Here is a 60,948-nt window from a genome sequence, read left to right on the forward strand (position 1 = left end):
ATAAATAATCTTTTTTACATAACATTGACCATTGCTAATGACATACACAGTAATTAATCTAGCATACTTTCATTAAATAAATCAATTCAAGCTAAAATATAAGGGTCTATCATTAGGCTATACTATACCTCATCTATTTATACCAGAGATTTTCTTTAAATGAAGTTAACAACTTTTAGAAAAACTCCCCCTGCTACCCTGATTTGCATTTGTATAGCTCACAACATTTTCATTAACATGTTAAAGCCTCCCCTAGAATCAGGGGGAGGGGGGTCATTGGGGGACAACTGCCAAGCAAGGCCCACGTCAATTTCCGACAATTTACGTCAGTTTTCGGTGTTGCCCAATAATACCCAACTGCAGCCACAGCGACCCCCGAAGCCACTACAAACCACGCCCCATACAAACCACGCCTCTACAAACTACGCCTACGTGTTGCTACGGTGGCCGGGAAGGACGATTAAACTCACAGCAGCAAATGCAAGCAGTCAAAGAAGAAGAAGAAAAAGGAAAATGCAGCCAAGACAAGACGGCAATGCCAGTTCAGGTGAGACGCATTTATATTATTTTTAAGTTCCCGGTTAGGAGGTGTAAACATTGAACACTTAATGTCATTTTAACCGTACGTTCGCCAACCGCAGTTGTCAGCAGCGCCTGTAGGCAGACAAGATGGAGATGCCGTTTCAGGTTAGGTCGTTTACATTTTGGGAAGATGTTGACGTTTAATTTAATGTTTGAGACGTCTTTTGCCAGGCAGAAAGAGCATTAATGACTGTTTTTCAAAGACACCGGACTATTTGTAAAAAAAAAAAAACAACACATTTCGTCAAACCGATACACTGAAAATGTGCGTAAGCAAACCCATTTTGTGTCGTCTTTTACGTTATGAAAATCAGGTTAATGACTGAGCAAGGGATGATAACAGAAGTATTGAGGGAACACGGCACGTAGACGCAGAATATTGTCATTTAACTCAACATATCAATGTGTTATTTTGACACACAAAAACATTAAAAAATAGGGTCATGTTTTATATCACTTCAAATAACTGTACTGGCTAGAGATTTATTAACGGTGACGTTTAAGTGCATGTCAGAAAGTGACATACAAATACATTTATTGCAAAAATGACAGATGTATTCTTGAATCCATTTAAATTGTTCACGTTTGATTGTTTTATTGTAAAAAGCAGAAAGTTTGTACATTTTGTCAATAAACCTAATTTGCAATGGGGGTGCGATAATTTTAAGTGCAAATGTCAATCCTACCTGGATCCCCATAAATCAAACTGACACAATTATGGTTTGCTTTCTTCAGAGTCCACAGGACATCGACCACATGTACAGCAAGAGGCCTTACAGCTCTCCACCCAGAGAGCATGTTAATGTGAGTGAAGATTAACCCAAGAGAACAACATATCCAGTGTTCACAGCTGTGCACTAAGCCATGACTTTGTGTGTCTTGATTAAGGACTATAATGACAGCATGGACTAACATGATGTGGTCACCACAACCAGAGACGTTGGGATCCTGAGTGAAGACGCATCTTTCCACAGGCTTGTGGTGAGGACATGCAAAGGATCAACAAACAACAAATCTTATTTGATATACTTAACCAGAATAATTACGTTTAACATCTGAATGCTGTTTGATCAGATTTTAGGAAAGGGCTCAGCAAGCTGAACACCATAGAAAAGTCACTAGTGACCTTCATGTAACGTTCATCACTCAGGATAACGGTCTACTGCAACATCTTGAAGTGAGTTTGAAAATGGAATTTAAGTCACATAGTGTAACTCATTTTGGTCCAAATATGTTAAATGAATGATTTAAGTGAAACATTTTCTGTTAGCCTAGTGTTCGTACATTTATTTTGAGCATTCTCCTAAGAAATATATATATTTACAGGCAGTCATCACATGAAAAGTTACATCCTCATGGGCTCATGACACAGGCAACAGTCCATGCCCTTTCAGCTGTCCATGCATTTTCCATTGACAGAGCCACAGAAGTGTATAAATGTGGACTGCAGTATGACTTGAGGTATGCTACATACATAAGGAGAGTGCTAATACCTATAAGTATTGTTTTTTACCTTGTTTATGACAGCCTTTCCGTGTTAATTTCCTTTTACTAATCGCTATTTTCTTCCATTTTGTCTCATCAGTGAAAAACGGCTGTTGGCTCATTACATGACAAACAACATGAGCAAGGAGGCAAAACAGCAACTAGAAAAATATGCTGAAAAACTCAGAAGAGCTCTGGACTCTGAGGAGTTTTTAAAGACGCTTTAGAATGTATGTAGGATGAATTAAAAAATAGTCTGTGAAATGATAATGTTTTATTTTATTGCCAATAAAAGTTGTTGCTGGCTAATTCATTTGTCTCAACTTTTGTGTTTTGAGGTACATATTTTAAAGACCTGTGTATGGTCATATTTATAAATACATAAATACATTTTATTTGTGTCAAAGGGCCAGCAGTCTTTTCTGTTAACCCATAAGAAATCATCACCTTAGAGTGATAATTATGGCATCTGATGTAGTAGGCCAAGCTCTGTGACAGTGTGGCTCTTAGAAAAACGGCTGGTGGAAACAACCTATTTTAATCGAAATGACTACTACTAATTATTATTATTATTATTGTAAATATTTAATTTTATTGAGTTTAAAATAACCTTGTGCACATACATTAGTCACTTATATAAAAAATGAAAAGATGCATGCACCAGATTTAGCAGGCCTATCTAATCTTTTATCAGATTAATCTTTTATCCCAATCTTTTATTTTTTTTATTACTTAACTTTCTATTTTTGTATATGTTTATAGTTTCAAGCAAATTGTTTGCATTGAAAAGCATTTAATGTTGTGAATCAACCGTTAAAGTTGTTAAAAATGATCTGGTTATTGCTTTGTTTCCTTTGTGTTTGCTTTCTAAGTGCTCAGGGCCTCCACAGCCACCGTAGTGTTGTATGGGCGTGTTTTGTGTGGGCGTGGTTTGTAATGGGCGTGGTTTGGAGCGGCTCTGGCTTGGCTGCGGCTGCAGCTAGACCCTTCTCGTGTTGCCTGCAAATTGCCGCAAACCTGAAATTCCACGTCAATCTACAGTGCCGCATACTGACGAAAATCCCACTTTTCATGCAGTGTATTTTATGTTATGTTTGTGTTCGTCCAGCAGGTGGCGCCTGCCGGACACAGTTAACAGTTGATTTTTAGACTAACAGATGATTTTCAGTCCTTCACTTTCTTCCCAGGTTGCCAGTTTGGACTCAACACATCCTCCACACGGCTCTGGATCCAGACAGACGGACCAAACCTTCATCCAGTCTGCTTCAGTTTTCAGCGACAACGCTTAAAGACCTAAGGTACAGTAAACTGTCACTAACATGTGGCTGCACTAAACCAATTTATCGTTTATAAACTTTTAAACTCGTAACACCTCGGCGGGACGCGTTTGTTCAGACCGGAAGTGTTCTTGTGATAGTGAAGAAGACGTTAACGGTAAGCTAGCTGAAGCTTTTCACATTAAGTTAGCAGACATTATTTCAAAGATTTGAGCGGTGGAAACGAAATACAGAGTGTGACGTGTGGATAAATGTTACGTTTCATAAACGTGTCGTTAAATGTTGCATGTTTTCGGCGGTGACAAAGCATTCAAGTTAGCCATTTGGGAATGCTACATATGCTAGTAGCTAACGTTAGCTTCGCCGCTAGCTAACCGCTAACTCACTGACATTGACTGACGTTCATCTTGGCTGGCAGCTGTTAATTAGCGAATCTAAGAGACTGATTCTGGGCGAGTAGTAAGTTAACAGGTTATTTTATCAGCCATACATAGTTCGGTTGTTCTCTCAGTTAGCTAGTAAATCATTTGGTCTAACAATGTTAAAAAAAATACTGAAGGAATCAGTAACTTAATGCAGGAGCTTGGTGCCATTTTGGTGATAAAATGTCCTTTTCGCCTCACTGACAAAATCCAAAACTCAAAGACAATACATTTTTTAATTACTTGAGGCAGACAAAAATGAGCAATTTGTAAACAAGACATATTGGATGATACATTGATAAACAAGACTGCTACAGATTATTTTTCTGTCATTAACTAATCCATTAAATTGTTTAATCTTAAAATCAAATCTGTCATGTTTATTACTAAACATTTTTGATTATTTTCTTGATTAATTTATTAGTTATTTGGTCTACAAATATTTTGTCTTGTCTTAACTGTCACAGAGGACTAAAGAAAACAAATTATTCACAAGAAACTGGAATCTGAATATTCTGCCTTTTCTTCTCTTGAGAAAATAACTTAAACTGATTAATTGATCATAAAAAATAATAGCTGACAACTATCTAGTAATCATTGCAGCTCGAATATAAAAAAAAGGGTTTATAAGGGATCATGTAGATGTATTTGATGTCTTTTCTGCCATTGCCAGCTTCATGTAGTTCACATGTTTAAGTGAATTTAGGTATGCAGATAATTTTTATTGTTTATTGTTACGATTGTGGCATCGTCTCCATTATGATGCTTTATTGAAAGTTATCAGCTAAAGGTCAGTAAAATAAAAATGAAGAGAAAAATATGACAAACTTTAATAGGAAATTCTGGGGCAGTTGTAAAATTATTACAACTGACTTATTTGATTCAGTTAAATTTTTCCACAGATTGCTTGAAAAGCATGGAGGATAAAGATGCGTTCAAATACAGTCCAAGAGGAGGTGCTGCTAGTTTGCAGTCTCCATCTGACTTGCACCTTCACCATCCTCGTCACCTGACTGATGACGTACCTGATCAAAGCGGCGGGACTGAACTGAGGTAATGAAAGAAGTGGCGCTGTTGTATTTTAGTAAGAGTAACACTCGACAAGTCAAGGTGAGCTTTATTTTTACAGAACATTGGTTTTCACAACAAGCACATATATTTTTCAGCTGCAAAGGTTGTGTTTCATATTATTTGAAGTCAACAGAAAAAATAAATGTTTTAGGATGTTTTTTAATAACTGAGCACATATGTTAGGTCCTTAGGGATGCTGCCCTTGTATCTAGGGCAATAAAACCTCAAGGTATAGAAACGGTATTTGACCCAGATGATCCAAGAGGTCTGTCTGGCTAATAGTTTTCTAAGCAGGTCGCACATAAATGATGGAGCGTAGCCACCACTAAAACAACTCGTTTAAATGTATATTTGTCTGGACAAGAGATGGGACTTTTTTGTGGGTTACCACCTGTATCCACTTAATCATTTCCCTGTTTCACTACATGTGTTTTTTTTTCTTATTTCTTGGGGGTTCACCTTTATAGCTCAGGTTAACAGCCTCTTTTATTAAAACAGTTTCTGAGTCAAAGGCACTTTGGCTTCTGTTCTGTTGTGGCTGCTTGTGTTACTAAGGCTTCACATCGGGCAGGTGAGGAGTCTGCAGGCGAGTGTGTCCACTTAGAATTGGACACACACACACTGTAAGTTACTGAAGCTCATTAATGACTGCACCCATAGTAACAGGACACTGGACAACCCACGGGCTCATTTGGATGTACTTGGTTTTGATCTACTCTGAACCTTTGTTGCCTTAATCCTCCTCTTCTTTCCATTTTTTTTCTCTCTGTCCAGGTAAGAAATTGGCAATCAAAACTCTACTTTTAATTAAAGACCAAAATATCCCCCCAAAGTCTCTGAGAAGTTTTCAGCTGAATACCTGAAACTTAAATGAAGCAGTGGGATCTCATTTGTGAGTCCACAGGCTTATTCCTTTACGCTTCTACTTAAGCATGCAGGTAGAGAAATGGTTTATTAGGCACTGGTGAGCCTTGTAATGATGCTTTGCTCATGAATGTCACCCTTCGTTTTCAGACTCCTTCACTGCTCAACAATTCTCCTCTTGAAGGTTTTTGCAATGAGAGTAAAATGTAACCAAATGTGTTCAGATACTTAAATACTGTTCCTGTTACTGTTCATCTCCATCCATCCAGACGTTTTGAGGGATCATCAGCTCAATTTACAAGATTAAAGCTGGTCATTGTTTGTATCACTGTCGTAGAAATAATCTACCTGCTCCTGGAGACTATGACCAAATGAAAGAGGCTTTACTCCCCGAAGGAGGCGACGGACCCGGACTGAAGAGGACTCCCATCCAAAAACTCAACGACAACCTTGATTCTGCCGACGTCGTATTGGAAGACGAGGTAAATAAATGGAAATTTGTAATGTCTCACTTTACCACTGTTTACTGTAGCAAAGACCATATCTTAAATGTGTTTATTTCTTAGGCTTTCTCCTACTTATCTGATCATAAAGGATGAGATCATCTATATTGTCTGCTGTCATGACGAAGGTGTCCTTAACAGACAATCTGAAACAATGTGGGAATAAATGCCGCTATTAAGCCACATTGGAAAATCTGACGTCAAAGTGAAATCTCAACATCTGGAATGATTAACAAGCAGTACAGCAGTGTTTGATACCATCATCCAGCTAACTGAAGGCGTTCAAAACCATCTGTAGCCATCATGTTTATCACTTAAAAAGTATTCTTCACTAAATTAACACTTAAAATGTAGGTCAAAGGTTGTAATGAGGAGGAAACCACAGTCCTTTTTAAAAAGAAATGTGTTTTACCTTTAACCAGAATTTTTTGTTTTTGTCAGGATGAAGGATCAGGTGATGACACAACTGTCCTCTCTCTCCCCGGTATGTCACCTGTTGCAAGCATACATTCGGAAGAAGACCTCCTCCTTGACCAGACAGCAGGCTTTCTCCAAATAAAGAAAGAAACAAATCAGGACAAGAGCACAAAGACTGAAGGTGCAGTAGTCGTAGTCGAACATAGAATCATCACACATCTTCCAGCTAAGTCAGTAAACCATCTCTTCAGGTCTAGTGACCACGTGCCAGCACATATTTCTAATTTTGAAAACAAATCCAACAAACTTTTGTTCCTCTGGAGGTTAGAAGCATTTATGCTTTGGACTGAAGGGTCTTTGAAATGTATACAAAGTAATGGAAAGCTGCACACATTTACAGATACACATGTTTTATTTGATTGGCTTTAGGAAAAGTAGTAAAAATTATAAACAATACACAAATTTATGAGCAGACCAGGCTGAAGATTTAATTAAAAAGCTCTCCATGGAACAAAGAAACCAGTCTGGGAAATTACATGTGATGAAAATGTACATGTGTTTAAATCTTTGACAAGATGTACAGTTACAATTATAGTTTCTGTAATGAGATTTCCACCATGAACACGTGAGCAGTAAGTGTATGATGGTGTGCTTCATTCATAAAACACCAGGTCAGAAATGTTACGCTGCTGATCATGTTGGAGCAGAAGGCAAAGCAACAGATGGACAGCGACAATATCAGAAAATAAAAAATGCTTTGTCACTTCAGAATATTGCAGCACTACAAAGCACTTTCTGCTGTTGCATTACTGTCAGTTTACAGCACAAAAACCTTAAGAAGTGTCACAGAGCTTTAGGCAGTCGACTAACTGTTACACTGAGTTCAATAGCAGCTTATAAAAATGTTCAAGGCAAACACTACTTTGCTCTTGTAAATTTGAAAGGGTTTCTTGACAGCACTGACATGGTGACTCTCCCCTGATCATATAGCTGTCTCTGGATTTTGTTTTTATCTTTCTTGTAGTTTGGAAAACTGACTGGCACAAGAGTCACATGGCCATCATAAGTAGCGAGAAGTTCGACAGCCTCCTGAAGATGTGTCCTGATTTCTCTGGCTGTAAGAGCCACATGGCAGCATTTGTATTGATAAGAGGTAAGCACCAAGCCTCTGTATATAACCAGTTTATTTAGTCATTATTATTTATCATGTATACACTGCTATGTATTAGAGATGCACCGATCAGGATTTTTGGGGCCGATCACCGATCACCAAAAGCAGTATCTGCCGATCCCGATATTGCCGATCACCGATCACAGCGTCAAATCCATACATTTTTCTATATTGTTGTCTTGTGTAACTTTCATATATTTAATATGTAAGTTAAAGTTACATTAGAAAGTAGTTTTTGTTAAGTAGGGTTAGGGTGAGGTGGGTTTTGTGACACCACACTGAATATTAGTGTTATTGAATATTTCTCCCAATAGAAATTCCCCAAAATTATGGCAAAGCACATTTTTTCCAAACAAAAAATTGTAGAATAACCAGCAGGAGACCACTGATGTGTGGAGTGATTTTGGTGGCACTACACTCTGAATAAAGTTATTGAATGTTTTGTAGTTTCTCTTTTCGGTGTTGCACTTTGTAGACGGTCCCTGCGCCCTCGTCTCACAGCTGGCCGACCACACAGACCAGAGTTAATGTCCAGACGCTCGTTTTGATTAACATACAATTGTAGCTCGTTGTCTATCATAGTACGGTAGGAAAGAGCCGTCAGTTGTGTTTTAACAAGGTTGCACTTATGAGTTATTGATCCGGGAAGTTCGAATCTGTGAATATATTTCCAACTTTACCGGACTAAATCCTACCACATAAGTCAGTTACGTATCATCGTTACGCTGCGCTCGCTCGCTGTGCTGTAAGTTTCGTTCTTCTGTTTTGAGACGCTGCTGCTGTTTGAGAGGCTTTCACGTGAGATCATCGTGATGATGAGACTCCACCTGCGCGAACCGCAGACTCACTGAAGTTACTGTGAGTGACTACTGTGCACTCAGGTGGCTGTAATTAAAGGCAAGCTCGCTACGCTGACCGGGCCAGGGGCACAGAGGCCACTGTGGCGCGGGGCAACGGCGGCCATGAAATTCTCACCCTGCATGCAGTTAATGCACTGTCTTTATACTTAAACGTCATCTGATCGGCCTGACGTGATCTATTTTGAGAACTCCGATCAAAACCGATAGGGGCATTATCGGCCGATTGCGATCGGTTGCCGATCGATCGGTGCATCTCTACTATGTATATATGCCGATAAAGAATGAATAAATATGTGACATACAATGTAGCAATAACTAACTTTCATCTTATGTTGAAAATACTTTTGCAGGAATGTCTTGATGTATTGTAAATAAACTTTTATGTAAAGAAAGAAAAAAGATGTTTTGTCGGCCAGTTCCCTCCACAGGTTAGACATTTTTATGCTGTGGAGCTCTTATCTATCTTTTTTTAATTTAAAGAAGCCTGTCTGATAAATACCTGCAAGTCTTTTAGTCTCACGAGACAGTTTGGTATCAATGTCATTAAACTTTTGCCTTCCTCTAGACCTTTTACATTCCACCAAGGCTTTTAAAATGTATTGTTAAAGTAACCTGAAATTAAACAAACACAAACACCTCACTTGTTACTGTAGCTTACTTTTATAGTTGCATCCCCTTCACTCATCATCCTCCATCTCAGTCATATCTCTGTCTCTGTCTGTAGCAGTTGCTTTTATCTAAATGGGCAAAGTAAACAATGAATTGTTAAGAGAAAACTTTCCTTCTCCGTCAGAGGTGCTGGACACAGAGGGTCGCCCGTGTGAGCGGTACAAGGTGGTGGCGTTGGGCGCTGGACGCTCAAGCTGCAAGTCGTGGCTTTGTTACAACGGGATTATGGTCCATGACTGTCACGCCATCGTCATCGCCAGACGGTCTCTTCTTAGGTACAGACTGCTAATATACGAGATTATGTATATTTAGATGTAACTCTACTGATGTTTTTCTTCTTTGTTTCAATAATGGCTTCTTCACCAACTGCAGATATGAACAGAATAACACCACATGTTTTACTTACATTTGATTCCACAAGAGCAGAATACAGAATACCATTTTCCCTTCAAATAACCTTGTGAGAGTGAGAACGATTTACTTACCAGAATTGATTATCTTAGTAGCGTCACGTGAGATGATTTACAAAATGTGCATGAGGTCTGTGAGTTCCTTCAGTCATAGAAACAACCTGTTAAATTGAATAATTCCCAATGATTTATCGGTGACAGGGTGTCTGGGCCCAGACCACGACCATGGCCGACTTATTAGTGACCACAGTTTGCATTTTGGTCATTCTATGAAAAAGGGGACATGACTTCCTCACTCATCTCTCGTCAAATAGCCCAATGTTGCTAACTTTATACTAACCTTCTATTTCTAAGTTTTGAAATTAGCTTTTTTAACACAGCTGTTAATTCCAGCTTGTTGGAGCCATTATTGTGCACTAGACACTGAAACAGGAGCCTGTTCCTACTTATATCTGCACAAACTTTCATGCTAACCTTCGGGCTTCTTTCACCAGTGACTGGGGACGTCTTATGTTCTTATATAAGTGCTACTCAGTGGTATCTTTGTCTCTTCAGCCCTTTCAGTTGTCAGTCTGTTTAAAACCACTGTAGAGTGTTTTGTTGGCATTTGCATTTTTTCAACCCCTTCATACAAACTAAAATGTGAAGAGGACTTTCTAAAACCTAAAAGCACGAAAGGCCATTCATTAAATCAAATCAAGCTTCTGAAGTAGGCGACTCCAAACTTTCTGATATTGTTTTACATGAACTAATATATAAAAAAAAGCCAAACTTTTCATGAATAATCATTATGAAGTCATGACATTCCTTCTCATCAAATGTTCGAGCTGGCAGTCTGAATCAGCTCGCTGTTTCTCTCCCATCATTGATGGTGTTTCTGGTGCATTGAAAGTGCCGGTGTGGCTCAAAGTGAGAATGGTATTTTCTGGCTTGTGTTCAGGTTTCTGTACAAACAGCTTCTGCTGTTCTTTGATGCCGATCCAAAGGCCAAGGAGAACTGTATTTTTGAGAGCACTGCAGACAGCCACCAGCTTCAGCTCAAACCCAAGATCAGTCTGCATCTCTACACCAATCAGTGTCCTGAAGGAGCAGCTAAGAACTTCCACTTCAAGTACAGCCGTCTGTTATTCCAATCGTTCAAGTGTTTCAGTATTTGTCCTGTGTGCTCTGTTTAAAGCAGCAGTTTGCAGTGTGTAGGTGAAGTGCCGTGGGGTGATAGATTTGAAGGATTTCTTTTCAAAAGAGCAGATTTGACTTCAGAAGAATAGTGGAATCCTGCAAAGGTTGTTTTAAAAGACACTTACTATTATCCTGTCGATACGTTTATTTAAAACTGGTTATTGAATCTCTCTTTTTGAGTCAATTCCTAACTTACATGTTAGTATATACGGCTCACTTTTCTCTACAAGTGTGCGTCTTTGAGTTTTTTTCACATGAGTAAAAGACAATGTCATGTCCTGTTTAGGGGCCCTGCAAACAACACTACCACTATGAAGCTGCAGTATCACGCCAAGGGCCTGCTGGTCCCTGCAGCCTACCTGGACCTGAGCATCTTCGGTGCCAGAGTCTGCTGCATGTCTGGAAGTGACAAGCTGTGCCGCTGGACCGTCACTGGGGTTCAGGGTGCCTTACTGAGCCACTTCATCCAGCCACTCTACATCACCAGCATGGTGCTAGGTAAAGAGCCTCAAAGCAGTTTTTTTTAGAAGGTGCTCTTATTTGATTTCTTGCCAAGGGTTGTGTGAGAAGATTGACTCTCATGTCTGTTCGCGCGATATGAAGCTATAGCCGGCAGCTTCCTGCTCTCAGCCAGGAAACAGTCCGGCAGATAACTCCATGCCTCATTTTTATACTTTGGAGTTTTCTCATTGGAGTTACTGAGCTTAACAGGTGCTGGTAGGCAGATTTGTTGCCTTTGGTCAGAGACGGGCTCGCTGTTTCTCCCTGTTTACAGTCTTTATGCTAAGCAAATGTATATTTACCGTAAAGACATGAGATCAATTTTCTCATCCATCCATTAGCATGAAGGTCAGTAAATGTATTATAGTGGTGATTTCTTCACACAATAAAACCCGGTATTTTAGATCGAGGTGGTGTAATTTCCAATACATAAACAGAAAGCGAGAGGTTTTTAAAACTTGTCAAATTAAGCCGTTGAGCTGAAGTGATAATAACGTACTAGTTCTGTGTTTCTGAAGGTACTTGGAGATAATACTGACATTGTTGTGTTTATTTAGGGACCCAGAGGCTCTTTAATACCGAAATGTCTGATATCACCAACAAGCGACTGAGTGATCAACTGGCGGACTTTCTGCCGCCATCCTACAAAAAACACAACATCTTCTTTGTCTGTGGCGACTACGTGGGGCCCAGTGCGGCCTCACGACAGCACAACGATCTCAGCATCAACTGGTGCATCGGAGATAAGGATGTTGAAGTTCTGGACAGTAGCAACGGCTTCATCGTCGATGGGTAAGAAGCAGATACATTCTACAAGAAATCACTGTTGTTTGTATATTCAAAGACAAGTGAAGATGGTCACTGACTTGTGGGGCCAGTATGAGTCTTGTACTGACTAAAACTTACATAATTTACTCCTGAAGCCAGTTCCAGGTGAAGAGCAGAACTGATGGTGAGCCTGATGCAGTTTGCTTGTTTGACAGTCTCAGAGAGGCCTGCAGCTCCTGCCTTCCCTTGGTTTTGTAGCCGCAGACAACTGCTGATGTCCAGTAGCTAGAGTGTGACACAGACTGGAGGCTGTGTTGTCCTTGAGCAGAGATTACAGCCAAAAATAGATTTGAGATCCTGCATAGAGCCCGCAGTATAGCTGCCTCTGTCCTGCAGCCCTGAACTATTAGTTTTAGGCAACACCATGGTTTAAACATGTCAGGGTGAGCTCTGCAGCGTGTTCCAAACAATAAACTAAAAATAGTCAAAGAAGAATAGGCTCCTGAAAAACACCAGAATGCATTTAAGGGCAAGAATGCAGGACGTTGAGTGTGCAGGGAGGTGGAGAGGATTGAAAGAATGGCAAGAACAACAACTGAAAAAGAAATTCTAGTGTGAAAACAAAAGATCACATGAGGCTATTTTAATTTAGTGATGTAGAAGTTGAGTGCCAACTACTCCTAGAATCTTTTAGCTAGGATTTTCAGCTCCGAAGCAAGTAATTGTTTCCTAAAAACCCTGGCTCGCGCCCAAATTTCTTGAATTCTGCCAGGACGAATCCATTATATGTGCAATGTATCCGTGATAGAAAACAAACTGAAGTGGATGAACAATATCAGGGGCTGTAGGTCTGAAACAGACCTTAAAATGATTTTATATAAGTCAATCTGCACAGGCATCTGCTAATGTCAGCCTCCATCAATGCTGGCATACTTCACAACTCTCCCCAAATGTTGTCTTTAATGAAAACACTGGCTTCTCAACACTGGTCCATTTTCCAGGCGACCACTCCGGGGTTCCCCCAGGACTTTGCTCAGCAGCAGTGCTAAGTGCTGCCGGCAGGAAACCCTGCCCACTCTCACTCAGACCACACTCCAAACAGCATTTTGCTGGAAGAGCTCAGAAGAATTGGCTTGCCAAATATATTTTCATGTTTAGCACAGCTGAGCCCCTGAAGCAGTCTGCATCCTCCAAAATAGTGTTGAAGGTGAAAGTGCAGAAGTGATACACTTTACATCCACAGATCTGCAGTTAAGGTCTTCTGAGTGACATCATTCACCTCTCACTTCTGCTGATTAACTGGCCAGCTTCTCTGTGATACATTGGGGGAGTGTGTGACTTACACACTTTACAAAGCAAATCTACGTATCCAGTATATGAAAAACAAAAGGCCATTATTTCATTTAGCTGGTAACTTGCTTTATTTATTTATTTGTTTGTTTATTTAAAAGGGACAATGCACATCAATTAACATTTATTAGTTTACACTCAAAATGTAAATATGCCAGAGTTAGCAAAAAAGCTCATTTTCGTCTGTAGTCCCTTGGCAGGTCAACACATCACAAATAACCATAAAAGCTTTTTGGATAATGTCTGAATCTCTAGTAAGTCTGCAAAAGAAGGCAACACACGGATGTACAGTGAACAATATGTAATGTAAATAGTGTTGGACACAAAGCTTTGAAAAAAAATGTGCTCTGCAGATATTTGTTATGATATTTTTTTTTGTTTGTTTGTTTTTTTAGACCATTCAGGACACGAGTAATGTGTTTGTGAGAAATCTTGAGGTAGCTTATCTATGTGGTTTATCTGAAATGCCCTAATATGAATATTCGATAAATATATAGGAATCATAGGAATATTTGTTGTGGTGCACTTTTTTATTTCCCAGCTCTCCATCTGTGAGTGGACCTGGCTTCTCTAGCAGACTTTGTAAGAGAGCTCTCTACACTTACTTCCAACGAGTTGCACAGCTCGGCGAGCACAGCTACCTGCTGGAACTGCCCTCCTACCACAGTGTCAAGGTGTGTCACCTACAGAATGATAACATGAATATGCAAAAAACTGTAGATATGTAAAACTGTCTCAAATGTGATAAATTATGTCGTAAATGGTTTGTTTTATAGGTGGAGGCCTTCGCCTACCAGACAGTCAAAGATTATGTTAAAGAACAGTTCCTGAGCAACCACGCCGGTTTCTGGAGTTCAAAAAAGCTGGTGGACTGTTTCAGCATCTGAATGTGCTTCTAGTAACAAGCTGTGTAGAAGCTCATCCGAGTTCCTCTGGAGATGTTGTTTCTGTTGTTCTGTGCACTTCACTAATTACCCCTGAAAAGTAATCTGGGTTTTGTTTTATGCATAATGTTGTTGTTTTCAGTTTGTGTAGGTGTCTGAGAAAATAAAGGAGACCCTGCTGCCGTGCACCAGTGAAGTAGTCCAGTTGAATGAGTTGTGGGTGGAAAAACATTGGTAAAAGGCCCACATTGTTTTTACCCTGTAAAGTAGAACTGAGCAATTATCAGTTGTTCTGTTGTTTTGTAGCCAAAAGTTTGTTGTGATTAACAACAAAGTATTTTGTGTTGAACCAAAACAACAGTCGCGGGTACGTGAGGCGTCATGAACAGGTAATTATTCTGTTTCTAGTTTTGTGTTTCGTGTTGCTCACATGATTTTAAACTCTAATTATTCTGATCGTTCTTTCCGTGGCAACTCCAGTGAGTTCAGATTCAAAAGGTCAAATAATCAGCTGATGAGGTGCGAAGTTAAAAGTTTGATTCATTGATACAGGGATACTAAATTAGAGGTGATTACAGAACATCAGATTAAACTCTTGCATACTAGATTAGCACCTTCCTCTTGATGCCCTTGTATTAAACCTGGTGAATGATAAATCATATAATGGTGTATTTTCATAAATTTACCAGTACACAGTATTTTGTTGCACTTATGTATAGGACTGCAACGAACAACAAAAAGAAGGTTTTCCCAGTTACAGATGCATGAAATATATCGGGCCATTAATTAATCAACTCTTAATCAGTAATATTAAATTATAGCTGATAAATGTCGATGTAATAAGAAGCTAAGTTTCTTCTGTGGACTTGACAAACAGCATCTGCACACTTGATACAGAAGGTAGAGGAATGCACCTTCACACTTTGTTTGCAATTCACTAATAAATTCAAAACCTGAAATCCAAAAAAGCAAAATTATCAGTTATTATGGGATGAAAAAAAAGTGGCTTCTTTTGTCTAACAAACAGTCCAAAACCTAAAGACTTCTTACTTACTGTCATAAATGTCAAAGAAAAGCAGCACATTCTTACATTTAAGAAGTTGGAACCAGCAAATGTAAAAAATAACAAACGATTGATTAAATATAAAACTAAATGGCAACTGGAGCTTGTGCAAACCACCGCCTGTGACTGTTACCATATAAGTCAATACTTTTCTGCTAGTCTGTAAATAAAGATGAAAAGGGTTTGTGATATTTTATGGAGGTCGTAGCAGAAGTTCTGTGATGGTTTACGATAAATGTGCAGGTGTTCAGATGATCAAGGAACACTAGCAAAAATAATCCACATGAACACTTTTCTGTCAGACTTTTATAGGTAGAAGATTGTTTCAGTTAAGTCTCTACAATTCTACCAATCCGCCTCCGTCACACCAGTGGAATATGTAAAATCAATATGTTGAACCTTCACAACAGACGTGTGGGAACAAGCCAGCAGTCGGACTCAAAGACGTCACGGTGATCAATTCATGAGGAGATTACGAAGCGATTGAAGAATAATGACTCGGTTTAACCTGAAGCACAAATTGTCTGGCACAAATAGAGGTGAACACAGGGAGACTTGCATCATCCTAAATTCAAAATTGTATTATTTTTTCATACAAACTGTGTGGTACCACGGTTCATTGTCACCATGGCTCCACTCACCAGTTGCTTGGCAACCAACTCCTCCTTGGAACCGATGCAACTACTCATGTCCTCATAATTACAGGCTCTTTTACAATATTTAGCAAAAACAAAAAACAAAAGAATTGCATGATGAGATAATCTAATGAAGCTGGGATACAATGAGGCTTCACAGTTGATGTCAGCACCACGCTGCATAAATTACACATCTGTGGCTCGTATAGAAGTACATTACATGTTAAGGCTGCTGTTTCAGTTTGAAAGCTTTTCATTACGTTTTTGTGATTTCTATGTCTTCGTGTGTATGTAAAATGCAAATATGTGTTGAGTGTCATTCTTTTTTTATCTTTGTTCTTGCTGGTTAAGCAGGTGATTCCTCCAGCCAGGTGTTGGGTTCATCCCCCTGTGTGAAGACAGAGCTGCTGAACCTGAGATGCTCCTCTGGGCTCGAGGGAGAACCAAAGAATTCACAAAGAGACCTGCAAGATAATTAAACATCTGTCAACAATTTGGAGGTGTGAAAATCAGCTTCTCATATGTGGTTTGAGGATGTATGCCTGGGAGCTGGGGAGCGAGTTAAATTGAGCTGTCAGATGTTGAAGGAAACCTTTAAGAAACAACAATTATGTCCTTTGAGTTGCGTTTGAACCAACTTGATTACAAAGGCTTTCATGTAATTATTTAACGTCAATGCAGTCTCATTAATGTATGCAGTGACCTTCACTGTGATTCTGGCAGCCGAGGGACTGTGATGTCTGACTCAATCTGTGATCATCATTTCATACAAAAGGAGGCTGAATCTCAACAAGACGAATTACAACTTTTAATTGCGACCTTAAACATCTTACAATAGTTTAGGATTAAGGAATTCATTAAGAGTTTAATGTCAAAAGAAGATGGACATTTGTGGAATAAAAATGATCTCACTGAAATGTTTTTTTTAAATTACTCATTAGGGAGTATAATTGAAGATAAAACCTTGGCCATTTCTTTTGCAAAACATGTTTTTCAAACATGTTTCTATTAAATTTTTGTCATCATTGTCAACTTTTAATTTATATTACTTTAGTTTTTTATGATGGTTATAAATGTTGTCAGGATCTGAGCTGCGTTGGAATCACTATGCGTCGTCTCCTCACCCAGGTTTGGTCTCCTGCAGGTCGAGTCTCTCTGGCTGGAGTCGGAGGATGCTGACGTGCTGTCTGTGGAGCTCGACTTGACCGAGTGGACCGATGGTACTGATGCTCGTGGAGGAGTCGGTCTGGGTTTGGCCATGACTCCAACGGATGCAGAGTTGCTCCCCTCTGGATGACAACAACACACACAGGTGACATAAACCATCCCAGATTTGTTTTTCTTCTAACTGATAAAGTTAAGTCCGCTCTCAATATGTGTGGCTGTCGTACCAGAATATTCTTCAAGTCGGAAACGTCCGAAGCAGAGGTGAATCCTCCACTGTTTCCTGACATTTTCCTTCATCAGACAGTGGAAGAGGAAGATGAAAAGTCCTGGAATTGAAACAAAAGTGAGATACGGTCGTGAGCTTCGGAAGACAAAAATTGGTTCTTGGTTTGTCGCTCCTTCCTCTCTCAGCACATACTTTCTAATTTGCACTTGAGCAAGGCATTTCTCTGTCAGAACTAAAAAAAAGTGGAGGCTCTTTGTTGCGTCACTCTCAGATAAAAAAGAAAGTAATATAACAAAGGCAAGCCAAGGTAAAGGCAGTTGTGAAATAGTTGCATCACACAGCCTGCATTTGATTTTCTGCTTTTTTATCTGCAAGTTTTGCTGGTTTCCTTTGAACCGTGAACGTGAAGCGGGATGTTGAGGAAAAACACATTGTGGTTAGCAAACCTGCACTCAATAAATAAACACACAGCAACACACACAAAAGATCTCATGCACGGCAGAAAAAAGAGGTTCAGGACAAGAATGTGAAAACAGTGAGGCTTCCTGTAATGAATGTTTAAAGTCAGAGGAACTAAACTCTTAGATTTGAACCTGACCATGAGGAGAGGAGCTCGCTCTGTTCACTCCATGGACAAGTATCATTCATGACATTATGCAGAGAGAAGAGTAAAAAGGACTTAACAACAATGAGCATCGTCTGCTGTTAAAATCTGACAAACACGAGAAATTGGATCATATTACAAAAGAGAGAACTAAAAGGTTTGACATTAAGTTAGATTCTAAAATCTGTGCATTACTTTCACGGGAGGTAGTGAAGGGGGAGTGTAACAGTCATGGGGATGGACAAGAAAATAAAATATCAGCCTGTGGTAGAGGATGTGCTGCCTGACTGCAACCTTCATAAAAACCCAGAGAGCGCTTCATTGCATCAGTTTCCAGTCCAGAGTACTGCAACACTCAGTAAATCTGGTCAGCCATGATTGTGACAACAGAAAAGTCAGTTTGTTCTTCACTTCAGTGCATTTTCACACTTTTTTCCTGCCGATCCTGTTCGTCTTTAGTTTATTTACAATAGGTCTATATCACTCGTAGGTGATATATTTATCTAACCTTGCAGGCTGTTGAGTGCAGAGAAAAGGTAAAGCAGAACTATTCTGGCTGGTCCCCAGGTAAAGAAGCCAACAGTCCATGTTAGTCCCAGTAACAAGGTGAGACTCGCAACTCCTTTCAGTTCATGCAATAGTCCACTGCGGGTTCCAGCCGGGCTGTTAACTCGCATGTGGCGAATCTGGATCAGAACCACCACAAAAACCTGCAGTAAAATGTGAGAGAAGAAGACGTAGAGTTGTGAAAATACAGGAAAGCAGTAATACAATTATAGATAAATATATAAGTGGCCTCAAATGAGAGATTTGGTAGAGAACAGGTTATATATGATAAATTGAGTCATGCCAGGTTACACAAAAAGAAGTGCTTTGATAAGTCCTGTACAGATTCTCTCTAAAACTAAAAATGTAATGAGGAGAATACTGTGATACAGTAACCAGGAAGAAATGGACAATAGTCAGTGTTTGTGTTGTTTGTATGTATGTACAAATATTTACCCCAATGTTGAAGAGAAAGACGAGCACAGCGTAGGCAACCACGGACACGTAGAATGTCACGTTGTCCTGGAGCCAACAGCTGACGGATGTAGAAGGGAATAAAGAAAAGAGGGTGAGTCAGGGGAGGAGAGAGAGGCTCAGAGAAAAATGGAGGAAGAGAGGGGAAATAACAGCAGCCACTCTTGTCGTCCCAGCGTAAAGGATTTCTGTGCCACAATGTAAAAGTTTGACCACTCGGCCCGGGAAGTTATTCTGGGCTGAGAAGACCAGAACCCTAAATGCTTTGAGACTGAGCCATAACTTAACTTTAAATGGTCACCCGGACATAAAAACTGAATGTAAAGAACCGTATAACAGCAGCCGACAGAAAGAAGTTGTCACATTTAAACCACCTGTGTTTCAACCGTGCATCAGTAGATGGAAAATAGAAACTCACAAGTTGTCGGAGTTGTCCAGCGACTCTGTGTAGAGGTGACTGCCGTAGGCCTCTCTGTTTACGATAAGCACCAGGATGCAGATCACCAGAGGAATCCCTGAAGCCACAATTTGAAATACTTTCAACTGTGTCAAAGCCTCGAAAATAAGTGTTGGAGTGTGACATTGTTTGAGCCTGAAGGTCAGTCATTCGAACACACGACTCACCCCAGCCCAGAGCACAGAACTTGAGGATGTAAGAGGGCACGTAGACGTTGAAGACTTTGACAAGTGCGAAATACATGTTAACGGCCTCCAGTCCCATCCAGGTGAATGACGCCAAGAGGAAGTAGTGCAGGGTGGACGCTACAGCCACGCAGAGACCGTACAGACCCCAGGACGACAGCCAGGAGTTGACCAGAAACACCAGGTTCAAGCACAGCAGCGCCAGGGAGAGGTTGATGAGGATCTGAGAGGGGTAGTCTCGACGAAGCTTTCTGAGACGGAGATGAAACAAAAGGTAAGATAAACGCAACACAAACACACACAAAACTACAGTCTAAAATGAAATGGAATCACTAAACGGAAAACAAAGATATTACAAAACAAGAACCAGGAAAAACCATGTGGTCATATCTTCCTGTTTCAGTGTGGAGCCAATGGTTTGAAACCAAAAGAAAAAGTGTTCAAATGTGTCTTCCCTGGTGTTGTCATTGTCTGCCAACATCTTACCAGCCTGCATGTAAACACAGTCGGTGTGTGACAAGTAGAAAACATTTATAAAGTAACAACTCGGTGGTGAGTCTCACTCGAAAGCTGTGTAAGTGAGAACAGTGATTCCCAAGAACAATGAGGAAACTCCACAACCAACATAGGTGATGATGGTCAGGATCTGCTCATTAGCCGGGTCCACCTGAGTCCTGGAAACATCCTAGACACACACACACAGACACACACACAAACACAAACACTTGTTAGTGAGTGTCTGTGCAGTGATAACAATAACAACTGCTCCTGCAACCAAGTACGAACTAGCACGAGGAGCTCTTTCTACTCCCTCGGTGAAACACTCACATTAGCAGCTCCATCTTGCAACAATGTGTGTAAATTAGTGTCAGAATCAAGGCAAGCGAGAACGTGCACAAAGTCACATCTTCACAAAGAAACTCACAGTCCAGCAGCATTCAACAACTTCAACAAATCATCCTCAGGCTTGTTTAGAAAACCGAGAGAGACGGCGAAGCTCTCATTTTTCATGTCATGTTAAAGTCTGCTCCCATATGGCCAATAAAAAAGTGATTAATACATGTGAATGTAAAACCACAAATTGTTACACAGAGCCCCTTTAAATGTAACAATAGCTGGCACATATTTAATCACATTTTATGGATTCAGTTCAGTGCAGATTTGTAGTATGATGGGGCTTGCACAACCCTCTCATATAATTATGTATTACACAAACTGTATGTGATTATTTTAAAGCTAAACACTCGAGGTTGTGCTTTGTTTAAATGTGTCTTTGCTCTCCAAAGTACAAAAAGCACAACCCTCAATTATTTTTGCTGGTCACAAATGATAGAATTTTTGTCAGCTTTCCTCGACAGTGGCTCATTTTTATCCATCATGCTTTGAGCGCCCTCTGCTGGTAAAATCTGAGTTGACCCACCATCACTACCACCGTTCACACTGCTGCCAACGCTTTTACCAAAACCTCCTTTTTGCAACTATTTGAGCAAACGGTGAAACAAAAAATACAAACCAGCAGAACTCCAAAGTGTGTGAGGTGATCACACAGGCACGTTGTGTAGTCAGAGCTGCTGTTGTATTTTCTGCAGCCATAATCATCCCAGCCGCCATGTCCATCTGCATGTTGACAGACATTAAGCACCACCCAGTTCATACAGCGTTTATAAAATAACTGGATCAGATCAGTGATTAGTCGGATCAGGACTTACTGTTTTTATTGAAGTTCCAGTAAACACACTGGACGTCCTTGTAAAGCTTTAACAGAGAAGATGTTTTGTTGATCAGAGGTCATTCTTTATTATTGGCATGGTCAGCCATATTTTTAAAGGACAGTCATCCTACTTTATTGGGGATAATGTGGTGGAGTGTGACTGTGACGTCCTCCTCCAGGTCTCTGATCGGAGCGCTGGCGTTGGTCACGCTTGCTGACACCACAAAGGTGTTGAGGGTCTGCCCGTTTTCGCTGCTCTGGAAATAATAACAACATATATGTGCAAGTATAAATAATAAACTGATGCTTCAAGAATTGTCTTGAATATTCTGATTGAACTGAATTGTTTTCTTGTCTCTTTAAGAGACAGTATTACCCTGAAGAGCATCGGGATGCCGAAGAACTGAAACACAACCCTCGGTGGGTTCTGGTTCCAGCTGTTCTGTGGGAAGCTGTGCTGCAGGACAGATGGCAGCGAGATAAAAGCCACTGTGCTGTTGAAGGGATACCTGTTGATGAAAATCTGCAACATAAAGAGACATTTGTTCACTCTTTGTTCAGCCAAGACTCAACAGAAGCACTCTAAAAGAGTATCGAGTCAATAAACTTGTAGAAAATATAAACTATAGGTACCACTGATCATGCTTTGTGGCCAAACATTGTTTAAACTCACACAAGTTTATATTAAATTCAAGTGTTAACTACTGGAAATCTGTCTGAAACAAGGACATCCAGAATATTCCTGAGATGCAGATTATAAATGTGTGGCTGACTGACTGACGGTGTTGAGTTTTCATACTTTACAGCTATTTTACGGGACAAAAAAAGGAACAACTTGATGTTATTGAATGTATTATTACTCAGTTGTTTAACCAGGCAGACGATGCACAGATTGGAGACTTGTGTTGGTTGTTGTTGCGCTGCTCACCTCTGGCTTTTTGCCGGCGCGGTCGGACGACACTCCGAATGTCAAACTGTCAAACTCTTCGGGATCGACGTCCACCACTGAGATGGCGATGGCTGGAGCAACCAGGGTGGAGCGGCCCTCGTAGCCCACCATCCTCTCTCCCACTGCCTCGGTGATGTTTAGGATGCTGGAGAGGAAGACGGAGTGTGAACTGACGTAACACAGAGAGGCTCCTTCATTTGGATCTTTAGTTTTAGTTTTCCGTCCTCACGTGTTTGTAAAAGGCAACAGGTCGCTGTCAGACTCCAGTATGTCGGAGAGGATGTTGATGAGACCTTGACCCAGGTGTGGTGTGACCACGCTGAGGCTGATGATGTCCTTCAGCTTGTTGAGCACCGTCACCAGCTCTTGGTAGCTGAGGGTGGAGTGGTCTCTGAGTAAACTTTCAATCATCGCCAACACGTCCAGTGCATTCTCTGGAGATGAGAAGGGTACAACTCTGTAACGGATCCTTCAGGGAATAAATCCTGAGCTTCTGGTCTGCAAATCAGAAATCTGCATCGTCAAGCAGAGAGTTTCAGTTGATTGATGACCAACAGCCTCTGTTTAATTTAAAATGGAAAGCTTAATTCATGATAGTTAATCTAAACCATCCTCTCAGAAGAATTTGACTGAACTGTTGTACATTTTATCTCCATAGATTGTTCTGAAGTCGCTGAATTTTGGAAATATTGTCCAAAGAGACATTGCTGTTGAGTTTTTCTAACATATTTCTTGGAGCTTTTAGCAATTGTTACACTATTGAGTCTTGATTTGATTTGAAGATCAACTCATCACTGGTTTCATGCCCTGACATTGACATTTTTTTAATTCTTCTGTTTTAAGTGGGCTTCTTCATATCAAGTGAGATATAACCATCATATTTTCTCATTTCAAACACACAAAGGCCATATGTGTCATCTTTTGATAATTAATCTGAAAATGTAAAAACAATATTTCATTAGGCAGTTGAGATCAAACTGATCAGTACTGTCACTACATGGCAGAATAGCACTTTACAATAGAAACTTGTCATCTGCAAAAAAAAATAAGCACGGTTAGTTGTTTTTGTCTTTCTCCGATTTTTTAGAAGAAGTCATGACACCAGTGTGAAGTACAAGTGCATTTATGTCATAAGCTGACAAGTACAACATGAGACAGATGAAGTTAGAAGTGTGTAACGTACCGGTGGTGACTTCGACTTTTTCCAGATCCGCGATGGTTTCCACCACAAGAGAACAGTCGTCCATGTCGGCGAGCAGCCACTTGGTACTGAGACACAGTTTACTGGTGTGGAGACGGAGAGGAGTTAAAAAACACAAAATCTTTACTTAATGTTTTAATCGTCATCTTTTTATTCTTGATCTAAACATTTGTATTCCATATTTTTCCATTATTCTAGTAGAGACTGCCTCCTTTAAAACCAGATCTTGGACAGCTGGAAGGTTGTTGATCTATTAACTCCTCTCATTAGTGACATGACCGTCTGATTAATGGATTTACAGCTCAGCCTTCTCATGCTCAGAAGCAGCCATCAATAAGTGTCGCCACACTGAGTCAACACTCAGAGTCCTGAACACAGTGACACAGCCGTGTAAATATACCAACGGATGTAATCAATAACCAGATAGGCATTTATGTAATAATGTGTCATATTCAAGTTAACAACCAGCTGAATACATGAACTCTTTTCTCAGCGTGGCTGCATGATGATCAGTGACGGCAGCACCGACAAGATACAAGCAACAAACTTTGTTATGAACTCAGAGTTTTTTGGGTTTTTGCTTTTCTCAATTTAAAATGATTTCATTACATCTCTCTCCTCCCTGAGATGATTAAATCAGATAATCACATCCAGCAACGTGACAAATAGAAATGGATCCATTCAACATAGAGATAAAACAAGTTATTTTACTTTTACTTGGTAAAATATCAGAAACTATAAACATTTAATCTCTGGAATGTTATTTTATCATGCAGTCATTAAATACGTGTCACAAAATGATGGCAAATGCTTCGTTTGATCAAGCAACAGTCCAAGAATTAAACATATTTAATTTGTTTTGATTATACTTGAATAGTTCAAACTAAACAAAATAGTTCCACTAACACTCACTGTCATAGTTTTGACCACTGGGAGTTTGTCATTAAACTGGACCAGGTTAAATGTATTTTATTAGTTTTTCTCCCACATATCAAAGACTTCACAGTGTGAAATGAATGAACTGTCTGACCAGTGCCGGGTGGCGGACCGGTTTGGGTTTTTTGGACACGGATGAGTTGCATTTTGTCCTCCTGGGCTGGCGGGCCACTCAAACAAGCCTTTCCTCGTCTGGTGGGTTTCTGCATCGCAGTTAACGATCACTGAGAAGCACAAAGTTATTTCAACGTATTATCTAGTCCAGAATTTAATATCAATTATCAAGAGTAATATGAATCCAGTGATCAGATTTCATTCTTTGTAATCTTTCACTGAACCCGACTCACGTATGCGGCTTATCTGTACGTCCTCGGCTTCTATAGAGACGGATCCGTTAACAGGCGTCAGCAGCAGGTTTCTTATCTGCTCCTCCATTTCCTGTGTGTCTGACAGCGACATCATGACCTGTACCTGGAAAACGCAGCGCTCTCTGCAGACCGTAAAAAGATTTAATTATGGGCTGCAAAAAGCTCCTGACTGAGTTAATCTTATTATTACCTCTCAGGCAGTAAACGTTTTCCAAAACAGAAATATGTGATGAAAGCAGTGTGCAAGTGAATATGTCCAATATATTGGTACTGCGTCATTATTTGTCTTATTGTGCATCATTTTAATTTGCTCTTGATTTAGGGTGAACAAGTGTAGAGCCATACCTTGAAGTTCTGTATAGGATCACCTGGAAAATAAATAAATAAATAGAGCAGGAGGAAAAACTGTGTGTCACTTTGAGACAGACCACACAATTTAAATTTGCATTTCTATTGAACTATTTCCTGCCTGAGTGCAACCAGATGTAAAGTCTATTAATCCAGTGAAATGTTCTGTATGCATCCTACCACACTGTACATTTATTCCATTATGTGTGTATTTTGAGGGAAGTATTCAGTTCAGTTGATCCGCTGACAACATGAAAATCATTTTAATATCTTAAGATGTCAGTGGAAAGAAGGTTTTTCCACCTTTCCCCAGAATAAAAGTCTTGATTGTAGCAGCAAAAAGAAATGGAGATATTAAAGGAATAGTTTGACATTATAGTAAATAATCTTATTTGAAAGTTGGATGAGCAGATTGTTATCACTTAGCACAAACTGAGCTTGGAGAAGAGTTTGATGAGCCGTTACGTACTTCTTCAGCGGTGGAGCGATCTGACCGCAGGACACGATGATGTCTGTAAGTGAGATCAGTCACTAATTCAAATTGTTCACATTTAAATCACATCGTGTGATATTTGTAGAAATAGATGGTGAGTTGTGGATGTGGCCGCTGGCTCACATGCAGCACCTGTGAGCTTTGGGGAGCAGCTGGAGGTCAATCACCTTCATCATGTTATCTGGTAGACTGGAGTTGAGCTGCAGAGAGTCAGAGGCCCCATTTCAGACTAGTGAAGGTACATTTGTTTTGCATTCCTAAAATTAAAAGAGCTTTGATATTCTGTCAGACATACCCAGGAGGAGAGAGTTTGTTCTGCATCACAGTCTCCTGTTAAGGAAACATTCAGCCTGACCTCAAAATACAGAGCTGCAGACGAGATCAACATAAACAATTAGTCACTTTCCAAAAGTAATGATGAAAATCCACACGTGGTTAACTGACCAGAGATGTTTGCAGGCGTCGTGGCTGCGCTGGTGGAGGGACTGGTGGAGGAGGAGGTGGAGGTGGAGGTGTAGAGGGGGGTGGTGGAGGGACTGGTGGAGGAGGAGGTGGAGGTGGAGGTGTAGAGGGTGGTGGTGGAGGGACTGGTGGAGGAGGAGGTGGAGGTGTAGAGGGTGGTGGTGGAGGGACTGGTGGAGGAGGAGGTGGAGGTGTAGAGGGTGGTGGTGGAGGGACTGGTGGAGGAGGAGGTGGAGGTGTAGAGGGGGGTGGTGGAGGGACTGGTGGAGGAGGAGGTGGAGGTGTAGAGGGTGGTGGTGGTAACAAATGTTGTGGTTTTAAACGTGGTAGTTGTGACCGGAGAGGGACTCGTCACCACGACACCAGGACCTGCAGGACTGATGGTGGCAGCATCGAAACGTTCTAGAAACGGAGAAAAGATGATTGTGAGGCAGAATTAGTTTTATCACAATCACCAGGGTTCGTACGGGTGCTTGAAATCCTTGAAAGTACTTGAATTTCAATGTTGTGTTTTCAGCGTCTGAAAAGTGCTTGGATTTTAGTTTAAGTGCTTGAAAGTGCTTGACATTATAACTGTCTTTCACAAAATTGGGATCAGACTGGATAATTAATTTCTGAAGTTTTTGCTATTATGAAACATAATTTTAGATGTTTACAGCATAATACAATGTTCATAATTGTGATAAAAAGTGAAGTAAAAATAATGAGTGTATATATTCCTGTAGATGCGTATTTTACCCCAGCAATAAGGTGCTAGAAAATCTTAAAAATGACTCTTAAAAGTGCTTGAAAAGTGCTTGAATTTGACCTTGAAATATGTGTACGAACCCTGAATCCCAGACACACGTCAGCAGGTCACAGCTGTTTCTTACCCACAGCTGTAGTTTGAATGCTCTCTGGATCAGCCAGCAGCTGAAGAACACCACTCGGGTGGTTGTAGGCGTTGCTCAGGTTGGCTTGCATCTCGTGTTGCACGGTGGCCACGTCTGTGCAGGGGATGACGGTTACATGAACCAGGCAGTCGAACCTACAGGGAAGATGTTGTGTTGTGTTGTAAGTAAGGTCTGTTTGTTATGGCCTTAATATGGACTTCAGGGTGGAGCGATTCATTTTAAGGTATTTATTTTGAGTTGAAGTACTCAACAGGAAAGTGCTACTTGAGATTTACGTATCGAGTACAAAGACAATGTTACCTGTCGTTAGAGGGAATCCACCGCACCTGAAGAATAAAATGCACACAGGAGATTTTAAAGTTGCACTACAGATAGATTTCAGTCAGAGATTGTCCAAGTTTATACCAACGTCAGTGTTTGAGTTGACGGTTTCCTACCACCACATATCGACACCGTTCACCTCTGCAGCTCTGCAGGAAGCTGATATGTTTCTTACCTGTCCGTCTTCATGCAACGATTTCACGAGGCTTCCTTCTGTAGTTGATCTGCGTAAGAGATCAGAGAGTCTTAATGTGCCTCCTCCTCTCTGTCACCGAATGAGGTTTAATAAGTCTGACACACAGTTATATTTCACAGAGTTTGTTTGAGTCGTGCTGGTGTTGTGAACTTGAATCTTCTCCTACCTGGACACTTCGAACACAGACACTCTGTGTAAATAGAAGCTCTTTGGCAGAACCTTTCTGAGCTACAGGAACAAACAGCAGTTAAAAGATTTTCTCATTACAACATCGTCAGAACTGGACCACTTTTAACTCTCTGTGTTCTGTTTCTGCATGTGTGTTTGTTTTACCCAGTGGTGTGCGATCTCTCTGGCTGTGTAGACATCGGTGTTCCCGTCGAGACGGATGATGACAAACATCAGTTTCACTTCGTAAATGGACCATTCTGTATATAGAAATAGAAACGTACTGTAAACCAGTTCATTTTCTACAGTTATTCCTAAATGTATTTCAAGTTCTTGTTAAACCGATTTCTTAGTTTTATTCCAGATTATCTTTCCTTGTGATAAACACATGCATAATGGTTTAATGCAGCATAGAAAATGTAAAATATGATGATGATGGAAGCCTCGAATTCATCGCTGAGCCAAAACTGAGTCTGTCAAACCAGAACTTGGGCTTAATTTGACAAGCAGAACCTGTGAACTGATTCTGGTACTGAAACAATAATGTCGGTATCAACTGACAACGTTTACTGTCATTGTGATATAATTACTTCCCCTCACTTACTGAGGTGTACGTGACTGTAATAATCTCTTAAAGACAATAATTGATCTTTTTGACAATTAATACACTTTGAAAAGTTATTCTGAAATCAGGATCAGTAATTAAAACATTGTTTGTTAAAAAGATTAATTCATATAACAATGTTTAAAACTCTGACGGCAGTTTTGCCGAAAGAAAACAACCTATGACAGCTGTGTGATTAATGCTTCTGATCTTACTGTTATTGATCACAGAATGTCTATATTTACTTAACTCACAAATAGACAGGCGGTCAATATTTAATCAGCGCTGTGGACATGCAATAAACCTGAGGCAGCTGCAAACGTAGGAACAAGCTGTAAAACGCTTGGTGCAACTGAGGAAACCGTTTACTGCATTAACCACTTAAGGAACACCGTTCCTACATAGGAACACCCTTCACTAAACGAACACCCTTCGTAAAAACGAATTTTTTGCTAATAGTTTTAAGCATCAGATCTTAACAGTATATACTCACTGTTGGAAAGCTGAGACTGTCGTGATTATTTTAAGCCCCAAAAAGTTGTTTCCAGACCCTGTAATAGCCTTCTAAACTCACCATGACAACATTAGAAAGAGTCCTCTACCGCAAGAAGCAAGAATGCCTACACACCTTCGGAGTGTTCCCTTTTTCCACAGCTACAACGTCATGCCACAATTTTTTTTTCATAGTTCGCCAAGAGTCCATAGAATGGGAATATCCATGTCATTTTACCCAAACCTAGCTACAAGTGTTGAACCAGCAAGAAACCCCAGAGTCTTAGCTTTCATTTGAGACCAAGATTATGTTTCTAGGTAAAGGGGTTCTCAAGTTATAAGCCTTTGAATCTCAATAGGCGCTCTTGGAAAAAAATGACCCAAGCAAAACACATTTTTTTAGTCTTTTGACTTCAAATTTTGAGTGTAGCAAGCTGAGACCTGTGGCTATGGCCTGATTGTGTCTGCTGTGTCCATAGACATACCTGAGCCCTTATATCTTAGTCAGTTTATTGACATTTGAATTGGACGGAAACCAAAACCTGTGTTCCAACCTCTGTAACTCTGTGTCAGTATGTCATAGAATCACACTTAAAACTTGAGGGTGTTACCTTTCCAGTGGTACCAGGCACATCCCTGAGTCTCAAACTATGTGGGAGCTGTCATGCTTTTAATTTCGGTATGTCGTTTTGGAAAAAGAACCTTAAAACGGGGGCGTTCATTAAGTGGTTAAAGTGAATCATTGACTGTTGTGTGAATAAATATTCAGCTGGTCGATGCTTTCAGAATTTAAAGGTGCTGATGTAGATACTGTTGAACAAATCATTTTGATTTAGTGGAAACAGAGACTGGGGGATATCAAAAAACTCGGCCGACATTATTTTTAGTCTAGACTGTTGTATCCTCCTTGCATTAATAAATAAGATGGAGGAGGGAAAACAACACTTTTGCACTTGGAAATAAATCGAAATATTCTGTTCACGAGGCTTCTCGATACTCCGATCGACATACATCCTCCCTGTGGTGCTGCCATCAGACAGCTGCTACTTCAGGGAGTCTGGGATGGATTTGCTCCAAGTTGACAAAAAGGAATTGTGACCTTTTACTGTTTTCTGGTCAAGGGTAAGTAAGTAGATATGATAACATCACTGTTAAAGGGATATTCCGGTGTAAGTTTAATCCATGGTCTAAATCACCATGAAACTGTGTTAGACTCCCTCTCGAGAGATCAAGTTAGCAGACCGCTAATTTACGGAGTTTTATCAACCTCAGAAACGACCGCACAACAACAATACACTGCAGTAAATGGATCCAAATATAAACCGCCACCAAAAAGCCACAAATAATGCTCAGAACAGCACCAAACTTCAGCAACAGTACAAATAGGGTCTCAGCACATAGTCCGGGGCATCTAACCTCCGCTAGCTTAGCTGGATTTCTATTGTGAAGCTAAAAACAGATTTGAACTCTCCTCCATCAGCTTCTGGGTCGGGGAAGTCCCGACGCAACGATTACCGAGTGCAGTTAGAAATGCTCAATTCCGTTCTTTTCCCTGTCCGCTCTCGATAATAACTGTTATAAACTGGCAGGTAAGACACATATGAACTTTGATTGCTTTTCCATGGAGTCATAATCATACATTTTCATCCATGAGCCGCGGAACTCTACTGCACTCGGTAATCGACTCGTCGGGACTTCCCGTCAACAGGAAGCTGCTGCAGAAGAGTGGTAAATTTAGTCAGCTTTTCAGTAGAAATCCAGCTAAGCTAGCGGAGGTTAGATGCCCCGGACTATGTGCTGAGACCCTATTTGTACTGTTGCTGAAGTTTGGTGCTGCTCTGAGCATTATTTGTGGCTTTTTGGTGGCGGTTTATATTTGGATCCATTTACTGCAGTGTATTGTTGTCGTGCGGTCGTTTCTGAGGTTGATAAAACTCCGTAAATTAGCGGTCTGCTAACTTGATCTCTCGAGAGGGAGTCTAACACAGTATTAAGGCGTGTTAGACCATGGATTAAACTTACACCGGAATATCCCTTTAAGCTGCCTTTTAAAACCAGCGGAAGATAATTAATCGTCTCATATCATGATAACGACATCATATCGATGTATTCGCCCTCAGTTGAAGTAAAGGACACGTGTTTGGCTCACCACACTGCAGGCTGGGATCAGTTACTGGAGCGCGGCTCCGAGTGTCCCAGTCGTCTGTGCCCCACCTCACCAGGTCGCCCTCTGTACAGTCCAGTGATGTCACTTCCTGTTCGCTGCGTTCTCGGCCCCACAGCCGAAACAGAGACACTTTGCCCAACAGACTGGTATATGAAAGGACGTGGATGTTCCCGTTAACCAGGATGTGAGACGCACCCAGAGTGAGCGTTCCGTTGGGGGCCAGTTTGAAACCCAAGAGGGAAACGGAGGGATGTAAACCTACAGTGTGAGCCGGAGAGGAAGAAGTGAGAGCCTAAACCAACGGTACAATGATCAAAGTTTCAACCTGAGACACCTGAAAACTTAGCTGATGGAACCCTGTATCACCCTCCAGAGTTCAGAACCTTGTAACCCAGTTGTCAGACCCACCTGCCATGAGGTCCATTGGTTTACCATTGATGTATAGGGCGGGTCTGTCTTTAGTGTGTGTCCAGGTCAGGCACAGCGAGTACCACTGTGACATATTAGGTCTGATCTGATTGGTGGTCCACTCCGTCCCAAACAGCCAGACCACCAGACGATCCCACTTTCCCCCGACACCCAGCTCGGTGTACTGGGCTGCAGGGTGACGGTACATGAAGGCGGTCCATGTTGAAGAAGCTGCAACCTAGATATGGTTGAAATATGACACAAGATTCCTTCAATTTGAGCATTATTCTTATATATATATATATATTACTTGGATTACAGGATGTTTTTTATCAGTACCCCCTCAAGCTTCAGGCTGAAGCAGACGGTGAGCTCCTGCAGGGCGGGGATGGAGACCTGAGGCTTCAGTCTCCAGTGGCTCCCCTTGAATGTGAAGTCAGCCACCTTCCCCCAAAGACTGACTCCAGAGACTGACAGAGACAGACCGTGAACAGCAAATCATCAACATACAGAGTGTAGAAGTTAAACTGTTCAGCCCTGAGAAGAGAGTGACGGCTGGATAGTTTCTCTCAAGCTGCTTTGTGTCTGTTTTCAAAAACGTTTTAGACCATTTAGTGTGTAAAATGTCAGAAAATAGTAAAAATGCCTGACACAGTTTTGAACTGCAGGTCAGTAACGTCTTCTAGTTGTTTTGTTTTGTCCATACAAACTGTATGAACCTTATAATAGATATTTGATTTATTTCTAAACAGATAAACAGGATCATCTGCTTGATAAATGAGGTTGATTTACCTTCAAAATGCGACAACATTTTCTGTGGATGGATAAAACTCTCCATGTCATGATTGCAACAATTAACGTAAATTCAACTACGACCTTTTATCCTGTCATCAAAACTTTGTCACCGTAACTTGACTTTCTTTTTTCTTCAGGAGTTTCAGCAATCAAAGCTGTGTGCAAAAAGTCAAACCACAGGTTACTTTCTCACTTGTTTCTCACCGTGAAGATGCTGTTTGTGCTACACAAACAATCTTTTACAGTTTTAATTTGCTCCCACAATTTAATTACATAAAAAAAAACTGCCTGAAACATCTCAACATGCATCAGTGTTTTTGAAATGCTGCTGTATCCGCCTAAAAACAGTTGTCGTCATCAGTGTTTTATCAATTTATTATTTGTTTGGTCTTTTTTCATTTGTGCTTTTTACCATTTTGCAGAGAAAATAAGAATTCCAGTCTGTTAAAGATTAAAATGTGGTGAGAAACAACAGACGGCTGCTCTTTAGATTCACAAACAACTCTGCGTCTCACATCTGTTGACTTTTCATCCAGATATCACAGAGTACACACAGTTTAATCACTTCACTGTACGTTGTGTTTGTTTTAGATGTTCTTGACTTGTTCATTATCAACACAGTGACTAGATTCTGTCTGGAAGAGTTGGTTGTCTTGTTTTATTCTTGTATATAACTATGAATTATTATAAGATGTTTTATTAATATTTAAGTATAGTTTATATTCTATGAAACTATAAAACATTTTTTCCTACCTCGCTCCGTCGTGGAGGCAGCGCTGCTCAGCAGAGACAAACTGATAAACACATTCAGGATGTGACCAAGAAAAATCATCTCAGATCTGAAACCAGAAGTTTATTTTCTTCTTTTTTTAAGTTAGAGGAACTTTTCTGTATATTAACTGAGTAAAACAACTGAAAAAAGCAATATTGTCATTCCATTAAATTCTTTTTATTCATCTGAAATTAAGATTTCAGTTTTTTAATCACAGAAACAGAATTTATTTCCATTTTAGTATTTTTCATTAGAAGAACATTTGTGCACAAACTAAATAAAACTAAAGAGAAATTAAAAAAGATAATAAAAGAAACTTCTCTTCATTTTGTCTCTGTTGAAAATCGAGGAACATTTAATCATGTAAATATTCTGTAATGTGGATTTTAAAGCACAAGATTTATTGAAACACACATTTTAAGAGCCACTTACCTGCGTAAATAAAACCCTAAAAGCAAAAGAGATCTCTAAAAGTAAATCCAGGTCCAAACTCACAGGAGCAGCGGTACCTGACACACCACACAGAACCTCAAACATCAACCAGAGTCCGATCAGAAGATGAACAGAGAGAGTTCGACTGTCTGGAGCAGCGAGCGCTGTGTTGCTGCTGTGATTGGTCAACTCGTTTAATCATGTTTGTCTGCACACAAAGACGTGATTGGTTGTGACAAACGAGCGCTGCGTCCTCTGAACACTCTGCACATGTAAAGATTAATTGCTCTATAAAGCTCCTATTAAAAACTATAAAGTGAATTTCAGAAGGTCGTTTACTGTGTTCAACAGGGAACGTTAAGAACTGACACCAACTTTTCCAATTACTCAACCATGACAATTATTTGTATTATTAGTTCCAGACATTCATTCTTAAACCTTTTATCTACGTGGTAATTATGACACGTTGCTAAGAAACACAAATGCAGTGCTCAGTTTTGTAGAAAGTTTATTTCACTTTAAAAACACACAAAACAGTTTGTATAAAGTCCAATTTAATATTTATATTTCCTCTGTTTTGGAGGGAAGATGATTAAGAAAAGTGCATAAAAGTTTATTTACTTGACACATAATAAAAATTTTAATCATTTGGCAATTTGCAATTACAAATATAGATATAATTTTGGTTATAAAAACACAAAACACAGAAAAACCAAGGCATTAATGGTGTTATATTTGTGCTTAAAAAAATACAATCAAAAAGACCCTAATTCATGTTTTAATTTGTAATTTATGTCACGTAATGGAAACACACAAACACTGATTTTAACTTTGACAACGACAGGCTGCCCTTTAGCTTCATGCTAACACTGTAGCATAAAGCTGTGTTGAATGAAAGCGATGAATCTTAAAACCATCAGCTCATTAAAAAAAAGTCTCTCGCTGTTTTCTTCCACTGCTCATTTGCTTTAACGGAGAATCAGCTGTTTGAAACACGACTTTATGAAACACGTACATTGTTTTGATTTGCGTCCTTCAACCTGATTTCAAACCTTCACTCATCAAACAATCAACCATGAACACAAACAACATTTTGGTCGTGATGTTCCCATCACTTCTTGGGTAATCGCCCAAATATCAAACAAAATGTTGAACGCCTTTTTTCCTTTATGTAAAAATCAAACAAATAAAAATAATGACGATACTGTATAAACCGCTGTTGGACAGTGTGCAGGCGCTCCGTCGCTACTTGTCACCACAGGTGGTGCAGAGGATGTCGTTGCCCTTGGTAACGAAACGCTTGTTGGACAGACTGAGGGAGCATCTCTTACAGTTGAAGCAGTATTCGTGCCAGGCGCTGCCCTCGTAGTTCACCACGTTCACTCCTTTACCGAAACCTGAGGAGAGACGAGAGGTAGAGACCGACCTTCAGACCTGCCACTACAGACTCATCTGTATTTTAGAGCATCATTCCCAGCTTGGATTTAAAGCTACCTGTGATGGGGTTCTGGCAGCCGCTGCATTTCTTGGCCACAGAGCTCTTGTAGCAGTCGACGCAGAAGACCTGGTCCTGGTGGTTGGTGAAACTCGTCCCTGCCAGAGGCTTCGAGCAGGAGCTGCACACGAAACAGTGGTTGTGCCACGGCTGGTCCTGGTAGTTCACTCCTCCAGAGGTTATAGGCTGGAGACGGAGGGAGGAGGAAATATATTAATATTCATGTGAGAGTCCTTTTTGTTTTATTGATACAGTTGTGTGCCTTTAATGCAACTAAACAACACATAGATCTTAAAATGCTAAGACGTGAGTTCATGTGTTGGTACCACATTTAATTCCACTCCAGTCTCAAGTTAAAAAAGATGACCTTGAAAATGTTTATCTCATCAGCTCAGGTGGTTCATGTTCAACTCGTGCTTTTAGGAAGAAAAAGGAAAGTCGTGTTTTCTAAAAGAAAGAAGCAAACCTTTTTGCAGCTGACGCAGTGTTTGGCAAACTTCTTGTCGTAGCAGGGGCTGCAGTACACATCGGTTCCTTTGGAGAGGAAACTCTGCGATCCTATTGGTCGTTTACAGTGGTAACAAGTGAAGCACTCGTCGTGCCACGAGTTGCCTTTGTACTCCACACTCTCTGTGCCTGCAGGAGAGGACAGGTGGGGAGATTTATTAGGTCAGAAAAACAGGTAACGAGGGGAAGTCGTGTCTCAGGATTCAGGCTCAACTTGACTGTAAACTCTAAATTCCCTTTATAAATTAGAAGATTTTCTCTATTAATTGTATCAGTCAATAAAGTAGCCAGTCTCCCAAAACTTCTCTGCTCACATTTTAAAGTCAGAGTTTAAATCTGTTGTCCTACCAGCCAGGATGGGTTTATAGCAGCCGTGGCAGCGCGGAGCGTCCTCCTTGGAGCAGCACTTCCCACACATGATGCGATCATCCTTGGTGCTGAAGGGCTCTTTGGCCAGAGGCTTGTAACACTTTGCACAGCGGAAACACTCCTCGTGCCAGAACCGGCCCTTGTGGCTGAGCTCCTGATGGAGGAAGGAGGGATGGAGGAGAGTCTGACGACAGGTATGTGGAGAGAACACGGACCTGATGACAAGTACATGATGATAGACGCACCTTTGATTCCACAGGGATGGGTCGATGACACTCGGCGCAGTTGTTGGCGCAGAACTTGGTGTGGCAGCGGACGCACACCGGCTTGCCTTCGTTGCGGACGAACCTCTTTCCCCCGAGGTCCTCCCGACAGTAGAAACAGTGTGAGCTGTCGGCCATCGTCACTCTGAGGGAGACTCAGAGCTGCAACTGATGAAGCAAGACGAGAGGGAAAAGGTAATGATGAAAACAGCGCTGATTCATGGTGGCAAGTCAGATTTATCAGAGTTGTTTGGTCTATAAAATATCAGGCTGCATGTCTGTGCTTCACTTAAACTTCTATCAATAAACAAGAAGACTAAAGACAATCAGCTGCTCTCCAGGTCTGAGAGGTTTACCTGAAACCACCACATGGAGGCGCTGTTGTCCCACTTGTCCCACCGAGCAAAATAAAAACATTTAATATTTAGTTCTGCATTTTGCTGATAAGATTCCCTCCTCTTGAGTTTTAAATGTTTGTTGTGTGACAGAACACAGCAGCCAGGTGCACGTATCTGTTTCTGTGTTACGTTCACGTCATCACATCTTATCTCTGATCAAACAGCTCGTACAGCTGATAACTTGGACCATGAAGCTGACACAAGTCTGGATCCTGTTTACTGAAGATCTTATCTCATGTATTTGAATCAGATTCTGGCATTTTCACATACACACCCCTGCCAAATCTATTTTATTGGGAAATAAAATACAGTTTGCGTAACACAGTGTGGAGTTTATTGTTTCTAATCAGCAGGTCAAGAAACTAATTTATGGTAATTTTCAGTGTTTAAGCTCCAACTCAACTTGTCTCAGTATTAACATTCCAATAATATGATATACTAATGTCACACTATCATGATGAACATTTTTATTTTCCATAGATTGAATTATGCTCGTCTGTGTTCAGTAGTTTGCATGCAGGATTTGGACTTATAATGGAGTTTATTTTTTCATTGTGGTAGTTTTACTTGAGTAAAGTATCTGATTACTTCTCATCGTTTACCTTCAGGGCATATTAACAAGTTCCAAAGCGGGACGACAGACTGAGACTGATTACTGAGTTCTCACACGACAGTCCAGAAGAAGAAAAACAACGCACACACAAACCTCCCAAACATAGACCCAAAATCACCACGTTGGTCATCAGAACTCCATCACAGAGTCGTGATTACAGGGTCAGAACTTCAGAGGGTCAATAATAAACAACATGACGGCAGAATCACAACTACACAAACGGGAACGTCGACGAACACGAGTCTGTGTTTCCCACATCAAGTTCACGCTGGCCGACCGCGAGGAATTCTCCAAAAGTGCTGCGAGAGAGCTGTGTGTGTGTGTGTGTGTGTGTGTGTGTGTGTGTGTGTGTGTGTGTGTGTGTGTGTGTGTGTGTGTGTGTGTGTGTGGTTGTGGTAGTGTGTGGTTGTGTGCGTGTGCGTGTGTGTGTGTAAGGTGAACACATGAAGGAATGCCTGGTATGACTTCTGTGGTGAGATCTGGAATTTTGACAACTCTTTGACAAAACCTCCACACACACACACACGCACACACACACACAACCGCACTCATGCATGCACACACACACACACACACACACACACACACACTCCACCTCGTACATGGACCACTCCCTAGCAGACCACTGAAACCTCAAACTATAGCGTTCACCCTCCCGGTTGGAGCAGCATGTCAGCACAGATTCACGAGGAAGTTCTGGTTTTGGCCCGGGTCCGATGTTACCACAGGTTTTGGCTGCGTTCACAAACATTCAAATCCTCCTCCTTGTTGTGACTCTCTTTAAACTCTGAGCTGAAATAACAGATGGATCAAGTATTCCTTTTTTTTCTGGCAAAGTGTCCACAGACGTCCGTCACAGGTGGACAGTTTTACGTCCTCTCACTTTGTGAATGTGGAAATCATTATGTGAAGGTTTTGGCATAAAAATAGATTTGTTTTATTTTAGATTTAAGACATGAGCTTCTATTTGTCTGACTAGTCCGTCCTTTTTTGGTCTCTAGCAGCTCTTATACAACACTGTGGGTCACGCCAGCATTCATCTAAAGGTGCACTCTGTAGTTTTCAGCAGAAGAGAAAGATCTCCATTAAATAAACTCTCATGACTGAATAAACAAACTGACCCTAAAGAACGACAAACCTTCATACTGTTTCACTTTGTTTGTATGTGGCGGACCCTGCCACCCTTTGGGGATCCTGATTTTCCTCTGAGACCAGCTTATTTATTCAGTGATGGAAAATATAAATATATCTGAGTTTGTTTTATTCTCTCATTAATATTGTAAATATTAAAATTCTGAGTTTGAATTTCTTCTTCTTCTTTAAGGGCTCATTTTTACTAAATTTGGTTTTGAAATAAATACAGCTCTGGATGAAGCCAGGCCGTGTGGCTGCTAAACGCTAACCTCAGCATGCTAATGTACTCGCTAATACCATTCTGATGTAGGGCAATGCTAACGTGCTGGTACCAAGCAGGAATACGACTGACCTCGTTCACTGTTTGAGTTCAGTAAACTAACACACTGATAACTAGTTTTGCATGTCATGAAATATGACACAAACTGAGATTATGACTGGATTAAAGTCTGAGAAGTTATTACAATTCATTGCAATGGAAACGAGGATGTTTGTATCACATTTAGTGCAACTGTGACAAATGTGAATCTCGTGTTGGTGCTACAGGAAAATTAAGGCCTCAGTAAAGTCAGCAGGATTCATCTTTCCAGGATCAAAAATCAAATGTTGTGACAGTCGAACAGTTGATATATTTCAGTCTTCTCCAGTTCGGTTGACTGACAGACGTTGTTGTTCCGGCAGCTTCTTCTAGTTCAGCCAGAAATATCATGTGCAGCCTGAACAGTGTGCAGTTAAACAATGTGTCTTTGAGTTACGACTCGGTGGATATTCTGGGTTTTCTTTACATTTCTCTCTTCATTCTCTGCCTGCAGATGTAAATTCTGACCATAACTCATCGGCAGACGACAGAATTCGGCTGGAAATTCCTCTGAACTTTGTCTTGTAGCAACAGAAAGCTTGACTTATTTTAAAACCAGATAGTAACAAATGGTAAACAAATCTTCCAGGTCTGAAGAGTGAAGCTGATCCCAGATGGCCACTGGTTTCAAAAAGAAGTCTGATTGTATATAAGCTTGTGAGAAAATTACTCCTCACTTGATTTATTGCCTCTGTTTCCTACTGAGTGAAGGTCTCAGTCACTGATTTCAGGTCTTCTTTAACACAACATGATTTTCATTTAGTAAATTCTGGTCCTGCTTGAAGTAAACAGACGATGTGTTAAGTTGTGTTTTAAGTCGTTACTACGGCAACCGGTCAGGATGGCGGTGATGCAGTGGAGCGATGTCACTTCTGGCTCCAAACAACCAACATGTTTTCTGCTGTGAAGCCAAACTCGGGCTTCAGGATGGTCGTCCACAAACCAGAGAGTGACATCACAGCGGTGACGTCCAATATTTTATGCAGTCTGTGTTTAAAACATCTATTTTTTCCCGTGAGAGAAAAACTGATGATTATCACCTTCAGTTTAACAACTTGAAACATCGTTAAAATATAAATATATTTTTGTAAAAGCATCTTAAGCAGCAGTCAGAGCGACATGGGACGCCATCAAATAATTAAAACCAACATTGTTACATAGAATTTACACTTTTAAGTGGTCAGGAAGGAAATAAATCTTATCAGTCGCTGTTAGCACAACATACAGGAAGTGAAAGATTTAAACAGTCCACATATTTGAGTTTGTTACCCGGAGCCTGCTGTGTCTGAGGTTAAAGGTGCTGCTGTTCATAAAGCTGATTAAATAACTTCTTTTGTGTTCTCGTCTCCTCGGCAGACACGACATCATGTGGAGAGGACATCCGTCTTCCTTTCAGTGACCTGCTAATTCATCACTTATTAACCGAAAAACCAGCAGCTGCTTTATTTGTTGAGTGGGCGAGGTTACTCATCCGTCAAGTCAAGCCAGCTGAAGCCAACGCCTGGTATTTACCTTTTATTTTGTATCTTACTTCGTGTTTCTCCAGAAGCTAGAGATGATCTTCTGTTCTCTGTTCCTGTCTTTTCTTGTTTTCCCCTCCACTGGCAGAGTCGTCCACACCTTCATGAACTGCTGTATGTAGAGCAGGCGGTACTAATGCTCGTCTACCAGCATCTAGAAAATGTTATCTGATGGGAGGCACACAATGGCTGACAGGAAGTGAGCCAGTGTCCACACACAGGTTGCGTGAACATAAATCACACGGTGACGTCAGGCGGCTCTGAGGACGCTGTTGCAGCTTGTTTTTTATTTCTCTCGCAACAAATGTTCTCGCTTTGTCACGGCACGACAGCACGTATACATCATTTTTTTTTCCCTCCTCGCCGAGCTGCCAATACAAAACTTTGTTTGATCGCCATGGAAACAGTGAAATGTGAAATTGAAGTTGTGTCACGTAGTTAAAGCTGCAGCCAACGATAACTGAGTGTGTTTCTATTAATCACATTGTGGTGACGCGAGTCTGTTCGAGAAAGTCACTCATAAACCTCCCTGAGAGTAAACTGTTCCATCTCATCGTTAAGACTCGGTTTTTGGTTCGACTACGGGTCGGGGTGCGTGGTTATGGCTGCAGGATAACACTGCAGTTACTCTACATTTTCCAAGAATTAACAGGAATGGAGTTTTGTGACGCCGAGTCACAGGATCCAACAAACGTTTCAGCCACTCGACTGTTACAATTACAGCTCGGCTCTCTTTCTCAGAAACCCCGACCTGCGAGTCTGCAGCAGATCTGTGGTGTAAAAATAAAACGGGGAGCGGTGACATCACGCGATGTGGACGAGAGCAAAATCACACACACCCGAGAAAGAGACGGCGAAATGAAGAAACGGGGGAAATAACAGCCGGGAACAAACTAAAATAGTGTATATTGTTTTTTTAGAGCGTCTGCATGTACCCACCGTCTGTGTGTGTGTGTGTGTGTGTGTGTGTGTGTGTGTGTGTGTGTGTGTGTGTGTGTGTGTGTGTGTGTGTGTGTGTGCGTTGGCATTAGCTTATCGCTGAAGAATGTGGTGGAAAACTGAGAAACAGGAAGTCTCCGTCAGAACGGTGAAGTTGGCACAGAACTGACACACACACACACACACACACACACACACACTGTGCTCTCTCATGTAGTGTCTATCACTCGCTGTGTTTACGTTAACGTCTGATTAAACGCTGCAGATTCACAGACTGTACACCCGGCTGAACTCTGTTACAGTCCGTGTGTGCTGCAGGTGTTGACCTCTGCCTGCACGCAGACTCTGACAACTCTTTAATCATTGACTTGTTACGGCCGCCAGTCAACAATGTCTCTCTGAGATATCCTGGTAGTTCAAAAGTAGACGTTCTATTAATCCTGAGCTGAGTTGATTCCAACAAATGTCTGTTCAGCGTGCCTGCTAATCTACATTTCCTCCCATTGTGGTTCTAATGTAGATATTGAACAAAGTGCCCGAGTCACGCCTGGAGGACCCGAAGTGACCTTAACTACAGTACAGTAGTGAATGAAGAGAGACCACACAGATGTTTGACAATTTAAAAAGATCATTTTTCAGCCGAGGCTTGGTTCACAAGGTCAAACAAGTCAGTTTTATCTTTTGACTTGATAAACGACATGTTGGGGCTCATTAATCTGAGTTTACAGGACAATATTCACTTTCATTAGACGTGTAAACAGCTGAGTAGGAACATTGTCCTGCATGTAAACCTGGTCACTAAGATCTCCTCCACCTCTTCCCTGTGAGTGTCTCTTATCGGATCATGAGGCCCTTAAGGCAGATTTGTGATTTATCATATTGGGCTGTATAAATTAATAAATAAATACTTGACTTTAGCCGTTTCACTGCACACAGTCATTTTGCCCGTCCTTCCCTCGTTGAGTCCAGTCACACTAAGTCAAACATAAATACACATCAGTATTTGATACCGAGCAGCGAGTTCAGATAAACATTTGTGCTCCGAATCAGCCTACAAAAGAAAGATAATTGTTGTCTTTGGCTCTGGTCGGCGAGCCACATTCCAGACGGTGGAGTAGAGCCGATCAGAACAGATCCGAGTCGTGTAGAGGGAGGCAGAAGAAACGCAGCATGTCCCGCTGCAACAGAACCGACGTGATGGGTTTACCAGAAGCTGCTGGGGAGTTCTACGTCAACCGACCTCACGTTGTCTACTCTCCTCTCTCCTCCCTCTCTCCTCTCCTCCCCTCCCGCCTTTAGGAGAGCAGAGCAAGAGAGAAGAGAGATAAAGAGAGAAGAAGGTTCTCCGAAAAGAAAGAAAGAGCCAGACTGAAAGATGGGGAGACAGAAAACAAAGGAGAGAAAAACGGATTCGACGATAAATCTCCCTCCCTCTGTTCTCCCTCCCTCCCTCTCTCCTCTCCCTCCCTCTCTTCTCTCCTCTCCCTCTGTTCTCCTCTGTTCTGCCTCTCCCTCCCTCTCCTCTCCCTCCCTCTCCTCTCTCCTCTCCCGCTCTCCTCTCCCTCCCTCTGTCCTCTCCTCTCCTTTCCCTCCCTCCCTCTGTCCTCTCCTCTCCTCTCCCTCCCTCTCTCCTCTCCCTCCCTCTGTCCTCTCCCTCCCTCCCTCTCTCCTCTCCTCTCCTCTCCCTCCCTCCCTCTCTCCTCTCCTCTCCTCTCCCTCCCTCCCGCTCTCCTCTCCTCTCCCTCCCTCTGTCCTGTCCTCTCCTCTCCCTCCCTCCCTCTGTCCTCCCCTCTCCTCTCCCTCTCTCCTCTCCCTCCCTCCCTCCCTCTGTTCTCCAGTCAGTAACTGAGACGTCTTTCAGAACGGAGCAGCTGACAAAACTGGAACCCTCCAGCAGCAGCGATGTATGGCTAATTTCCATTATCATGAATATCTATGACATGGTGTGTGTGTGTGTGTGTGTGTGTGTGTGTGTGTGTGTGTGTGTGTGTCCTCTGTAAATCTCCACCCGACAAAATCCCTGAAAATCTCAGTTTCTGTCCATTTTTCAAGATTCTCACCTCACCAGCGACCGCACCGAACTGAACCATTTCTAAACGAATGCCAAACACGACGTCTGTATAAAATAAAAGGCCTGTGCATAAATTTCCCCTCAGGGGACCAAACAGACCGTTAGTTTAACTGTTGGACCGCGAGGCTGAACGTAGCCACAGACGGGCTCCAAACTACAGGAAAAACCAACACAGTCAAGTGTCTCTGAAGGATTTCGGGCCACAGCGAGTCTCAGAACACGAGGCCCAGATCACAAACTGTCTTTAACGCCTCAGAGATAAAACACAACTCACCAAATATATTAATGCTGCTGTCACATCAGCTAGATTCTAATATGGTGACTTCTTAGCAGTGTGGGAAATAACACTCTTGTTTCTGTGTGTTTAATATGAAGTTACAGCCAGGAGACCTTTAGCTTAGCTTATCTTATCTTATCTTAGCATTAGTGATGCACAATAAATATCGTGCTTCTGGGGAATTTATATTATTGGTGAGTGATACTGGAGCCGATAACATGAAGTCAGATTGTTTTCATTGACTTAATAAATGCAGCATCCACACACTCTGGTTCTGAGACAGCAGGTGACCGTTTGCACCCTGAAGTCGTTTTATAATCCACAGATTAAACCAAAGAAGAAGAAAGACGAGCAGGACGCACTCACGGGTTAAACCACGCAGACCGTCTGCTCAGAGAGTCAACGAGTTTCAACACGACAAATCAAATCAAAACTACAGAGTTTTAAATCCCGCTCACTGCATCTCTGCATCTCTACTGTCCGCTGCACAAAATGTGAAGTTATTGGTTTTCAGTTTAATTTTCGGTTAAAATATTCTAATATCGATACACACGTTTCTTGAAATTAAATCTAGTAATAATAACCCTGAGCATCTTTTTCTCAGATGCCAATTATATAAATTAAAACATATCTGAGACATTTAAACATGTCATCAGGCTCCTGCTGCCTCTGTTCTTGTAGACGTCTTGCAGGCTGAGATTCCTCGAGTATAAAGCGCTCTAACTTTTACTACCTTTCCTCCACAAACCAAACAAAACCGCTTTTGTTCCTTCGATTTCACAACCGCAGACCGACACATCACAACAGGCTTTAATGGCCGCAGGTCGGAGATAACACACTGCCAGGTTTCTTAATCAGACTTCCCTTATTAACTTGTCAGAGCTGTAAAACTCCACTGTTACTTCCTCTGATGGAGGTGCGGAGCTGAACACTGAGGAAACACAGCGACTGTATCACATTTACATTCTCTTCATAAAATCACAACACGCAAAACACAACAGGGAGTTTCTCGACATGAAGTCAGACAAGTTGCATAAAGTTTTATGAGCCTGTGATGTATTTTATGGGAATGAGCTCATGGTAATTTCTTTAACATGCAGTGTGTGTGTGTGTGTGTGTGTGTGCATACTGTCTGTGCTTTTGTGCGCGTGTTGCTGGAAAAACTGCAAATTCATCATTTCGACTGTTAACATCAGACGCTCGGCCCTCAGATGACATTTTACCCCGGTTGCAACAACACTGAAGGCGTTGGTTATTTCACAATGTCCAGCATGTTTCCTTCCTCTTCCATCGTTCATTTTTGGTAATTTAACTGACATCTTTTCATAAACGGAGACAAAAAAGGAAATCTTGCTTCATCTTAAATGTTGCCGTCACATGTGATCTTTTAAACCTTAAACTGAGACTTGTTTTCTTCGTTGAATAATGCATTTATTTTGTCTGTAAAATGTCAGAAAAATGATGAAATTCAGTCTTTCGCAAAGCTCAAGATGACATCATCAGATGTTTTGTTTTAGCGAAGTAAAGAAACCAGAAAATATTCACATTTAAAAGGAGAAGTTCACCCAAAATTGAAAGTTCTCGCTTTCAAACCAAAGTTTCGTTCACACAGCAAAACAGAAGTGCAGCATTTAAAAAAACAAGAAAAAATGAATAAATAAAAACATTAGACGCTCCATGCAGCTCGTCTAAAGGACGTTATTTACACAAACAGCACGCAGTAGAGCTCAAGAAGCACTTCAGAATAACATATTTTTGTAACACTCTTATGTTTTAAATCAAGTCCGCGTCCTCTTCAGTTGTTTAGCAGAACTGTTAAGCTCCAGAAGTGTTTTGTTGGACGAAGCTGCTGCCCACTTTTCATCAGCACGAGGAGAAAATAAAGAGCCTATTTTCAATTTGGGGTTTATTTTCCTTTTTAAAAGGTGAATATTTAATTTTTTACTAAAACAAAACATCTGAGGACGTCAGCGTTTCACGATTTCTCTGAATAACAGTGAGCAGACTGAGACTGAACTTTCAATTTTGGTTGAACTTTTCCTTTAAGAGGCTGGATTCAGGACAGCTCTGACTTTTTTTTTACCTTAAAAAATATTAATATAATAAATAGTTGATGAGTAATTGATAAATTGTTGCAGCTGTAATGTGTCAGAGAGACGGAGGTCAGCTGCAGGTATCGATCCTGAATTTATACTTTACAGCCTGCAGAGACACAACTGAAGCCAGATGCAACACACACACACACACACACACACACTCAGGACAATGAAAAATAGCAGTACAGGAATTTTAATCGTCCTCTGTGATGCATTTTTTGCCTCAGTGGTTCCATCACTGAGCGAAAAAAAAGCAGACTTCCTAACTGGAAACAGATTTCAGGAGCAGCCGAGCTTCTACAAGTCAGCATGTAACTGTAGCTCACACACACACACACACACACACACACACACACACACACACACACTCTTACAGGAGACTGACAGACGGACAGCCAACGCCCCAGACAACTTTGAGGCTGATTTCCTGTCCGGTATCAGCACACAGTTCTGTGAGGTGGATGTTTGGACCGTGTGAGCAGCAGTTCGTGCTGCGTTCAAGTGATCCCACATCTGGATCTATGACCTTATAATAACGCTCACATAATAACAGCTGGGCCGGAAACATAATAGGTAAAATAGATTTAGGAGATATTTTCAGCAGGCGTCATAAAATAAAAAAATGTTTAAAAACCTGTTTGCTCAACAGACTCACGGCAGAACTGCAGAACTGGTTCGGTTGGTCTAAAACCAGTTTGAGAGGAAACCGGTTCTGTGTGACACAGCGGGGCTCAGCAGGAAGCTTACCGGGTTCAGGGTGACGGCTGCGGCGGGAGACAGCGGCTCTGTCCGGGCTGTGTGGAAGCAGCGGAACTCCGCTCGAACCGAACCCTCACACGTTTTAAGTACTGCCGTCTGCGCCTGCGTCAAGCTCCACACCAGGCAACCAGGCGCACACCGGAAATACGATGTCTTGCCGTCAAAATAAAAGAGTGCCCGGAAAAGAAGCGGGGTGCTTCTCGCCTTCAAAATAAAAGTGACTGTTCGAAGAGGAGTGTCTGTAAATCATGTATAAATTAATTTCACTGAATATCAATAATATAAATTCAATTCCATAATGTAATTATTAGACAGGCACTTGTCTTTTCTCTTTATAAAGACATGTTCCTGTTTACATTTTCTTTTTTATTCTCTCTATGTTTGTTTTTGTGTTTTGTGTCATATAAACTACTGGATGTCTAAATTTCCTTCTGGATCAATAAAGTATCTATTATTTTATTAAGTTGGTGGTTAAAACATTTTTGTGATGGAAGCACGTCCCAACATATTTCACATATGATTAATGATTGATCGATGAGTGATCTATTGATTTAAAGTAAGAGTAAAGAAATTACTTATGAAGTAGGAACATTTTTCTGAAGTCATAAAGAAACATTTAAATTCTAGATCAATTCTAGACTTGTGAGCGCTTTCAGTTGCATCTACAGATGTTGTCATGGAGTCTCGTCGACCTCGTTAGACTCTGATTGTTTTCTCAAAGGTGGAAATTTTATCTGAGAATTGATATGAAGAGAATTTTGAAGCATGAATGACTGAAGAGATCGAAAATCAAATACAAATTGCTGGAGTAGCCTCATGATATAGAACAAACCAAGTGAAGGAAAGTAATAATGAGACTTGTTGTTTTTGAAATGTTTTATTTTTTAGTACACTTGCAAGATGTCCGACTGAGGAAACACTGTTAATAACTACACAGGGAGAAATCAGGACTACACGAGGAAACCCTCCGATTATTTTCCTCCTCAACAGAAGTTCACATTTATTTTCAAAACATTTACATAAAGACCTTTTTGCAGATGTATTCTTCACAGATCGTTAAGTTTCTACAGACAGTAGAAACATAAACGTGTTCGTGTTTTTAGTTTAAGTTGTGGTCGTTATTGTCATGTTACAACTGTTCCTTCAAAATTCCCATATAAAGTATATATTTATATATGAGTGTCTTTATGATTTAATTGCATTCAGACAACAAAGGATAATCAATGGGTACCTATCTGAAAGAAAGAAAATGTAGATTCTCTCACGTCCACATCTCTGGATGATTATGCACAAAGTCGTATTAAAAATACTGCTTAAAGATCAAAAAGACAACTCGTGTGCACCTTGACACAAAACAAGCATCGACCCCGACTTCATTTCTACCTCAGTTATAAAAATCTGACCTTCTCAACAGAAAAAAAAAAGGAAAAACAAGGATCTCTTCTGTAACGAGATGCCTCAGTGCAAAATATCTCACTGAGGTGGAACAGAACAGACGGGCTGAGCTGCAAAACCAGGAGCAGAAAAAGACAAAACTGCATCAGTACAAAGTTGGTGGTGTCTTCCTGTAGTGTAACTGTCACCTGACCTCATTCACTGTGTACATAAACTATATCAGCAGGTGTCGATGTACAGGGGCCTCGTTTATAACAGTGTTTAAGATTTAAATGGAGGTTAAATGGACTCGGCATTCTACACCGTCGTGCAACGTGCCACGTTTATACTTTAACTTCAGATATTTCCTGCAGTGTGTTTACATTTGATTATTTAAAAAAAAAGGGATTCTAAGAATGTTATTTGTACCTTACGCACACGTGATCTATAAATCCCCAAGTCAACCTACATTCATGACATCTGCCTTTTAATTTGACCTCAAATAATGCCAACACAAATGAGTGTTTAGAGTGTTTAATACTAATGGATCAATAGAGGAAATCTAAGTTACAGATGAAAGAGGACTGAGATCACTTTAACATATCGTATGAAGAGTTGGCACCAGAAGCAAAAAGGATGTAGGTCAAAAAGCAGATAAACGTCAAGTGGAGAAAACGCCTCAATAACCAGCAGGAAAGTCACTTCGGTCAAATCTCGACTTTGTTTAAAAGCAATGTTTAAAAAAAATAAAACAACATCTATTTCAGACTTAAATTAATCTGAAGTACGTTTTATAAATAAGGTACGATAACAAAATAATCTTGTTTCATTAAACTTCAGCATCACTTCATAAAGCAACTTGCACTTTTGATAAAGAACAGAACACTGTTCTCAAAATATTCATATCCAATAGCATATTAGTGATACTTGTTATTTCCTGTTAATCAAAGCACATTGTTTTAGTTTGCAGTACTTTGAAGTACAGTTGCACTACAGGAAGTCACCAAATGGCCTAATTATGCTTATTAAGTATTCAAGAGAAATCAAAAGGGTCATATAAAAATCAAGAAAGATCATCTTACTGCACATTTGCAACTCAAAATATATACAAATCTACATTAAGTAATTGAATTTCTGAATAGGCACTTTAATTCATAAACAGTTCAGCCAGCCCTCAGTCATCTTTGACGACACACCGTCACAAAGACACGGCAGTTACTTTGTTTGTTTTTTTAGTTTAGAAAAGAAGATTAAACCAGGTGACGACAGAAAACCCAGAAACAGACTTTAGCCCTAAAAACCACATCAGTAGATTTAGACAATTCGGATTTCAGCCACACGTACACACACACACACAGTCACACACACTTGTAAAATACACACACAGGGAAGCTCTAGTTTCCACGTATAAAGTAGAAGCGTCTGCTACAGTACAGAAGGAGATATTAAACATGCACACATGATAAAGAAGGAATATCCAACATGACTCCCCTCCTGTACAACGTAGCCTGTTCGGGAAGAGTGGTAGTGCTTTCGGCATTTGAACGGGGCAAGATGATCACTAATGTCACACACACGACAAAACAATAAATAAATAATAAATAACAAAATAAATCATTACATAAATAAATCAGCTGTTAAATAAATAAGTTAATGGGTGAAAAGATTGATCAAGAAGAGAGAGAAGAGGCAGGCAGTGCTAAAAATGACGCTTGTTTGAGTTTTTGGCCCAATAAAGATTAAATTCAAAACTACAACTGCCTCCGTCACAGACATCGCCATCTTTGTGTTATTAATTAATCAATCCTCTCAATTACTGAGCTTTGAGAGGGAGGCGAACATACGAGACGCTGAGCGATCTGAGGATGGGTAAGTAAGATTAGTAACTGTAGTGTAAGTGCTCTTTACCAGCTGTACCAGAGCGAAGTGAACCGCCCTTCATGTTAGAGATACTGTCGGTCATTTCACAAGGAAGCTAGACAAATACAGGTCCTGAAGTCAGGAGCAACTCGCCTCACAGAAAAGAGTAAACTGCATATGAAACGTTTAGGAATGGCCCCAGAGGTGGAGCGTTCAGAGAGCATAGATAACAGCACTGGCAGATCACCACAGTAGTACAAACTTAGGAGCAAATACCACGTAGCCCCATTTTTTTTTTAGCTTCCTCAAACGGTTGCTAAATGTGCATCTTGGATGAGTTTTAGTAACCTTTACAACTCGAGGTGCACTTGATTCACGGTACCTTACTTTACTTGTAGTGCATTCACATTGGAGATTACAGTTATCCAACCAACAGGTGAGTTAAATCAAGCAAGCCTCAAGTTTGTCACGAAGCTGAGACTAGTTTAAAACCACGTTAGACAGAAAGGCTTTCGTACGCAGCAGTTTGTCGTCTCAATCAAAAACCCAAACAAATCAGACGCTGTGGTTTTTGAAGTTGAGAGCGACAAAGTGCGAGCCGTCTTACAGTCTGTGCCTGCGAGGGTCGGAGCGGGGCGGGGAGGGCGGCGGCGGCAGGGTGACGGTGATCGGGGGCTCGATCGGGTCATCCATGGGCAGGACCAGGCGGGTGCCCCTGATTGCCACTTCGTGCTCCGCCAAGGCGAGCTCGTGATCCAGAGCTTCGTCGAAAGGGCCTCCCCCGGTGCTGGCGGTGGAGGAGCGCTTGCGGTTGATGGTGCGTGATCCGGACGCATCCGTGCTGACTGTGACGTCGGCATACATGGAGCTCACGCTGGCGTCGTTCAGGATGAAGTCCGAGTCGTCGTCGTGGAGCGGGCCTTCGTTCTGAGGGGGAATAAAGAGAGGAGGATGAAAAAGAAATAAAGACCGCCAACTTATTTTAACACAAAAGTTTATACGCTGCTAGGACTCAAACATCCGTTGAGTTTTTTCTTAGATTAGATAAAACATGCATGTACATCAGTGACATTAGTAGCATATTAGCGCTTTATTTATCATTATAAAGCACTTATTAATGCATTAGTCTGCATTACCATATTCTCAACTAGTAGGCCTTTAACCAATAGTTTTCCTTCAGTAACCTGCTAACTGCTGCTTATTTATAGTCTGTAAGGAAGTTGATGTGCATTCAGTAAAATCAGCATTTGTAACTGCTTGTCTCAAAACTTTTCCTTTAGTAACAAAACGATGAATGAAAACAGTTTCTAACCAACTCTAATTACGTCTTTCTGACTCAGAATGTCTCCCGTCCTGTATTGAGGCCTTGCAGTCCAGCCTGGGTTCAGACTGTGAGCTTGTGTCCGAACACACAGCGGCTGAATCCTCGGAGGAACGACTGGCAGCTGATGTTGTGTTTAGGTGCAACAACCAGCCAGAGAAGCCACAACTATGGCTGCTCCACCTGAGTTTAGCTGAGCAGCTGCTGTAGCATCAGTTATAACAGAACCTGAGAGTATTCTCTTCTCTCCACTGGCTTCAGTAACAGTTTGATTAACTCCTCCACTGGTTGATCTGAAGTTGAAGTCTGACAGACAATGACAGGCGGAGGGTTCGTCCAATCACCTGCAGAGTATCTTTTGAAACTTTGTGTTCTTTTCCTTTGCAGATGACACAACCATCATCTACGAGAGCACCTGAAGCATCAGGTAACATTCTTCTGACTATCCATTAAAGCAACATTATGTAACTGTTTACCTTAAATAACACATAACAATGTTATGACATAATGAGTTTTGTTTGAAGTGAGCACCTACATCACATCTGACCAATTTATTGATTGCTTTTTATTTTTATTACAACTTTTTTTATTTTTGTGATTAGGATGAAGAAAAAGATGCTTGAGGTCGTATAAAAACCAATTAATTCAATTAGAAAAGTTAAGAATACCGCATCAATTTAAAGTATAAAGATTAAAGTGAAACTGTAAAATATCCTATATCCATGACATATCTGTGTCTGGAGTGTTTGATCGAAGCACAATCAAAGAAATTGTAGCAAAAAATTTGCATATATCTGTTGAAGTATAAATATCTGTATTTGCTACTCTCTAAGACTGGTACTGGCATCAAACCCAGAAATGAAATATCTGTCAGGTTCCACTATTAAGTACTTTATGATGACTAATAAAGAGCTAACATGCCACTAATGTGCTGCTAATAAGTAATGAGTTAATGATGAATACATGTCTGTTGTGTTACATAAATTTCAAATGAGAATTGGTCAAGAAACCCAAATATCAAACTCACGACTGACACTAATCTTCTGTAAATGTAAGTATAAATATATTTCAGATGGTGTAGAAGTTGCACATCAGGCTTTTAAAGAATATAAAGAAGTGTTTGTAGTCTGCTGTGTGTCCGAACCTCGTAGGCCTGCGGGCTGGTGAGGCATCGAGCCAGCGGGCCACAACAAGCAGGCAGAGTGGCCGTGAGAGGAGGACCGCTGTGGGTCAGGAGGGGCTTCAGGTAGCTGGAGAACGAGCTCGTCAAGGATTATCAACACCTTTATCAGTCAAACAATTAAAGGAAACTGTGCTGACTCTGGTACGTCGAGGGTTCAAGCTACAAAGAACTGAAATGACGTGTTTGATGCTGGAGAACTGTAAACCTCCTGAACACAAAGATGAGGATTGCTGCATATTTCTCAGCTTGTAAAGAGCCCCCCCTGGTGTCCATGGTGAATATAGCAGCCACACTTCTGAGGACAGGCTCTTAAATATGTGATCTGCGGCTCAAAAGGATACTTGCGGTCAAAGTTATACCAGATCCTAAAGGGCCAGGCGCTCTCATGTTTGGTGTTCCTCCGCTGTGACCCATCCAACACCGCAGAACTCTGCTGAGCACAAGATTTCTTTTAATAACTTAAACATTTGGTGTTTTTTTACATTTTTTTATGAGATTTCAGTCTGTTTTTATTACTCACTGAGGTGTCTTGATCAGAGTCCACACCCACCCTGAAGGAGAGAAGGTAGAACCAGTGAAAAATATTCAATAGGACAGACAGAAAGTCAAAATACACACCAACAGATGCACGGTCTTACGGTATGCTCATGAAGGACAGCATGGGCATGGTGCCGCCGCCACAGACCCAGACAGTGAAGAAGACGATCAGGAGGGTGGTGGAGAACATCATCTGACGGGCGTACGTCGCCGTGTCTCGGATGGAGAGCGCAAATGTCATCGCCCCACGCAGACCTGTGGGCGACAGACAAAACAGGACAGCGTATTATAAAAATATATTTATAACTCGCAGCTGCACATTCGTCAGTAAGCTCACGTATGGTTCATATGTTCTGCTGTGGGTTCAGACACTGAAACACCTGCAGAGACATTTAGGGGATTTCTATTATTAGGTGGTTTCATATGTAAATGTCAGCTGACGTTGGGGCCGTTATTCACAACATGACTGTTTCTGAGTGGGAGTTGATGTTCTAGACGCAGACTCTGAACACAACATTATCTAGGCTAATGTTTTTTAAACTCCAGGCTCGGGTCTGCTCTGTTCCACTTTGCTTTAATGGAACCAACTCCCAGGTGAGACGAGTCATTTCGATTTGTGCCTCAGAAACTTAAAGGACTTCTGAGCACACAGTTGAGAGTGTCTGAGGGCCGTACCTGCAAACATCATGACGTGCTGAAAGTTGGATCCGATCTTGTTCTTGCGGCCCAGGTTGAGCAGGAAGGACAAAGGGTAGATGTTTGCTGCCCGGCCAAGAAACACGGCAATCTACACAACGCAGGAAGGTCAAGGACACAACAGGCCCTCTGTCCTTTAAATGTGTTCCCTTACATAATCTTTCAAATACATTTTCTGTATGAATACTAATCAACTGCTTTAAGAACTATGGCATCATCAAAACATTTACTACATTTCTGGGAGTCAAAAGAAGAAGTGGTTATGTGGAACAACATTCCTATCTGATTTCTTTGTGTGGCGCTTCAACACAGTGAAGGATACAAAGGCTCCGATAATGAACAGAGGGTTGAAGACGTGTGACTGGAAGGAGAACAGAGTCAGACCCATGTAGGAGAAGATGAAGTTCTCCGCCAAGAAGTTCAGCAGCTCGAACAACTGAAGGGGAGGACACACACAGAAATACACATACTGTAAATAATGAAACCGAAACGGAAAAGTTCACGTCACTGTGGGGAAAGTTTGATGAGAAACTCTCTTGTGGCTAAACTTTGCATACATTCACTTCGCTGGAATTAGTGCTGAAAATGTTAACGGTCTTGTCAAAATGTTATATATTCACCACTTTTACTCTGTGTCGGAGTTTAGATTCTAAACCAAACATCGACGGGAAAGCTTCTAATTTCAATCATCACAATCAAAAGCAGGATCAGCAATTCTCCCATTATTGTTTTCGCCTGCCTACTTGCACACGTCCGAAGTAAAAGAAAAACACTTCACAAGATGTTAGGTCACTTCACTTCTGCAAAGATCCTTGTTGATCTGTCTGAACAGATGAGAAACTGAGTTTTGTAATAAACTGGATTTCTATATTCTCTTGTTGAACTAGCCAAACCCAAACCACCAGGATAAAGTCAACCTGTTGTCGTAAAATACCTGCATATTTTTACAGAATTAAAAAAATGTAAATGACAGTTGTCAGGGCAATAAAACAACGATCTCTTCATCGTTAAATAAAGTTGTAGTTATTATAATGAAATTGTGACATTAACACAGGGAGTCAGATCTTGAGGACACGTGACCTGCAGTGTGCAGAATATATAGTTCATTTCAACTCAGTCAAACTGTAGTTCAGATCCCATCATCACAAGCAGTGCTGCGCTCACCTGTGGCACTAAATATTATTCAGCATCTGATCTATTTTCAGCAGTAGATGAAACACAGCAGTATTCGGGGGAAACCGCTCTGTATCTCAGCACAGTACAGACATCAACTGGTGGATTTCTCAGAACGTTTTGCAACTTAACAAAAATATGACTCGACATTTGCACAAGTTCCAAAGAAGCATGACTGTTTCATTACTTCCTCCCTTCTGTTTATTGTCAATTCAAGGCATTTCTCTGTTGTAATCTCTTCTGTGTTGTTTATAGAATCACCAATATAATAAAAGATACAGTATGTGGTTACCTGTTTGGACCGGTCCTGAGATTCAGGGGAGAGATTGTTGAAGGTGTAGTGAGCCTGAGTGATCCCACAGAACAGCACAGCCACTACGCCTGAAGGAAAACACAGATTAGATGAGATCTCAATCAAACATCTCTCTAAACATACTGAATTATTAAAACAGGTGGAGACTGAACTCAATTAAAAAACCCGATGTGTCTGGTGATATTCTGCGTTTGTTATTGTTGTCGGTAAAATCTGTCTTACAATACTGTACGAGCTACATCATCACACAGGGTGAGACGGCCCAGAATTATAAACACAGCTTGTTTAGTTTAAATTTAGGTCAATCAACATACTGTACAGAGTCCTGATGCTGGTAATAATCAATAGAGCAAAAACAAGTTTATTCATCTGCTGCTTTAAATATTGAGTAATGTTTGCTGAAACAACAGTGACCAGCAGTTTTAACCAGTAAACAAATCCTTCGTACTACTTCTACTTCTCTCAAGGTTTAGGAGAATATCACACCTAATACATGGTGTGATAAACCAACATCAACAGCTTGAGGGGGTGTTTGAGAGGGGCTGATGTTTTGCCCCGTTGTCACTGACTCATCCTTCTTCACTATCTTTATTACTAATCTTGTTTTCATTTTTAGGTGATTACTGGAACTGACCGAGAAGAAAAACCCAAGAGAGGTAAAAGATATCTGCGCTACAGATTGTCTATTAAAACTAGATGAAAACAAAGAATAATTAAATAACTAAAAAGCCACTCCAAGCTCTGTATATTTTTGTCAAACATTCAAGTGAGATGCAAAACAGTTGACTGTTTATATTGCCTGGCTGAGTGCTGTGTGTAGGCGTACCTGTGAACCCGCAGGCCTCCGCCAACAGAAAGGTGCTCCAGGACATGAGGAAGAAGAGCGCCGTCTCCAGCAGGGGGAAGTCCCTGAGCTTCGTGAACTTGGTCACGTGACCAAAATTGAAAGTCAAGGAGCAAAAACAAAGAGGCGACACATCCACAGTCAACACGCAGCCCTCACAAGTGAACACAGAAACACATCACAAGCCAGTTTTTCTGGTTCAAATGCAACTCCGAGGTGCTTATATACTTGTTCAAACAGCTCGAGAGCAGCTGTTTTAAACTCTGCTGTGTCATTCTGTCACTGCTTATGAACAGAAATGTACATGATGTGATGATAAGAAACCGGTGAAAGGATATGAAAGCAGTCATCACTCCAGTGGCAACGCCGAGCGCGAAGGATCCACTGAAGACACCCAGAAAGATGCCAAAGGATTTCAACAAGGCCATGGCCTCGAAGCTGTGGCTGTTGTCTCCTGCAGGCTGGTACGCCACGATGGAGCTGAGTGACGGAGAGAAATAAAAAATCATAATTATTTACATGGAAAAAGGAAGTAGACACTAAGAATCCAGAAAGGGGAAGTAATCAAATGTTCATGCTCACATTAAAACACAAAAACAGAGATTCTCAAATCAAACCTGCAGAAACCCAAATCTCCAGTCAAGTGTTTTTCTCATTTTGTCTAAATTTAGAGGTTTTTGTTTCCCCCTTAAAAAATATCATGCAAGACCTCACACACGAGGACTGGAGTTGGGTTTTACAGTCATAAAAAAAGGAAGTTGGGGGTCTTGCATGCTTAATTCTAAGAGGATCTTGGATCTCTCAACACCGTTTGGTTGATGTCCAATAAGAGTGCTACAACTTTATGAGGAGCGGTGTCCAAATTAACTCGAGACCAACAAAGAAAATCACTCGCACTAATATTCAGCAGCAATAAAAGCATTTGACACACAGATTATCAGATTGTCTTCTGGTATTTTACAGGGTCTAAAGGACACAGACAAACCAAAAGAAAAGGTTGCATTGGCAGCAGGGTGTAGGGAGGGTGGAGATCAATCTAATGGGTGGTGGCTCAAGGCTAAAAGTAAAGATCTGCATCACATCTATTCAGCTGAGATGATGAGGTTCTAACTCTATAACAGCCCACCAGACCACCCACCCACCGGGGAGTAAATGTCTGGTTGTCTTCCAGCCATTCCTCCGCCCTGTCTGGCCACACTGGGCCATCATCACCTGGGGAGAGCACAGCTCCAGCCCCCCGTCTACTCTGCTTCTCCAGGCGGAGGAGAACACTGCATACATACATACGTACGTACAGGTGGGCGATGAATGACACGGACAGGTGAAGGAAGGCAAGCAGTGAGATGACAGGGAGCGATGTTAGTATGATTAATGTACAATCATGTGCAACGAACAACACACAAAGATGAATTTGCAACAGCTTCAGTAGAAATTTGAAGGGTGGGTTCACATTAAATTCACAATATATATGAACATTTAAAGAGTTACTTAAAAGTTCCATTTCTCATACTATTCTTAGTTGAGTGAGGAGGATCTGCAGTCCATGTTATGTGTGAAAATGTATTCTGAAGCTCAACAGAAGCTGATATTGGGCTACAACTGTCCATCAGACAGAACAAGCAGTTATCTTCTACAGTTCAGTCGTCCCCCTTGTTTAATTTTGTATGAAAACACTGTATAGGAAAACAAAAAGCTGGTTTTGTTGATTTTTTATTCTTCTATGCGAGACAGAACGACATGAAGGGATCTATTCATGGCAACTTTGGACCGGGGGAAGATGAGTAATAACTCTTGAAATGTACATACTGTTGCTGCCTGGGCTGTGTGTGTTTGTGTGTGTGTGTATGTGTGTGTGAGAGAGAGTGTATTTCTGCAGTGTGTTATTTAATGCTTACGATGAGAGGACGATGGCCACAGCATCATTAAGGACGCTCTCCCCAAAGAGTAAAGCATACAGGTCCACGTCTACCTTCAGCTCATTGAAGATAGCCAGCACTGTCACTGAGGCACAGAAGAGAAAAACACCTCAGAACAGGAGTGCAGACTTCTTAAAATGATGGAAAATGTGGGGAAGAAAGAAAAGCGTGACTCTGGAAACCGTGTTTTCCGTCGCTACCTACCCGGGTCTGTTGCTGAAACAATGGCCCCAAAGAAGAGGCAGTCAGTGAAAAAGAAATCACCCCCAAGCTGGCCTATGACTTTCATGAACGACACAAAGCCATACATGATCAGCCTAGAAGGAAACAGGGACACAAATCAGTTAAGACGCTGGCAATGTAGGGTAAAAATGTGGGTTTTTTAATAACACAAAGATTTACCCAATGACAAAGCAGGATATGACCGTCCCCATGAAGGCGTAGGCCAGGATGGAGCCTATGTTTCTGAAGAAATGTCTCTGAGACAGACGAGGACAGATTTATTACAACAGAGGTTTTCTAGTACTGTGCTATATATAGACATATATCATTATAATCATAAAGATATCTCAAAATATCGTAGTAGTTATCGTGACAAGTCCATTAGTGCAGTCAGTCATTTCAACCCTCTCACCCTTTTCAGACTGTAGCCGGCGTGGAAGATGATTGGAGGCAGCAAAATGTTGAAAAACACCTCTGGGTCAAAGGTCACCTGAAGACAGCAGCAGGTTATGAGGTTATATAAATATTTTAAGTTAATTCCCCACATCCTGAATCTGACACCAAACATCAGCAGTACCATAGTGTCTGTTTGTGTATGCTAACTAACAGATCAACATATCATTTAAATGCCAACATTTTTACATTTACTATACAGAGATTATGTTTAGATTTCATCTCAGCTGCTGACGATCCTTCAGTTTATCTATAAGACATTTTTAGAGCCTGTCAGCTGGTTCTTTTCATTCACCACCTCAACCCTCCATCTGTAACCCTCTTGCCTTTCTCAGCATCTCGTCGTCCTGCACTTGGTGACCTTTGCCCCGGCTGACTTCTCCCTTCAGAGTGTACTCGTAGAATCGCCCGCTGACGTTGACCAGCAGAGTAGCTGGACTGGCGTTGACAGCACAGCTGAGGATCACGTCACTCATGCTCTGCGGCACGTGGACGCCGAACCGCAAGATCACACCCACCAGCAGGCCTGCAGGGAGGAGAGGAGGAGAAGGCAAGTTAACAATGTTTACAAAGACAAAAATGCAAAAAGAAATGAAAAGCCAGTGTATGAAAAATCATCTGAGGTTGCAGCAAAATAAGGCGATATCCGACTTATAACACCTGATCTGAGTTATCTGGGTGTGCTCAATACTTTAATTAGCTTGTGGTCTTATAAAAAGTAAATTTTTCTGAAAGAGAATTGAGAACAACTGAAAGGGTTAGTTGATTTTAAACTATGATGGAAAGGACATTATGCTCGTTGTCAGGTTCATTAGTTTATTTTCAGGTTACTACTTGAATAAGTTTACATTTTCCAACAATTTTCACTGCTACAAGTCTCATAAAAAGTACCTAAAGTCATACTTGAGTAATGGATATTGTGTTAAGTGAAATTCACCGATATGAATAGGACTCAGCAACAATGTACTTGTATCAAAAGTACAAGTTAGAGCTAAAAACACATATTTTTATACTATGGGTCGACCGATTACCCACCAGGACCAAATCTTCAAATGAGACATTCAGCTCTTTTCTGACAGTCATAATTTGTTTTCTTTTATTCTTTCATCGGATTGCCAATAAAAAATACATTAATTTATGTATTCTTAAAGGTGTACTGTGCAGCTTTGGGGAATATACTGTACTCAGAAGAGAAACGCCTTCATTTATTATATTTTTTATGCCTAAATAAAGTGAATAATCAAGCTTAGCTTCAAGGACAACACAGTTTCATCCATATTCACTTTGTTTATTATTGGCGGACCCTGCCACCTTTCTAGCTTCGGATACTTATTTTCCTCTGAGGACAGCTTGTTCATTCAGTTGTGGAAAGAAAATACTTAATTCTGATTTTGTATTATTACCTCATTAATGTGGTTTCCTCTCCCAAACCACACAGTGCCCCTTTAAAAGTAACTAAAGTTATCAAACACATGTTGTGAGTAGAAATGCGTACACTGTTTGTGGAGTGGACTGAAACCTCAAACCTGCTCTTGAGTATCGTACTTGAGTAAATTTACTTAGTTACATTCCATCAAAGGCTCTTACCAGTATAATCTCGTATCCTGTTGTATGTTCTATGTAGTGACAGAAGACACACAATAACAAAAACACCACAATTCCACATTCCTTGTTGTTGCTACTGACTATCAACAACACATACACACCACCACCAGATCAATACTACTCTAATCTACTAATTAGTTACTAAGGTGATCGGTGCGCTGGTACATAAGCAGGCAGCCTCCCTCGTGCAGGCCTACCTGACACCTGAGAGACTAAGCTGTCAAATTAACGCTAGCTTAGTGGTTAATGTTGTGAAGCTAACCGCATCATTAGCCCAGCTAGCATGTCGTTCTGACTGGCGGACACGACCGTTAGCTAGCATGAGAGGGCTCACCATAGATCATGGCGAGTCCCGTTTCGTGCAGGAACCTGAACCGCCGGTGCTTGAAGAGCCATATGGTTAAAATGGTGAGTGTTAAGAGCATTATGAATATGAGCAGGTTGGCACTGTCCTGTCGGTGGCTCTCCTCAGCCATCCTCTCCGTCGCGACGTTGTCCATCGCATTGCTCTCTCCGCGGCTCCCGACGAGCAGGAATGTCAACAGAAAAGGCAGCGACAGGAGCGCTTTGGACGGGTTAACGTCGGGAGAGCGTCTCGGTAAAAGTCCCATTGTGTCTCTCTGTGACACGGTTACATCTGTCGGTTGATTGGGATCGTTATCTGATGGGAAACTACCGTTTGGACGCGAGACGGCGGCGAGTGACAGCGTCTTCCGCAGCCGTTATCAAAACACAGCGACTTCCGGTTCTTCAAAATAAAAGACCCTGTAAACCCTTATAATTTGTTTTTTTAATTTTATTTTGTATTACTCTCTTATATATTTTACCATTAGCTCATACTTTGGCATAACATGATATTTAGAGTCACAATATCAGTATCTTGTTTTTATTCTATTTCATTTCCCTCTTTCTACATGTCCTGACCTCACTCACACCCACCAACACCAATCCTGAACTCTAATCATATCATCAAATATAATCAATGATCACAGTAATTGTGATTGTTTGTTGTATATACATTTGCCCATCCAGTCTACGTTTATGTCTTGTTTTCCTGTTGTTGTTGTTGTTGTTGTTGTTGTTGTGTCATTTTTTCAGTTTGGCTTCTGTGTTGTTATACTTTTGTTACACCATTTCAATAAACAGTATAACAAGTACAAGAAGAA

At 41.0% G+C, this 60,948-nt stretch overlaps 4 protein-coding genes and 2 long non-coding RNA genes across 13 annotated transcripts; 3 read left to right on the plus strand and 3 right to left on the minus strand.

Moving 5' to 3' along the window:
* The first annotated feature begins 374 nt into the window (after positions 1–374).
* On the plus strand, positions 375–2,380 carry LOC115593623 (uncharacterized). Of its 2 annotated transcripts, XR_003986340.1 has the most exons (6): positions 375–547; positions 1,318–1,386; positions 1,471–1,563; positions 1,657–1,759; positions 1,909–2,043; positions 2,168–2,380. It is a non-coding gene; the product is annotated as an uncharacterized LOC115593623 (long non-coding RNA). The 2 variants fall into 2 exon arrangements; XR_003986339.1 differs by having other exon boundaries at positions 1,471–1,759.
* An 835-nt stretch (positions 2,381–3,215) lies between these two features.
* Positions 3,216–14,605, plus strand: adad2 (adenosine deaminase domain containing 2). 4 transcript variants are annotated; one of them, XM_030438829.1, is made up of 11 exons: positions 3,216–3,365; positions 4,669–4,819; positions 6,039–6,183; positions 6,646–6,802; positions 7,646–7,774; positions 9,446–9,596; positions 10,672–10,842; positions 11,197–11,408; positions 11,969–12,203; positions 14,071–14,203; positions 14,306–14,605. In XM_030438829.1, exons 2-11 carry the CDS (start codon positions 4,683–4,685, stop codon positions 14,414–14,416), a joined length of 1,581 nt encoding a protein of 526 aa, XP_030294689.1. In that variant the 5' UTR covers positions 3,216–3,365; positions 4,669–4,682; the 3' UTR covers positions 14,417–14,605. The 4 variants fall into 4 exon arrangements, with proteins under 4 accessions (XP_030294689.1, XP_030294691.1, XP_030294690.1 ...); XM_030438831.1 differs by having other exon boundaries at positions 3,227–3,365; positions 4,653–4,819; XM_030438830.1 differs by having other exon boundaries at positions 3,365–3,501.
* An 840-nt stretch (positions 14,606–15,445) lies between these two features.
* On the minus strand, positions 15,446–25,026 carry adgrg4b (adhesion G protein-coupled receptor G4b). Its single transcript, XM_030438864.1, has 17 exons — positions 24,915–25,026; positions 24,662–24,770; positions 23,614–23,714; positions 22,660–22,864; positions 22,410–22,575; positions 21,858–22,004; positions 21,613–21,738; positions 21,480–21,525; positions 21,284–21,387; positions 20,334–20,455; positions 19,753–20,021; positions 19,547–19,643; positions 19,111–19,189; positions 18,617–18,818; positions 17,503–17,604; positions 17,236–17,400; positions 15,446–16,575 (listed from the first exon to the last, which is right to left on the minus strand). Exons 1-17 carry the CDS (start codon positions 25,024–25,026, stop codon positions 16,439–16,441), a joined length of 2,289 nt encoding a protein of 762 aa, XP_030294724.1. The 3' UTR covers positions 15,446–16,438.
* Positions 25,027–34,196: 9,170 nt separating this feature from the next.
* Positions 34,197–46,391, minus strand: LOC115594632 (four and a half LIM domains protein 1-like). Of its 4 annotated transcripts, none has more exons than XM_030438833.1 (6): positions 46,274–46,391; positions 36,103–36,288; positions 35,837–36,011; positions 35,448–35,617; positions 34,981–35,167; positions 34,197–34,883 (listed from the first exon to the last, which is right to left on the minus strand). In XM_030438833.1, exons 2-6 carry the CDS (start codon positions 36,256–36,258, stop codon positions 34,732–34,734), a joined length of 840 nt encoding a protein of 279 aa, XP_030294693.1. In that variant the 5' UTR covers positions 36,259–36,288; positions 46,274–46,391; the 3' UTR covers positions 34,197–34,731. The 4 variants fall into 4 exon arrangements, with proteins under 4 accessions (XP_030294693.1, XP_030294696.1, XP_030294694.1 ...); XM_030438836.1 differs by having other exon boundaries at positions 36,103–36,285; positions 46,274–46,367; XM_030438834.1 differs by lacking the exon at positions 46,274–46,391 and adding an exon at positions 40,136–40,303.
* On the plus strand, positions 36,180–46,310 carry LOC115594634 (uncharacterized). The gene is made up of 3 exons (XR_003986530.1): positions 36,180–36,315; positions 39,980–40,127; positions 46,176–46,310. It is a non-coding gene; the product is annotated as an uncharacterized LOC115594634 (long non-coding RNA).
* Positions 46,392–47,146: 755 nt separating the features above from the next.
* On the minus strand, positions 47,147–60,393 carry LOC115594477 (sodium/hydrogen exchanger 6-like). Its single transcript, XM_030438567.1, has 16 exons — positions 60,117–60,393; positions 58,504–58,703; positions 58,137–58,214; positions 57,905–57,981; positions 57,707–57,819; positions 57,482–57,587; positions 55,925–56,066; positions 55,569–55,674; positions 54,722–54,810; positions 53,579–53,692; positions 53,236–53,347; positions 52,662–52,815; positions 52,544–52,574; positions 52,365–52,453; positions 51,985–52,090; positions 47,147–50,446 (listed from the first exon to the last, which is right to left on the minus strand). The coding sequence occupies exons 1-16, from the start codon at positions 60,391–60,393 to the stop codon at positions 50,123–50,125; spliced, it is 2,118 nt and encodes a 705-aa protein (XP_030294427.1). The 3' UTR covers positions 47,147–50,122.
* Positions 60,394–60,948: the final 555 nt, after the last annotated feature.

This window comes from Sparus aurata, chromosome 13 (genome assembly GCF_900880675.1).
Source record: "Sparus aurata chromosome 13, fSpaAur1.1, whole genome shotgun sequence".
NCBI lineage: Eukaryota > Metazoa > Chordata > Actinopteri > Spariformes > Sparidae > Sparus > Sparus aurata.

Bases quoted from the DNA above. Each gene is read 5' to 3' on its own strand.
- LOC115594632 (XM_030438833.1), bottom strand. From the start codon at position 36,258: ATGGCCGACAGCTCACACTGTTTCTACTGTCGGGAGGACCTCGGGGGA. The intron at 36,012-36,102 runs GTGCGTCTATCA...TTCCTCCATCAG, and splicing joins CCATCCCTGTGGAATCAAAG to GAGCTCAGCCACAAGGGCCG. The intron at 34,884-34,980 runs GTAGCTTTAAAT...GTCTCTCCTCAG, and splicing joins CTGCCAGAACCCCATCACAG to GTTTCGGTAAAGGAGTGAAC.
- adad2 (XM_030438829.1), top strand. From the start codon at position 4,683: ATGGAGGATAAAGATGCGTTCAAATACAGTCCAAGAGGAGGTGCTGCT. The intron at 4,820-6,038 runs GTAATGAAAGAA...TCACTGTCGTAG, and splicing joins AGCGGCGGGACTGAACTGAG to AAATAATCTACCTGCTCCTG. The intron at 11,409-11,968 runs GTAAAGAGCCTC...GTGTTTATTTAG, and splicing joins CATCACCAGCATGGTGCTAG to GGACCCAGAGGCTCTTTAAT.
- LOC115594477 (XM_030438567.1), bottom strand. From the start codon at position 60,393: ATGGGACTTTTACCGAGACGCTCTCCCGACGTTAACCCGTCCAAAGCG. The intron at 52,454-52,543 runs GTGAGTAATAAA...TGTGCTCAGCAG, and splicing joins ACTCTGATCAAGACACCTCA to AGTTCTGCGGTGTTGGATGG. The intron at 52,091-52,364 runs GTATCCTTTTGA...CTCGTTCTCCAG, and splicing joins TGGTATAACTTTGACCGCAA to CTACCTGAAGCCCCTCCTGA.
- adgrg4b (XM_030438864.1), bottom strand. From the start codon at position 25,026: ATGTCGCTGTCAGACACACAGGAAATGGAGGAGCAGATAAGAAACCTG. The intron at 23,715-24,661 runs GTCAGACAGTTC...TCTCCACACCAG, and splicing joins CGGTCCGCCACCCGGCACTG to TAAACTGTGTCTCAGTACCA. The intron at 21,526-21,612 runs GTAGGATGACTG...TCTCTGTTAAAG, and splicing joins ACCACATTATCCCCAATAAA to CTTTACAAGGACGTCCAGTG.